At 45.9% G+C, this 71424-nt stretch overlaps 1 protein-coding gene across 3 annotated transcripts; it reads right to left on the bottom strand.

Moving 5' to 3' along the window:
- Positions 1-24350: 24350 nt before the first annotated feature.
- Positions 24351-37115, bottom strand: Chit1 (chitinase 1). 3 transcript variants are annotated; one of them, XM_034513420.2, is made up of 11 exons: positions 36987-37115; positions 35604-35633; positions 32829-33030; positions 32199-32255; positions 30810-30975; positions 30489-30613; positions 29397-29520; positions 27323-27508; positions 26377-26484; positions 25279-25405; positions 24351-24788 (listed from the first exon to the last, which is right to left on the bottom strand). In XM_034513420.2, the coding sequence occupies exons 1-11, from the start codon at positions 37009-37011 to the stop codon at positions 24544-24546; spliced, it is 1395 nt and encodes a 464-aa protein (XP_034369311.1). In that variant the 5' UTR covers positions 37012-37115; the 3' UTR covers positions 24351-24543. The 3 variants fall into 3 exon arrangements, with proteins under 3 accessions (XP_034369311.1, XP_076797324.1, XP_034369312.1); XM_076941209.1 differs by lacking the exon at positions 35604-35633 and having other exon boundaries at positions 36987-37111; XM_034513421.2 differs by lacking the exon at positions 25279-25405 and having other exon boundaries at positions 24379-24680; positions 36987-37111.
- Positions 37116-71424: the final 34309 nt, after the last annotated feature.

Here is a 71424-nt window from a genome sequence, read left to right as displayed (position 1 = left end):
CTGCAAGCTCCTGCCACCAGCAACTCTGCCACGTCTTACACACCATGATGGACCGTATCCTCCTAAACTGTGACCACAATAAATCCTCCTTCCCTTAAGTTGCTTTCTGTCAGGTATTGAGTCACAATGACCTACAGAACTGTCAGTCCCCACTTGCCCATATGATATGGCTTTGAGCCCAGTCTCTCTCTGACTGCAAGACCCTGTTGCCACGGTCCCTGTACCTTTAACAGGGCTCCCTAGAAAAGTCTCCTTTGTCATACTTTAACAAATGCCATTAGATGGTTTTTTTTTCTTTAACACACATGTAATTAGATGGAATTTTTGGCATAGTCAATATCCAATTACATTCCAGTAAGAAATAATGACAGACTCTTATTGAACCTATACAAATAACCTACATAACCATAAACATCAATTCCATTTAGACATCCATAATGATCAAATTGGTTACATTCCCCCCCTTGGATTTATAAGAATGTTTGGCCATAAACGTGAGTGAGCTCCAGAAGGCTTGCTTTTTGGCCATTGTTATTGTTTCACAGACAGAGCCAATCAGTTAATGCCATTTCCTTCACAGAACTGCACTTTTTCAATGGTCTGATAAATTAGCTTCGACTCTATATCTGTAGCACTTCAGAAGCTGAGGCAGGAGCGTCCTCAGTACAGGGTAGGTCTGAGGTTCACAGAGAGTTCAACGTCCATCTGCCAAGAAAGCAATGTATGTTAAAGATCTACGGTGACATTATTGTTTCCTTTTGAAAATTTAAAGTTCAGTTGGGACAAAATGATAATTAAGGTCTGCTTCAGTGTGTTGTAAGTATTAAAAATAAATACTGCTTTTGAAGATCGAACAGAAAGGTAAAATATTAATAATTTTTAGATTGAAATGTCAGTCTTGTGGATATATTACAGTAAATAAAATACATTACTTTTTTTTTAAAAAAATGAATGCCTCATCCCAATATGTGTGGATATATCCTGGCAAAGGAAAGTCAGAGTGATCTACACTGGCCAGCCTGGGCTACACAATATCTCAGACAACAAAAACATTCTAATCATAATACAACCAGTTTGCTCATTTAGTTATTCCTGGGAAATCTCTCTCTCTCTCTCTCTCTCTCTCTCTCTGACTTTGGGCCAGCTTTCTACAAAGCTGGGTGCCTTTTAATCTGTTTTCTGCTCAATTCTGTCCTTATAGCAGGAAAGTAGCCACAGGTAATAGCCACCCGAGAAACATGGATGTGTTCCAGTCAAACATTGTTGACAGCTAGTCAGGGTTGTCCTGCGAGCCATGGTCTGCTGACCTTTGTTCTAGAATAAGTCTGGCAGGTCCAGCACCAGTGTTTGTGGAGAAGCCTGTCTTCATAGCCAAGAGACAGGTCGTGCAGGGTCGACAGTCGAGACTCACAGTTTGACTTGGTTTTTGTATTTTGTTTTGTTGACAAAGTGTTTCCTTAGCTCTGCTCCAACCTGAACTCACTATTCTCGTGCCCCAACCTCTCCAGTGATGGGATTGCACATACTCATTACTGCGTCCAGCCAAGGTGTGTTCTTAGTTGATGTTCTTTTGTTATTTCTTCCCTACCCTAGTTTGTGGCTGGGAACTTTATAGGTATAAGAAAAAAGCTACTGTCTGTGTATAGCAGGCCTAGACTGTTCTGGTTAAGTAACATGAGGAGAGGAGAGGAGAGGAGAGGAGAGGAGAGGAGAGGAGAGGAGAGGAGAGGAGAGGAGAGGAGAGGAGAGGAGAGGAGAGTCTGTTCTGTTGCAGCCCCCTCTGTCCACAGGTCAGGTTCTAGCAAGAGAGAGAGAGAGTGGGGGGAAGACGTGAGAGAAACTCGAAGAATGGAAAACAACCCAGAGGATCTGTAGTCAAGTCTCCTTTACTGTCTTCAACACACACAATTCCTACTCTATTACACCACCACTACACCACACACTATAGCACCCTACTCCACTACTACACCACCACTACTACACCACACCTTTACAAGGAAATCCTGGGTATTTATAAGCACAAGCAGGAGAACACAGGTGAAAACACTTTACCACGTGCACCATACAGCTGAGGTCACTAAACAGCAAAACAAGCTATGTGGGATAAACAATATATTTATCAGAGTGTGCTTCAGCTGTTACAGGCTTTTGAAAACCAAGTCTTTCAGCAGGGTATATGGTTCCAGATGGCTGCAAAGTTGATCTAGCCACTTTCTGCTTAAAGTCAGCTCCCAACACTGTTCCATGGCAAGATTTACCATGCAGCCTGTTCATGTCAGAGTGCAGGCAGCAACCATCACCCCAGCCAGAGAGTCAAGAACTCACTGTCAGTGTTACTTAAACCTCAAGACAGATTTTTAAAAATAGCCCTCGGAAAAAAATAATGTATTTAGTGAGTAGGGGGGATGAGGCGTTCCGCAGAGCACGTGTCGGGACAGAGGACAACTTGCAGGGAGGTTTTGCTTTTCTCTACATGGGCCCCGGGAAATCAAGCTCAGGTTATCAGCAAGCGTTATCCTCTGAGCCATCTCTCTGGCCCCAGATTTTAAAGTAAATGAATGCATTGAAAGTGTTTTTTTTTTTTTTTTTTTTTTTTTTTTTTTTGTGTGTGTCAATCTTTACATCTGAATGTCAGAGTGTTTAATTTTTGTTTTCGGTAAGCATCATTGAATTATTTAAATTACAACTTAATAAAAGCAATGTTTCTGCTTGGCAATGGGGGAATAACTAAGATTGATCTCATAATTAGGCTGCTCTAATCCATCGTTTGAAAAATATCAAGTATAACTATTTTCTTAAAGATTTTATTGATCTTTTATTTTATGAGTATAACTTTCCCTTGCATGTATTATGTGTACTGTGCACATGCCTGGTGCTCACTGAGGCCAGAGAGGGCACTGGGTTCCCTAGAACATGTAGATACTGGGGACAGAATCTGGGTCCTCTATAAAAGTTTCAAGTGCTTTTAACCTCTGAGCCATCTCTACAGGCCCAGAATAATTACTTTTAAAAAATGTTTTCTCTTTTGTGAGGCAAAAGATAATACCTTTATGCTACCTTTGGTGATCTGGGAAATTTATAGCTGCTTGTTGGTGGTGTGTTTCTCTAACCTGGCCTGGGTTCCTTCCCCAGCACACCAAAATGAAAGGACATGTGCATACATGTGTTTGCAGGCACACGCACATGCAAACACACACACAGGCACACACACATACACACACACATTTGCAAATGACATCTTAAGGTTTTATTGTTCTGAATAAGAAAAATGAATAAGGACATGGGATAAAAAAATCTGAACTGTCAAAAGATAAAAACCAAGATATGAATGTATATTCTAAATGCTTCAAGACCGTGCATAACAGAAATAAACTTTAAAATATGCATTGGGGCTGAGATGGCTCAGTTGTAAAGGGTTTGCTGCAGGAAAATGAGGATCTGAGTCTAGTTCCTAGAACCAATGCAAACGCTGGATGCAGTGGCCCAGGCTTGTAACCCAGCACTGGGGAGGAGGAAACAGGAGATCCTTAGGGTTTAGCCTAGCAGAACCGACGAGACTAAGGCCAGTTACAGACTCTGCCTCAAAAAACAAGGGTAGACTGGCAAGATAGCTCTGCCAGGAGAGAAATGCTGGCTATATATGTATGTATATTCATGGCTTTAGTGACCCTAACCATACTGTGCTTTGATAGGATGAGAAAAAGCCTTACACCCTTATTTGGCTGTGCCAGTTGATGACTTAGGGACCAGAACTGAGCCTCTTTGAGCCTCCTCATCTGCTTACAGGATTGCTGCAAGGATAAGAGACACTGTCATGTGTAGTAGATACTTCTGGGAGTCAGCTCTCTTTCCCTCCCACCACTACCTTAATCCCTGCTTTTCCATTCTAGTCCTACCTTCTGCAGTTCAGAAGTTCTGTGGCTCCTCCACTAAGTATTGAATTGGAGAAAGAGATACATGGAATTCTTCCATCGTAACAAAGAAGTAAGTCAGACACCAGCGAGAACTCCCTTCAAGGACCTTCAGTATGAAAACAGGCACAAATGGTGTCTATATCACGTCTGTCCTTGGGATCATTAAGACCAGGCCCTCTGACCTGAGCTGAAACTAGAAAATGCTCTGCAGGATTATCAGGTGTGTGGGTTTTAGGGGAGAAGCTTTGTGTAAGAAGATGTGAGTGGAGAGAATAATGATGCCCCCAAGAAGCCTGCATCCCAAACCCCAGGATCTGCGATTTCCTGGAGGAGGACTTTAGAGAAGCTGAGCTTCTTAGTTGGTATGGTGGTTTGATGAGAATGGTCTCCAGAGGCTCCTATGTTTGAATGCTTGGTCCCCAGTTGGTAGAACTGTTTAGGAAGAATAGGAAGTGTGTCACTTGGAGCAGGCCTTGAGGTTTCAAAAGCCATGATAGTCTCAGTTACCCTTTCTGCCTCTGCCTCTCTGCCTCTCTGCCTCTCTGCCTCTCTGCCTCTCTGCCTCTCTGCCTCTCTGCCTCTCTGCCTCTCTGCCTCTCTGCCTCTCTGCCTCTCTGCCTCTCTGCCTCTCTGCCTCTCTGCCTCTCTGCCTCTCTGCCTCTCTGCCTCTCTGCCTCTCTGCCTCTCTGCCTCTGCCTCTCTGCCTCTGCCTCTCTGCCTCTGCCTCTCTCTCTCTCTCTCTCTCTCTCTCTCTCTCTCTCTCTCTCTCTCTCTCTCTTTCTGCCTCCTACTTACAGAGAAGGATGTAAACTCTCAGTGACTGCTTCAGTGCCATGCCTGCCTCCCTGTCTGCCTGCTGCCATGCTCCTCATAATAATGGGCATGGACTCTCTCTCTCTCTCTCTCTCTCTCTCTCTCTGAAACTGTAATCCCCCAATAAGCTCTTTCTTCTGTAAACTACCTTGGCCATGCTGCTTTGTCACAGTAGTAGAAGAGGAACTAAGACAAATGGGATGTTCTTTTAGAAAGATTAATTATTGGAGGGCTAGACACACAAAAGAAAAGGTGACAATAAAAACAGAGATTGAGGGACATCTTTTAAAGATGGAGCCATAAGCCCAGGAATGCAGCAGTTTCAAGGGTGGAGCACAAAAATAGTTTCTACTGTGAAGCTTCCAGAGAGAATGGAGATGTGCTGATACCTTGATATGACCTCATAAGACCTAGTTTGGACTTCTAGGGCCCAGAGCTTAGAATACTATTAATTTGTATTGTTTTGAACCTTCAAAAGTAACTTTTATTGCCTGATATAATTGTCGTCTCTGAGGCATACCGCCTCCATCTGCTAACTTAGGCCTGGTCTTGGAAGCCTCTAGCCTCAGTACAATCTAATCTAGGCCTAGAATATTTTCAGCCTCTGAGACTTGCTGCTGAATAAGCTCACCCTTGTTCTTTTTGATCTCTGGCTAGATGAATGAACTTAGCTGTTCTGGCTCAAACTCCTCTCCAAGCTGACTGGTTCAATCTGGCTTCTCTCTTTCTTTCCTCTCCTGAATTGCTGTGCTTGGCCTCAAACTAACACTAGCAATCTGTTCTGATCTTCTGGCTCCTTCTCATTCTCTGGCTCACTTTGTCTTTACCTGTGTCTAGTTTGTTTTCTCTCCAACCTGTCTCTGTAAAACTCTCCAGGTATTCTTTCTGCACTGCCCCTTAAGTAGCTTCCCTTTCCTCTCTCTTCCTAGGAGAGTTGGACATATCCTATTCTGACAAATCTTTCTCTGATTCGTTACTTTGTCTGCCACTCAATTAGACATCACTTTCAAAAATGGGTGCTTCCTTCTACAAACTAACTTTACCTTCATTGTTTGGTGTTAAAGGTGTGTACTAAGGGGGTGGCTGTGCTCTAGTCAGAGGGATTAAAGGTGTGTGCTGAGGGTGAGCCACTCCACAAGTAGAAGCAAGTTATTTTTTTTTTTCAGTAAATCACACAATGTTGAGGTTCACAGTGCGATCAAGTATCCTGCAACATAAACCTTCAAAGTTTGTGACAGTTTGTTACAGTAGTCGGGAGGAGCTAATATAGATTGCTTTTTAACACTGACAGAGAACAGGTGACTGCTCCATGCCCCCTCAGCTGCTGATGGCCTTTGAGCCTAGACTCTGGGATTCATTTGGTCAGAGGAGCCTGAGGTGAAGATGGAGATGAAGACAGCCATAGTGGGGGGCGAGGGGGTGGGAGACTGAAAGTGACTCTCATCCTAGGGAACAGCATTCCCTTGAGGGGGCAGTGCCCCAACGGTGTGGGAAAAGTGCCTTGTGAATGAACTTGGCAGGACTGCCCAGGTTGGCAGTGAACTAAGAATTTCCACAAAGGTAGATGGACGGTGGGCCTCTGAACTGTCCTTTAGGAGGTAATTCCTAAGGGGAGTCTTGGGGGAGCTTGGGGTCTCTCAGCCTTCAATGATGAGCCTGTGTCGGGACATTCCAGAAGTCTTGCTGGACGTGGTTCAGAGGGATGGTGGGAAAGTACACATGGTCAGTAGCCCACAGTCAGGGACATCTTTACAGGACTCCTTGATAGGAGACACACCCTGATCCTGAGCTGGAGCCCAAGAGATAAGGAACACTCTCCTATCTGCCTAAGGCCAGTCTTTAGAGCCTAGAATTACCTCATGGAGCTGGAACGCCCTGCCTATAGACGTGACCTAGCTCTCCTCCTATGTCATAGAACAAGGCAGATGATAGAGCAATCGCCTGACATTTGTATCAATGAAATCATTATATTGCTGATTTAAACATCAGCTCACTGCAGCCCAGGAGGGTGTGTGTGTGTGTGTACGTGCACACATGTGCATGGATGTGTGTGTGTGCTCCAGTTTCTAAAAAATGACTTTATATCATTTATCCACCCAGAGGGGGAGAGAAGTGGCTTTTTGTGGGTACCGGTGCATTGTGCCTGAAACACCCCCTATTAGATCCTGTTGTCATTTTCTCTGTCTTATGGGTAAGCAAACTGAACTCTGGAAAAGATAAGTAATTTCCCAGAGTCATGCAGGTTTTATATGGAAGAATAAAGCGCAAGCCAGATTTGTCACTTTCTGCACAGATCATGGGTGCTGCTGTGTTCCCTGGTTGGGGTAACCCGTGAACAAGAGAAGAAAGTCGGAGTGTGAATAACTGGAGTCCAGGAGGCATGGCAGACAATAGGATGCAAGAGTTGAAGCTGGGACTGGCCTAGATAACCAGCAGCTCTTGCCAAGACAGGAAGTCAGAGGCTAACTATAGACTGCAGCTGAGCCAGAGGAACCCATCAGCCTCGGGACTCTAACATCTCCTGCTGGTTATTTTCTGTTATTCCCGCTCTCCCCTGCGGTGTCCTGTGTTTAAATCTAGAAACCAAGAGGGAAAGCTAGGTGAGCAGCATGCCCACTTGTGAATTTATTTAGGAGGAGAGAGAACTATAGTATTGGCCAGGGCGATTTTTGAGAAAATCCACAGATAAGGGAAGAGATGGCCAGATCCCCGCTTGCTCAGGAAGAGTAAAGGGGCTCCCAGGAGTCAGCTGGGACCAGTGGCTAAACACATTCACTGTTCCAGGAGAGACTTGAGGAGCCGCTACTAAGTACCCAGTGCTTGGCTAAGCCGGGTCGGGGATGAGGCTGCTGGAGGGTTTGTGTGGCTAGGATAGTCAGGAAAGACTCTCCCAGAAGACAGGCTTAAGGCGAAACCTGGAGGATTTAGGGATTTAGGCCTAGAAGGGAGAAAGTGGTCAAGGCACAGAACGCCGCTGGGTCCTAGAGGGAGAAGGACTAGCAAGAGAAGAGCTCATTGCGGCCAGGACAGATGGTGCCCAGAGAGTCAGCCTGGAGAGAGAAGCAGGATCTGGGTCACGGTGCCCTTGTAAACCAGAGAGGGTCTTGTCCTTCCTGTAATTGAATGTTCTGGGACACTGAAGTGGGGGTTCAGGATAGGATTCACATCTGCAAAGTCATTCCTGCTGCCCTGTGGGAAATAGACAAGAGGTGCAAGAAAGAAGAGATCAACGTATGAAGAAGTAATTAAGTTTTTGAGCCAGGTTCTTGCTATATTGCCGAGGTTGGCCTTGAACTCCTAGGCTTACGTAATCTTTCCACTCCAGCCTCTCTAGTAGATGGGACTGCAGGAATGTGTTACTATACTTGCCTGCAAATAGCAATTAACAAGGCCTGTTGTAGAAAATTTCAATCCCAACCCAGGGTTTCTACCCCACTTTTGCTTATTCAGTTCCCAGATAAAAAACACACAACTTTAATTTTTTTGCAATAAACTTTAAACAGCACAAGATCTGGGCAGAGATCTACCCTCTATGCTATTATGATTTATTTTCCTATCATAACCTTGAGTCATTACTTACTGTTTCATCTGGGCTACTCTTAACTCCAATTGGCCAGCCCTCAGGGCCCTGTTTTTATAAACTCACCTAACCCATGGTGTCTTAGTTAGGGTTTTACTGCTGTGACCAAACACCATGACTAAGGCAAGTCTTATGAAGGACAACATTTAATAGGGGCTGGCTTACAGATTCAGAGGTTCTGTCCATTATTACCAAGGCAGGAGCATGACAGCATCCAGGCAGGCATGGTACAGGCAGAGCTAAGAGTTCTACATCTTCATCTGAAGGCTGCTGGGAGAAGACTGGCTTCCAGGCAGCTAGGATAGGGTCTTAAAGCCCACATCCACAGTGACACACCTACTCCAACAGGGCCACACCTAATAGTGCCACTCCCGGGGCCAAGCATATACAAACCATTGTCCTCATGGTGGAGAGCAGGGAAGCATGCAGGCAGGCACTGGAGCAGTAGCTGAGAGCTACATCTTGACCCACAGGCAGAGAGAGGGACTGGGCATGCCATAGGCTTTTGAAACCTCAAAGCCCACACAGTGACACATCTCCTCTAACAAGGCCGCAACTCTCAATCCTTCTAATCTTTTCAAATATCACCACTCTCTGGTGACTAAGCATTCAATTGTATGAGCGATGGGCCATTCTCATTCAGACCACCACCACACCTATTCTGGGATGAAGGGATGGAGGCAGAAAGAAGCTCTTAGACTCTAGACATTTGATGAAGGGAAACTCAGCAAATTTAGTGGAGACTTGGATGCAAGGAACAACTAAAGAGAAGCCAGGGGCACCCATAGGACCCAGCAAGGTAGACAGGTTTTGGTAAGTTTCTAGAGTAGGCATCAGACCTGGCTTTAGAGTCAGGCCTGACTCAGGCACACCAAGGGTGAATGCTCACGCTGCTCCCTCTGTGCAGAAAGAGCAAGCAGGCCAGAGTAGCCACACATCTGAGTTTAGGAGGGAGGCTTAAGCTGGAGGTAGGCACGAATGGGGGTCAGTAGCATAGAGATGCTTTTAAAAGTCAGCCAAGGAACAATGGCTCCTAAGGAGAGGAAGACACCCAGGTCAAGGCTGAGGAGCCCAGCCATTCAGAGACCAGAGAGAGGTGGACATGTAGCCACAGGTCAACTCCAACTGCTCCCTCTGCTGGAGGTGAGGGAGGGTGGGGCCAGAGCAGGTAATGTGAAGTGAGGAGGAGGACTCTCAGTCCTCAGTTCTCAATGTGTGTGGTGACCACCGGGAAAATCATATTTCTGATGGTCTTAGGAACCGAGACACTGCTTAGTAGCAAACTTACAGTTATGAGGTAACACCAAAAATAAATTTATGGTTGTCAGTTCCTAAGACTATTGGAAATATATTTTTCCGTTGGTCTCAAGGTGACAGTTGTATGAGCTCGCAACTATAATACAGTGAGGTAAAGTTGTTATAGATGTGGGTTCAGGAAAAGAAACTGAATGAAGTGTCTATGGTCCCTGGTTCTCCAAGCTGGGGGTTGGTGTAATGCGTGGGAGACATCGTGGAACTGGGAAAGGTGGAAATCAAGAATGCAGAGGCTGGTAACCGTTTCAGACCCAGACTCTTCTGGGGAGGTTCCCAGGGTCCCATGGAAGCTCTTTCCCTTCCCATGCTAAGCCCCTTTCTGTAGGTGGTTAGCCTTCAGTTCTCCCAAGAAGCCTAGTTGCTACACTGTAGCCCTTTATACCCCCACCCCTCCATCAGCAGTGCTGGGGTCTTGTCTATCTTCATTTCCATCTCCATCCTCAGGTCCTGGTCCCCACCCCTTCCCGGACAAGCTAGGCTCCTTAGCAGAACTGCCTTCTAAAACCAGGATTACTGTGTCAGGCAAAGAGACACAGCCTGGAGCCTTGCCCTCACCAAGGAGGGATGTTTTCTCAAAAACAGTTGCCTCATTTCCTGGTGTTGAGAAATCAGACTTGTTGACCCTCTTACATTTCACACTGTTTGAAAACAGAGGAATCTGCCTGCACAGAACTGTTCAGAGAGAAGCGAGCTAACCCTATCATGCCTGCCACCCTCCCATCTGAGCTGCTCTAGCCTGCAGTCAGCTCAGGGCTCTGGCTGGCTCTCTTCTGTAGGCTTGTCACACTCACCCTGTCCATGTCCTGCCCTTCTTTGAGCCCTCCAATTGGAGCACACACCCTGGGGGTCCTGACTGAGGCCTGAGGACATGGTATTGACTGAATCTTCTGTGACATGAACAGCATTTAGGGCTCTACCTGAATACCGGATCTCTCTGAAAACTCCATGGATCACCGGGCCCACCAGCCTCTCTCTTTCCTTTGAATATATTTGGCTTGTTCATTGCTCATTGTTTATGGCTCATTTAGTCGGGAACTACAATCCTTTGTGGGGGTGTGTTCTAGAAACTCCAGGAGATCAAGCCTTGAGCCAGGGTGGCATCTCATTAACCTCGTCTATATCCTCAGCTGAGGTCTTTTCTATGCAAGGGATGAATTCTGACTAAAGTTTATGTGAGAAATGCAGCATACATGCAGCCTGTGACAATGCCCCTTGATAGCTAAGAGCATGGTCTATCCATACCAGGCTACAGAGAAATCCATTTATTCGTTTAACAAGTATTTTCTTTTAAAGGCAGAGCCTCAGTATATAACACAGGCTGGCCTGGAACTTGCAGTCCACCAGCCTCTGCCTACCAATGTGCTTTGATCCCAACAAACACACCTGAGCATCTTACCATGTGCCAGAAGTGAAGTGGGACACTGGTGTCAATAATTAACCAGGCTGATGAAGTTCTGCTTACATGGAAACCTTCTTTCAGCCAATGGGACATTATTCACAGGAGGGAATCAGGTAGAGCACAGAGTCTCAGGTGGGAAATAAACTGAAATGGGGCATTGGTGCTGGGATGCCTCTTTAGGAAATGACCCAGGATGAACTGCTGAACCAAGAAGGTCTGTGGAGGAGTATTCCAGAAGGGACAGATCAGGCAAATCTTCGAGGTTAGGAAAGGTGGGGAGAAGAGATGGGTGACTGAATGAGTTCTGTTGGGAGCCGACTTTTAGCAGAAAGCGGCTATCAGCTTTGCAGCCATCTTGAGCCATATACCCTGACATGAGACTTGTTTTACATCAGCCTACAACAGCTGAGCACACTCTGATAATCTTGGTTTAGATACCTTGGATGTGTGAGATTAAAGGTGTGTGACTTAAAGGTGTGATTTAGAGATCAGATTTAGAGACAAGACCTAAGGGTATGACTTAAAGGTGTGACCAAAAGGCATGGCTTAGAAGTGAGACATATAAAAGGCGAGAGGCAGACAGGAGAGTTCAGAACAATTTGGAGTAACAGAGATTCAGACACTAGGAGTAGGAGTAGACATTAGACACTCGGAAGAGAACAGGATTGAGTGCAACTAGGAACTCAAGACTTGGGACTTGGACTAGGAAGAGAGACTAAAGAATAAATGGGATTGAATCACACTCTATTTGGTCTCCATTCTTCTAGTCCGTCCTCACTCTCTCTCTTGCTGAACCCTGACCCGCAGACTGAAGCAGCAGCTTGGGCCAGGAAACAGTAGCCGCCAAACGCGGAGTGGAGAGGGCCCCAACATTTTTGCCGCCCAAAGTGGGGCAGCTCGGGCCTCAACAGGGTACCAGAAGAGGAGAGGGAAGAATGGCTGCATTATGGTATGCTCTGTGTGTATGTCTGTGTGTGTTTGAAAGTGTGTATGAGTTTGTGAGTGTATGTGTGTATGTGTGGCTCATAGGGAGGGGGCCAACAGGAAGTAGTTCAGAGAAGAGCAGAAAGTCTGCCTTAGGTGAGGACTTGTTTTTCTAGCATCTCTCTGTGTGTATGCATGTGAGTGTGCGTCCTGAAGAGGGTATTGGAGCCCCAGGAGCTGGAGTTGCAAGCAGCTAGAAGCCACTTGATGTGAGTCCTGGGAATTGGCCTCTGACCCTCTGGAAGAGCAGCTGAGTCATCTCTCTAACACCCACCCCATTGTGGTATAGTGTGTGTGTGTGTGTGTGTGTGTGTGTGTGTGTGTGAACTTGAGCACATTTTCTGGGTCTTACTTTACTCATTTGTATACTCAACCTTGGAGGTGTGGTGGCCCAGGTCTAACATTCCAGGATTTAGCAGGCAGAGACTACATAGGGAAAAAAAACCCTGGCTCAAAAACCTAAAACCACAAACCAAATCAAAGCCAAACAAAACCAAACCCCTTAACCTTGAGAGTTCGTGTGAGGATTAAGTGGTTCAACAATCAACACTCCACCATACTGACTTCTGTTTGGTTCCTGGTAACAGTCTGAAAGTCAGACACTATGGAAGAGGCTGGGGTGACAGGATCCTTTAGAGCAATGTTTCTCAGCCTTTCCTGATGATGTGACCCTTTAATACAGTCTCTCATATTGTAGTGCCCCCAACCATAAAATTATTTTCATAGCTACTTTGTTACTGTAATTTTGCCACTGTTATGAATCAGAATGTAAATATCTCTAATTTGCAGTGGTCCTAGGTGACCCCTATGACCCTCCCAAAGGGGTCATGACCCACAGGTTGAGAACCATTGCTCTAGGGCATGGGGTCCTGAGCATGTATTCTCCCTTGCTCTCACATAGTCCCCTCTGTGCCCCTACCCTTTCTCCCCCACCACCTCTCTCCCCCCCCCGCTCTGTCTCTCTGCCCCCACCTCTCTCATCTCCCTTTTCCTGCCACAATTTCTCACTGTCCTCTTCATGTTCTTTCAAGCTGCGTCATGTCAACTGCCCCCAATCTGGAAGATATTTTAGAGACAGCATTACTCCTGTTTATTTCATGCTTTTTTTTTTTTTTTTTTTGTCTTGCCTTAAAAATCCAAAATGTTCATGTTTTACATATCTCTCTTAATTAAAAGACCAGTATTGGAACAAAAAATAAGGGATTATATACAATGGTATGGCCTGGGATGATTATCTTTTTCCACTGAAGTCACAGTCCCTTAATAGAAAATGGCTCCCACCACTGGATTAAAGGATTAGGAAGATTTTGTCTGCAGGCATCTGGGGCTCTCTGTGTGCTGTGTCAGACATCTCTCTACCAGCAGGCTGAGGGGGGCACTCAGGATGCTCTCCAGAGGCCAGTAACCTCTGAGTCATCCCAGAGGTGTTCTGGATACAGCCTGGACGTCATATTCCACTGCTGGCTACCTTTGGCTAGCTCTATGGTTGAAGTGGCTCAGGGTGGACAGACAAGATGGTCCAGCTGAGGTCACCAATGGAAACAGAGGCCCTGAGTAATTGGTAAAGCAGGCGCTGAGGCAAAGGGCAGCATTAGACACCTGTCTGCCCATTGTTGTGAGCCCTATGCTTGCCCAAGACAGACAGACGTTCCTCTGAGTAATGTGTGCGGGATGCCAGGGGAGGCGCTGTGGACCCAGCTTCTTACATCTAACTCAGCTTATGTTAAAGGGTCTTCTGCCTGGAAGAGCAGGGTGCACAGTCTGTGATTGGCATCAAGTGGAGGACAGGGCCTTCCCTTTTATTCTTTTTAGAGAGTGGACATCCAGTGATGGCAGTGGCTGGCTGTGGCAACCAGCCCACTGTATATATAGTAGGACTCCAGTGAGAAAAGTTCTTGCTCTAGGTCACAGAAGAACACAGTAAGAAAAGGCAGTGTGAACTTCCCTTGTGGTAAAACTGCAAAGGGTGACATACTTTCAGTACTCTGACTTTAAGGGTCTCTGTCCCAAATCCTTTCTTTTTTTGAGATCTTCAGTATGGCAGATCAGGAGAATGAATTCCTGAGCTGCACACAGAAGGCAGCCCAGGACTTACACATAGGTGTAAATAAGCCACCTGTGATGTACTGACAGGCACTTTCTAACATGAGCAGGGTGGATGTTTCCATCCCTATGGATACTGAAGTAAGAGCACCCACAAAAGCTGTTGTCAGTGTGAGGATCTTACATTGGACCCCACCTCAGACTGTGAGGATTAAGTGATCAGATAATGAAGAGGAGGCAGGAAAGAAGACCACCAACTAACCAGTCTGCACTCTGATAGGGTAGGCTAGCTCATCCTTCCCCTGGATGCTCTGGTTGTGGGGAGGGTGAGGACCAAGTAATGGGCATAAGAGTGACGGACATGGGGTCTTTGTGTTCTTTGTCTTTAGATGTCTCTCCTTCCCAGACAGTCCCCCTCGGAACCCTGCCATGGAGTTTGGTTGCCAAGAAATGGAGGGGAGGGTGGGGTATGAGACCCAGGAAGACGTCTTTGGTTAAGCCTGGGCTTTGGTTGCCTGACCTCTTTGGGTTATTATTGGTCTGGAAGACAGCTGGGAATGGCAAGAACATGCAGGAGGAGGGTGTGGAGTGGATTTGGGGCTACTCTAAGCTCCCAAGATCCCCCATGCCATCTGGTGGGGGCCAAGGAGGGCGATCATGCCAGGAATGTCTCTCCACTCCCTCCCCATTCACACCCTGAGCAAAATGAGGAGTGGCTCAAGAGAAATGTGGGAGCGGGTCTTTGGTGTGGAGTTTCTCTCCTTCCGGTATGTCTGGAAAATATGTGTTGCCCAAATAGCTGAACGAATTAAGAGAAGTCTATTTTTTTTTGTCTGAGGCAGGCTGTGGACTCAGAGGTGGGGGCTTTCCCCCCAGCCGGAAGATGAAGAAGCAGAGACAGTGCCTCTCAATGGTAAACCCATCCTTCACAACGTGGGAAAAGACTCAGTAAAGGCACAGTGTCAAAGCAGGGGTGGGGGGAATCGATGGAGCCTTTAGCCTCCTTCTGTACCTGAGGTGCTGAGCTTCCCAAGCCTTTTAGAGACCGTGCTTCCATGGCCTCTCCGTTGGTGCAGCTCTTCCCCCAGAGCTCTTTCTGGGTCCCCAAACTCATTGACAACAAGTCATAGAGTCCAAGGACATTCAGGTCTCTCCCACACCAGAGTCTTACAGTACAGGAAAATGATGTGAGTCTGTGACAACACGAGGTGGGATTGGGGATCTAAGCAAGGGGTGAAGGAAGCAGGAGCAGAGATGGTTTATTGTGCTTGGGCCTCAATAGATCCCTGGAAGGCTGTGTGTCCCTTTAGTCTGGGGGTAAGGACAGTGCATCAGATGAGGAACTGCCCTCGGAGGGCTCTTAGCTGGCCATGGTACCATGGACATTGAATAGTCTGGGTTCACTCCAGTGACCTCTGGGAAAACAGCAGATTTCCAGAACCTGACTCAACCCTCCTGGGGAGACCCTTGGGAGAGACATATGGATGGAAGAGAGAAATAGCCAGTGCCCTCCCTGATTGTATTGTATTTAAGGTCACATAGGCCCTGAGTTCTCAGTAAAACTGGAGCTCTGGTGCTGTCTTTTGTTACTCCCAGGTCTCTTGGGGCTAGAAAGGGTTGATTGTCAGACTGATAGAGAGCTTCAGTTCCTCAGACTACAAGGGACACATGCAATGGTTCTGGAGTCATCAAAAACATTTAATTAAAAATAAAATTAAAATAAAGCATTGCAAGATGGTCATACTGGTGGCTGTTACCAAGTCCTTTCACACAATCTTCAGGAGGGGTCGAGGCAATGAGAGCCTTAAAACCTACATTAGTTCATCATTGCCAGTGACAATGGCTGGGGAACCCCAGAACTTGAGACGTGTGCAGTTTCACTTTTTGTTAGAAGAGGGCATCAGAACTTATTACAGGTGGTTGTGAGCCACCATGTGATTGTTGGGAGTTGAACTCAGGACCTTTGGAAGATCAGCCGGTGCTCTTAACCGTTGAGCCATCTCTCCAGCCCCTTGCAGTGTCACTTTACATAGTAATTAACATGTGCAAAAATGGGAAAGAAAACACTCATATAAATCTTACAGTGTACCTAAATGCCTGTAATAGATCATGACCAAGTTAGAATAATCCTAGGACTATAAGAAGAATTTAACAGGGAGATAGTTGATAACAATTTATCTTACTAGAGTAAAATAAAACAACAAAAAAAATCTTTAAATAAATATTTGACCAAAGTATTTGTTCAGGGACATGAAAACCCTTAGCAAAGCAGGAACAGAAGGAAGCTTCCTTGCCCTGATAAACCCCCATATTAATCTAAGCACAGTGGCATAGAATTATGATCTCAGCCCTGGGGAAATAGGTGTCAAGCAGAGAATCATCAGTTCAAGGTCATCCTGTATACTAAGTTTGAGGCCAGCCTGGGCTACTTGAGACTCTGTAAAAATAGCCTCAATGAATCCCACAAATCATGTGTTTAAGGCCGAGACAATAAAAACATCCTCATTTAGACCAAGAACAAGACAGCAGGGCCTACTCTGCTGCTAATATCCAGCTCCCCCTGGAGAGCTTGTTATGATCAGAAAGCAAGAAAATGGACAAAAGGCTCTGGAATGCATGAAAGAAAGTCACTTGTCAGGAGGATGCGGTTGACCACATAGAACACTAGGCAGCATCCGCTGTATAATTAGCAGTATTAATGAGGGCAAGCTGGCTGTGGAGGGGAATGCTGGGAGGCGGAGGTGGGGAGGGGGCAGGTGTAGGACCCAGGGCAGTCAGAGACCCTGCCTCAAAAACGAAACAAAACAAAACAAGGAATTACTGAGAGAGTTGGAAAAGTTGCTAGACTCCGTGTCAGTAAGCAAAAGTCATTGAAAAGTTAGTTGCATGCTCCTGCAGTAGCTAAAGAAGAAGGCAAAACTTACAGTAATTATCAAAACTTAAACCTAGGAATGATGTGTGAGATACTTAAGATGAATATTATAAAATACTATTAAACTGTGCTGTGAAAAGATAGCACAACAAAGGAATGTAAACAAACACAGCAGAAACACATTGTTTCTGTAAAGAAAGAAACACATCGTTACTGTGGCCAGGAGATACACATCCTTACTTTGGACAAGGAGATACTATGTCCTAAAGATACTGGTTTACCCAAACAGGTCCATAGTTCAATGCAGTTCTAATCAAAGCCTGACAAGACTTTTTCATGGAATTTAACAAGATGACTCTAATATCAATGCAGAAAAACAAGGCTTAGGAGAGCATAGGAATTCTGAAGGTTTCATGGAAGAACTTCCTGTCTTCAGCATTAAAATCTACTGTCAAGTTTCACTGATGACTGAGTTCCTAGGACAGAAACAGATCTAGACTAGGAGAACAAAAAGACTCCCTTTTGTCTGGAGAAACGCTACCATGTACAGAAAGGGGACAGATGGGCCACTGGATGGCGCTGGGGAAAATCAGATCAGATCAAATCAAATTGATTCTACCTCACAGCAAATGCAGATGTTAATTTCAGAAGGATTAAACCTTAAAAGGAAAACAAACAAACAAACCAAACACACAAAACTGTTAGAATATAGAAGAGTCTCTGATTTTATAGAAAGTTTTTTTCTTTTTCTTTTTTTCTATTTTGGTCTTTTGATACAGGGTCTTGCTATGTCGCCCTGGCTGGTGTAAATTTCCATGTAGATTTGTGAGTCTCCTATCTCTGCCTCCCAAATGCCGAGAGCAGAGGTGTGAGCCACCATACCTGGCTTAGAGAAAGATTTCTTAAGACATGGGAAATTCAAACCATAAAAGATAAGATTGATGAACACAGCTCCCTTTAAAAGACAAAACCCTAGACAAGTGTGATGCTAGCTTCTAATCCAGCACTCAGAATCCTAAGAGTTGCAAGCCAGCTTGGACTATAAAGTGAGGAGAGAGGTGGGGTGGTGGGAAGGAGGGAGGGAGGGAGAGAGGGAGGGAGGGAGGGAGAGAGAGAGAGAGCACAAACTATAATTATCAAAGAGTTTAAATTCCACATATATAAAGAGCTCAGATGCTTCAATAAGATGTGCCACCCAACAGAAAATGACAGGAGACCCTGTGGACAAGAGGACCAGCCCATACATCTCTTAAGCGCAAGAAACATCCTGATGCTAATGAGACATAGTGTGGTACCAGCTGCCTCCTTACCATGCCTGTAGTGATGTTGGCTCTAAGGTGTTGTTAATGGTGTGTGCTTACCTGGGTGATGGATTCGTGACAGTTTATGTACACAAGTATTTTTAACATTCATTTTGCTTTTTTTGTTTGTTTGTTTTATGTATCTGAGTAAACTATCTCTGTCTTCAGACACACCAGAAGAGGGCATCAGATCCCACTACAGATGGTTGTGAGCTTACCATATGCTTGCTGGGAATTGAACTCAGGACCTCTGGAAGAGCAGTCAGTGCTCTTAACTGCTGAGCCAGCTCTCCAGCCCAAACATTCTTATTTATGTGTGATATAGTTTATAATTGAAACAAATAAAATAAAAGCAGTGAAGAGTCTCAGTTCTGGGTAGGTTATGATCTATTTAAGGAGGCAGGGCCTTCTGGAAGGTGCATTCAGCCATGGGGGTTGGGTTGCTCCTTTGCCTGGAGTTCAGTGGCTCTGTCAGATAGAGCTATGGGGATTTCTTTAGGACATGAGAGGGCCAGCACTGTCAGAGAAAATGCTGGATGTTCACTACCAAGGTGAAAATAACTCCATATGTTTTTCTTTCTTAAAAAATATTTACTTTTATTTTGTGTGTATTGGGTGTTCTACCTTGCATGTGTATCTGTGCACCGCTTGTATGCAGTGCCCATGGAGGAGAAGAGGGTATCAGACTCCCTGGAACTGGAGTTACAGGCTGTGGTGAGGCACCATGGGGGTGCTGAGAATGGAATCCATTCCTGTCATCTGGAAGGGCAGCCAGTGCTCTCTAACCTCTGAACATCTCTCAGGCCCTTAGCCGCGCACTCTCTTCAAATTCCGCACCTCAAGTCCAGCGCTAACGATTCAAGTCTGGGCACAGAGGCTGCACTGGGCTTCACTATCTACTATCTATGTTTAATGCTTGCTGAGTCAGCAGCAGTCTGGTGGGTACCGAGAACAAGGCTGGCTTAAGAGGGGTGCCTGCTAAACTTCAGAAAGAGACGAGGGCTGAGCAGGTAGTCACCCAGGGGGACATAAGAGGGCACCTTGTTTGTAGAGAAGTAAATAATAATTACAATCAAGCCAGCCTTGGCCTGCCTCTTATCACCCCCAAGGGCCTGTGCTCTACAGTGTCAGAGATGACGTTTCCCCCCCCTCCCTCTGGGACTGACCTCAGTTGTCAGTCCCAACTGTCAGGAGTCAGGTTCTCACTGTTGGGCCTTGCTGGCCTTCCCACCAACTGCAAATGTGGTTAGGCAGGACCCATTCCCGTAACCCCACCCCCACCCCACGCACCCCAGCCACCTGCTGGCACATGGTAAATGCTCAAAAGATGCTGATAGCGTTCCGCTTTATAAATTTTATATGCCCAGGCAAACTGTATAATCGGATGTTAGAGGAAAGAACTGCAGTTTAAAGGCAGGAGAGAGATGGTGGTGGTGGTGGTGGGGCAACAGGTAGATCTGGGACAGGCCCTGACTCCCTCACTGTCTTGTCTTGGGTATGGCCCTAGAATCTGTGCCTGCATTTGAGATGTTGTAGGAATGACAGTGAGAAACTAAGGCACCCAGTAATGCGTGGATAACCCAGTGCAGACGCAAGGGTGGATGCCCAGCGTGCCTAGCCTCAGGTCTGCCCAGGACAGAGGGCAGAGGAGGCAGTCACATGTGCAGGCTTTAACGTCCACAGTGGCTAAGCACAAAGCTAGGTTGTGGGTCTTATCTAGAGCGCCATCTAAGTCACAGCGTTGCCACACGTTGGCCTGGTAACCAGAGGATAATAAGATGATACTTTATTTATAGGGACATGGTGAGTATCAAAGGACTTCAGTTCACTCTGTAAATATTTGTCATGTGACTAATCCATGCTTTGTGTGGTCCCCAGTCAGTCAGGCAAGAAGTGTTCATTCCTAGTGGTTGAATGCCAGCATTCAAAGGACAAATGATGGGGGCTGGAGAGATGGCTCAGCGGTTAAGAGCACTGGCTGCTCTTCCAGAGATCCTGAGTTCAATTCCCAGCAACCACATGGTGGCTCGTAAGCATCTGTAATGAGATCTGGTGCCCTCTTCTGGCCTGCAGGTGTACATACAGCTAGAGCACTCATAAATAAATCTTAGGGAAAAGGACAAATGGTGCTTCATAGACAAGCTTGGGAGGGCAGTGTCCTGCCATGCAGTGGGTGAGTCTCTAGGGTGCAGAAGTGGCTTCTGTACCTGAAGATAAAGAGGGAATTTAGCTTAGCTGTTCTGCGCCCCTTTTCGAGTCCCCTTCGCCCTCAAAAGAGACACGTGGGGCAGTGTTCGGGTAGTTACTACAACGAGGCTTTATTCTTGTATCAACAGAAGCGGAAAGACCCAAAGCCCGGGAAAGGCACTGCTTATATACACCCTATAGTGGCGTGTTCACTTCTGATTGGCTGCTTACTCATTACCCCATATTACGCCCCGGGGATGGGCAGTGACTTTGGCTCGCTTTTGCCTTTTGCACCTGCTCAGTTAGTTGTTTACTTGTGGGAGCACAGGATGCCCGCGCCATCTTGTAATGGCGAATGTTGTCATGCTCACTGCGGCTCCTAACACTTAGCAGCACCCAGCCGAGTGTTTGTCTACAAAGCACGGTGTATAATCTCCAGCACTGCACAAACTGGGAGTGACAGTTCCCACCTTCAATCCCAGCACCCGAGAGGTGGAGGTGGGATCAGAAGTTCACGGTTATCTCCCATTATAAATGATCTTATTCTTACTGAGCCTCAAATGCATGCAACTGAAGAGGAGGACTGGTGGAGAGGAATTTGCGGTCTGGGGCAGAGTCCACTGTCCACGAACCACAGTGGCAGGGTGACAGGCACCATCTGTGACATGCCCAGGCCCATGGGGATGTCCTACTCTGTGACGGTGACTAGAACTATCAAGGAGAGATGAGCACAGGATGGAAGGAGGAGCCAGAGCAAGACACAAGCGAGCCACTGCAGCCGGGAGCGGCTAAGACGGATGTTGGACCAAGCCACATGGTGCAGAGCTGGTTCAGCTCTGGAGTGTGCAGAGCCTGGGCACCGACTGAGGCAGGGAAACAAAACAGTGGCCCAGGCTCCCTAACCACAGCTGTTTTTACCTACGATGCCTCCACTCAGGTAAGAACTGGGCTGATAGTTCTCATCTACTGGACCAAAATTCAGGAAGTAGGCATGGTTTGGGGAGACCTGTGCATGAGGCTGTGGGGAGCCGACAGAAGGCGGCTATCATCCTTGCAGCCATCTTGAGCCATATGCCTTGACAAGAGACTTGATTACAATAGCCTACAACAGTTGAGCACACTCTGATAATATCTTGTTTTAGATACCCAGGATTTTCCCTTGGGTGTGTGTGACTTAAGGGTGTGACTTAGAGATCAGATTTAGAGACAAGACCTAAGGGCATGACTTAAGGGTGTGACTTAAAGGTGTGGCTTAGAAGTGAGACATATAAAAGGCAAGGCAGACAGAAGAAATTATTATTAAGGATTAGGCACTTGGAGTAGGCATTTGAGACACAGACAGGAACTAGGATTAGACACTTGTACTTGGATGAGACTCGAGACTAGAACTTGGAACTTGGAGGCACTAGGGACTAGGAACTCCAAGACTTGGGACTTGGACTAGGAAGAGAGACTGAAGAATAAACGGGATTGAATCACACTCTGTCTGGTCTCCATTCTTCGAGTCCGTCCTCACTCTCTCTCTTGCTGAACCCCGACCCACAGACTGGAGCAGCTTGGGGCAGTGTGGGCTCTAACAACTTAGCCCTGAAGGCTTTTGGCAGTTTGAGTTCAAAGATAGATAGAGTGGTCCTGGACATGTTGGCCCCCAAATGTGGGACAGAGCAGCCTACAACATGAGGCCACAGTCACAGCCACTGAGCTGGGGTCCCCCTGAATAAGACTTCATGCTAGAGTTAGGACCATGACCAGGGCAAGTCAAATGAGGTGGCATTTAGAAGAGTGACCAAGGTTGGGGCTTTGACCTATGAGTTCAGTCAATAAAGCAACCAGGGAAGGGCTGGTCACCCACAATGACCCAACATCTGAGGATGAGATGGGCAAGTCTTCCTGGATTTTAGGAAGCTCTAGAGTGACCCCCACTGAGGGATCCTCCCAACTGCACCGCACAGTGGTCACACACACACTCCAGGTCCGTCTCCAGCCACGCAGGCTTCCTACTGTAGCCCTCAGGAGCACCCGAACGGATCTCATTTGCTTCTTGTCTGCACCCCACCCAGCACTGCACACCGCCCAACCCTGCTATGTCCACCCAGCACATGGATTGAAATATTACAGATGCTTGCATTGCAACAGAAGGACACAGAGCCAGAGGGGCCCAGAGCCCACGGTGGGGTGGAAAGGTCAGGATGAGCACAAATGGCTGTAGGTTTGCTAAGTGTTTCAGGCTCAGAAGGATCCTCCTAGAAAACGAGTGCACCTGACAGAGCAGGGTAATGGTGGCTGCCTGGAGACTGCACACTGAGGTCTGGATGCCTAAGGTTAAGGCTGACAACCTGGTACCAGGGGACTTGTGTGATAACAGTAGGTGGGGCCTGTCAAGGGATCTTGACACAGCTGATGAGTGGACTTTATTCTTCCAGTTAAGAAAACTGTTAGGAATTCCTAAGCAAGGGACGTGATTGGATTAGACACTTCATTTATAGATTAAGCTTATTGGGTGTGCAGGAGAGACTAGAGAGGTGGGAGTCAGGGAGCAAAGAGACCAGGGAAAAGCCTTGTCTGACTGAGAGGTGCTGTGTGGCCTGGGCTGAGGCAGGGACTTTGGGTCTGGGGAGGCTTGGGGGTGTGAAGACCAGGGAGAAGCCATGGAGCACAATCTCCTATAGATAAAACTAGTACAGAGAAAAGGTTCAGTATCTGGGAGAACTTTGGCTGTCTGAACACTCAGGAGAACACTTTTACTGACAGTAGACTATTTGTTTCAAGATTTAACCAGCAGATGCAAGATAAGAAAGAGGGATGAATGCTGACTCCCAGAAAGACAGTGGATACCTGCGTAAGTCACCCGTCCATCCCACAGAGAGGGAAACCCAGGCTGAAGCCATTAGTGGGCCTACAGTTATTTCTGCTGTCAGACGTGCTCCACAGGATGTGCTCCACCGGAAGCTGCCCCTGGATCCTGCTCTAAATAAACAAAGAAGGCCAGAGGACAGGCAGGGGGCAGGAGTAGGCAAGGCATTCTTAGGGCCTTGTGGTTATACTCACCTCTCTCGCACCTAACTCCTTCCCAACCCCAACCCAGGCTTCCAGCAAGTACACAACAGGGTAGACTTTTAAGGAATGAAGATTTTCTTTAAAAACAACAATCACAGTGCCACCAGATGCTGCAGGAATATATATTACTTGCTTGCTCTTTTCTTTCTTTTTGTTTGTTTGTTTTTTGAAACAATGGTTCACTACGTAGCCCAGGCTAGCCTGGTGTTCAAAATCCTCCTGCCTCAGCCTCAGTGCTGGGCTTGTAGGCAGGTGACCCTGTGCACTGTTAGATCACTCTTTAATAGATGACCCTGGGGGCACACACTCGTCTTGGCCTATCTTAAGCCTTCATTTTGGACTCAGAACTGGCTAGAGTCAGTCTTCAACTGAGATGCCTGTAAAATACAGATAATGATCGGTCTGTGTCATCTACCTACTGGGAGCAGTGGCTGAGCTGAGGCACATGAAAGGCCCCAACACAGTTCATTTCAAAGGAGCACTTAGGTCAGGGTCTTCTTTATGGAGAGCTCAAGCCCAGACAGGTTCGTGAGTGACTCAGTCCTCCACAGAAAGAGTGGCTTCACTGGTGGATGCAGAGCAGTAAACCGGGAAAAGCTCTTCTCTGCTGCCACCTTGTGTCCATTTAGGAAATAACAGTCTAGCAGAGGTTCAGCATCTTTTTCCCCTAAAGTGGATGAGTGGAGCCTGGCTGTGCCTTGTATGCTGCCACCGTGTATTGGAGGATGCTTGCTGGCTGGTGGACTCAGTGAGATTAGACTTTCATGGGGCCAGGCACATCTGAAATGTAACTCTGGCTCTGACCTTTGCCTACTGTGTGCTGCCCTTTCCTCTTGGTGCCCCCACTGAACAGTGTCCTAAAAGAGCTTCTTTAAGTCACAACCGTCAGGGGTGAAAAATAAGTTTATTTTTCAGGTAAAGAGGCAGCCTAGAAGAGACAAAAAGGAAGCCAAGAAGCTGAGCAGTGGCCAGGTCATGGAAAAAACAGAGAGGCCTGCAGTCCCCAGGGAAAGCAGAGGCAGGCTGTTGGGAGATATCAAACTTGGCCTCAGATTGGAGTCGGATGGGGTTCCAGGGACTCAACCCCAGGTACAGCATTTGCAAGAGTCTCTAAACACCAGGCCTGGGGGACAGTTCTGCTGGAACAGCCGCCCCCCTCCACAGTTGTAGTAACTGGACTTTTCTCTGGGGTTGGGGTAGACCCCATCAGCTCTGCCTTGGCAGAAGTTGTCTAGCCTTGGGCTGGGTCCCTGCTCTGGCTCAGAAGACCCGTGTGGCCCAGGTACTTCCTGTTCTGAGCTTCTTGGAGCCACGGATGGAAGACCTAGAAAGGCAAGGACGATTCAACCAATGTCGGTCCAACAGATTCCAAACGACAGGTGGAGAACGGAGCAGCAACCACGGGAGGCAGCAGCCCAGCACCCCTCCTTCCACATGCAGACCCCAGTCACATCTACAACTGGGCACTGCCTGGAAGACAACCTGTGCTACACAGGAGCGGGCAGCTAGTGACCACATACCATGTACCGATGAGGGGCACCTAGGGGTTGCATACAGCAGGGTGAGAGGTGGCTTTCTTCTTGATAAGAGCAAATAACCACCCTTGGTGAGACCTCAGGAGGGAAACCCTGTTACCACACCCTATCAGGTATTGCCAGCGAGAAGGGGTGCAAAACACAGTTTCGACAGTTTCCTTAGCTCCTCATTTGCATGGACTTTGAGAAATCACAATATTGGGGAGCAGTGTTTCCTCAGAAAGGCTTATGAGAGGGGAGGGTGTGCACCCTACTCTCTGAGTTCAGCCCCTTACTCACCCAGCTCCTGCCGGAGTGTCCGGATGAGAGGGTACTGGCCCTGGTTGCAGAAGGAACCCTTGAAGTCATCCAAGTCCAGAACCCAGACCATGGCCCCTCCCAGCCCCTTCTGTTTCAGATAGGCAACCTGGGGGCAGAAGCAGAAAAAACTGTCTTCTGGTTGTTATAGGCCTGGTTACCACAGGGAATCAGGACTCAGCATTCCCGAAGTTCTGAAGCCAGCTTGGCCTTCATGTCTTCATGTCCTTGTTACCCTGAGGTCCCCTGAGGGGATATACTGAGCTGTACTTTCCCTCAGAGAACACCATGATGTTTGTGGTGAGGGCTGGGAGCTGACCTCACTCTTCTTCATGGGTCACCTTGTTCTCATGGCCCATCCCTTCCTTCTCCATCCTGAATGCCCACACAGCCTCTTCCCTGGATACCTGCCTACCTTCTGGGCTTTAGGACTTGCCCCAAGCACACTCCCTCTACCAACTTTCCTCCATGAACAGCATCTACTCTTCTAGATTCCCACAGAGCACAGCATCTGCATCTCTGAGAGACCCTGCTCACAAACAAGTGTAGCTCTGTTCCCTTCAGGAGCTGAGGCTCTCCTCAGGAAGAGAGGCCAGGAAACACACTAAGGAGCCCATATCAGACAGGATATAAGGGTCCTATAAGTAAATCAATGACACACATATGTTCCAGATAACAGTCACATGTTCTACTATGTATATTTCTCCTTTCCATGTGTCTGTAGAGTTAGTATTTTGGTAAAATACAAATCTTGTCAAGAGGACTACTTGGTGTAGATATCTCTCTGTCTCTCTCTCTCTCTCTCTCTCTGTCTCTCTCTCTCTCTGTATTTCTCTGTACTGGGGATTAATCGTGGGCCTTGTGCACGCCAGGCGAGCGCTCTACCTCTGAGCTGCATCCCAGCCTTCACTGCATCTTTATCAATAGATGATAAATGCTCAGGATGCTGTCACATGAGGAGGGTGAAATGTTGGGGCATTTACAAGAACACTCATCCTTGAATAGAATTTAAGTGCTGATGTTATTGATAGGCCTCAGATCCGCCGGGGGCCACGCCCTCCCAACAGAGCTGGGCCTCACCTTGGCTCTGAAGCTTTCCATGTCATCAAATCCCACCCATTGGTTGCCCTGGAAGGCATAGGGCACCTTCTGGTCCTCGATTCTCTGTACTTCCTTCCAGGAGCAGACCTGCCAGAACAGAGCTGTGTTAGGGAAGAATAGCACTAATAGGTACTGATAAACAAGCCTGCTTCCATCCTAAAAACCATCTTATAGTAAACACAAATTAGGCTCATTTCCGTTTATGATTAAATCTCTGTTTCTCGAGGATCGGGCTATACCCCACCTGTAACCTTAACTACAAATGGTTCTATACTATCTGCTCCAGAAGACGGCAATCATAACTTTGTTTCAACAATGTTGTTATGCCCACCCATTGTTATGAGCACCTTGCAACTATGCCTTTGTTTCAGGAGGTCATCATGACTAGCTTGTAATGTTTATGTTCTGCTTCTGTGACCCCACCTCTTTGCCTGGCAAATCTCCCACTTGGAAACTCCCCACGCCTAAACTATAAAAATCCTTATCTTCCCCATGTCCATTGCTGACTTGATAAACCCTCCTTAGGGGGAAGTAGCCTGAGTATACAAATTTTTAAAAATTGCTTTAGTTAATTACTTGCTTTAATTAATTTGGCTCTGATGGTTTGGGTCAGTGGTCTTTCTGGAATCTTTGGGATTAATAGTACCTGTCCCATCATGCCAAGTGGAGACTGGAGATTAGAAAATTCCCATCTGAGGAAGCCTAGTGAACATAGTAGATCTGTGGAGTCACCTAGGACTGCAGATTTAAACTTCAGGTTTCCTAGCTTAAAGATATACACAAGGGGTCCGGGATAGGATAGAGTTTCCTTGGCCAGAATTCTCCATGTAAACCATCTTTTCTCAGAAATGACAGGAGAAGCCCTTTTAACTATCAGGAGTCCTTGGACCTCTACCATATTCAGGATAGCTAAAAGTCATCATACCTCATAGTAAGCCAGTATCCCTTTGTCCTTAGTATAGGGACCTGGGGCACCAGGCCCTGTGGCTGGGGCCCCAACTTTGTTGTCTGATGAGGAGGCCAAGGTGAAGGAGCGTCCATAGGTGGGCATGCCAAGGATCAGTTTGTTGGCAGGAGTCCCCTTCTGCAGCCAGAGGTTCACAGCAGCATCCTGGTAGAGAAGGGGCCTGCTTATCTGTCTTTAACTTAGTTCTGGTTGCCTGAGAATAGGGTTCTAGAGGGAGCAAGGGGGGCTGGATCTCCTCTGCTGGACCCCAGGCTCTTCATAAGCACCACATCTATACCCATCTTCTTTCAATTTCACGTTAGACTTCTACACCCTATGACAGAAGCTGCAAGGCCTAATAGCCAGATTTGGGGCTTTGGAACCAGTCAACCATGTACCCAACAAATAGTCATCGACAGTCCCCTATGCACCAGGCTCTTTCCTAGAGGCTTGGAATACATCACTGAAGAAAGCAGACAGAAATTCCTGCCTCACTTGGCAATGTAAGGGCGTACTGTGTACATGAGCTTAGCAGAGGTGACACAGGAAGCTGTGAGCATGTTCTCTGTTAACTAGTATGGTGCTGGGCGGTGGTGGCGCACGCCTTTAATCCCAGCACTTGGGAGGCAGAGACAGGCGGATTTCTGAGTTCGAGGCCAGCCTGGTCTACAGAGTGAGTTCCAGGACAGCCAGGACTACACAGAGAAACCCTGTCTCGAAAAACAAAAAAACAAACAAACAAAAAAAAAAAAACAAAAAAACAAACAAACAAACAAAAACCAAACCAAACCAAAACAAAAACAAAAAACCCCCCCCCAAAAAAACTAGTATGGTGATAAGTTTCACCTGAGAACAAGATCAGGAACTTGGGTTTGCATTCCCAGTGTCTACCCACAATCATGTGTTAACCGACGTGTAATCCTAGGCCTATGGCCGGAAGAGACTTTTGATCTAGTGATACTGAGTAACTATTGAAAGATGAAGATTTGTCCTTAGTGCCTATCCTGTAGCTCAGTGTCCTCATGGTGAGTCTAGGCCTCTCAGGTAAAGACAGTTTGCATTGCACTGATTTCTTTTTGTTGGTCTAAATAAATTACCCATGATCAAACCTCAGATTTCTGAGAGAAAAACTCAGGTCCCTGAATGACACATTTTATGTATGTTTAGACAGGAGACTGGCCAGAAGCAAATCTCAGACACGCAATTGGCATACAGAAGACATGTGCTCAAAGGCAAAGCTCTCCCTCTTCCAGCCCAGAGAATACGCGGCTGAGGGATGTCAGGTCCAAACAGCAATCAGCTTTGTGTCTTTGTGTCCTCCGCTGGGCTGAGCTGTTTAGCTTCTTACAAAACCCATTCTGTTTTCCAGATGAGGTGTGCAGTTAGGCCTGATGTGGCCCTCTAGCCCACAGTATGAACTTTGTGAAAGAGCCAGAGAGACAACAATGTCCTACTCCTGCCCTCATGGAGATACAGGACACCAAAAGCAAAAGGCTTTTCAAATTTAGGGAGTGCTGTGATTGATGGTTGTCTTAAGAAAGAGAAATGGTATGGTTATCCTTGACTTGTGACTGTTGATTGGGCATATATAAGCTATCCAGACTTCTCAGGGAGAAAGAGTTGGACAGGAAATCCCAGTTGCAGTTTAAGACCAGCCTGCTCTTCCAGGGCTTGGGTTGCTCCTCCCCGAGTGATGTCCCTTGCAGTGCTATCAACCTTGGGCAAGGGATGGATGTGAAACACGTGAGAGCCATATTGGCTGTAGAGCCAAGGAGGCTTCCCCATTGGTCCCTATTGGACACCATTTTAATGATGTCACTAAAATGACTTGCTCGGTTTCAGCTAAGATCCTGCAGAGAAGTGGCACTTTCCCCTCAGAAGTGGCATGGGACAGAATAAAGCAAGCAAACAAACACATCAGGAAAACCCTGGTCCTGGGTGTTTTACTTGGTTTTCCTGTTTTTGTTTTCCATTAGGGAATTGGGGTTCAAATGAGGCCACTGAAGGGGTCCTACTGGACAGGAGACCCCGCCTCACCCCACTGACCACTTACCACATTTTGCTCAGCGGCTATCCCACTCTCTCCTTGCCTTTTGTAGAGGGGGCTGTTATGCCCTGTGGTCTTTTCCCAGGAGCTGTGGAAGTCATACGCCATGAGGTTGATGAAATCCAAGCTCCTGCAGGAGATGTGGAAGGGATGGAACAAGGAGAGATAAGGACATTCTCCATCCCTCACCCTCAGACCATTCCCACTCCCACTGTGGTGTTGGACATTTTCTTTGATGTCCTCCCCCCCTAACACCCCCCACTTCAGCACCCTCAGGTGTTTTCTGTTCTGTGCAAGAAAGCTGGCTCGACTTTGCCATTTTGGAAGCAGCCTCACTCAGTGCTTCCCAAGCATTACATAAGTCCCCTGAGAATCGCACTGAAATGTAGGCTCTTACTCAGCAGGCTGCATTTCCAACAAGCTTTCACATCCTCCCCCCCAAACATGCACACACACACACACACACACACACACACACACACACACACGCACACACGCACGCACGCGCACGCACGCACGCACGCACGCACACACGAATGCACGAGCACGCAAACTCGCATACTCACAGAGAGACATGCACGCATGCACGCATAAGCACGCGAGCATGCCCTCACAGCATCTCTCTATGTAGCTGGCCCGGAAATCAGAGAAGAGCAGACTGGTTTCAAACTCATAGATACTTGCCCGCCCCCACCTCCTGAGTGCTGGGAATAAAGGCATGCCCCACTACACCATCTCTCAAGTGTCATAGGTGCTGCAGCTCCACACACCACACCGAGGAATTGTGACCTCCCATATTCTTGAAGATGCTTAAGGGCTTTGCTCTCCTTCCTGCCCCAAGGGGTGTTCTTTCTCTAACATTGTGAGTACCGGAGGAAGGGAAGAACAAAGACCACCCAACCATCCCCACACACCCACAGAAAAGATCTGAAATAGCGCAATAGCCGATGCAGAAAACAGGGACTTCTCAGATGCGTGATAACATCTGGAAGCCATGCCTGGCAGGCAGAGGTCTACTTCATTTCTGGAAAGCTCATCCACCCTGGGCTGCTCCAACCTTGGAGAACATGGTGGCTAAGTAGACTGGCTGAGACTCACAGAGCAATCTTGTCCACCTCATAGCCAGCATCCACCTGGCCTCGATCGTTCGGTACAGCTGCAGTCAGAAGGAGGCGGTTCTTCCCTGAGGACTGGGCTTCCTCCTGGAAGGCTTTGGCTAAGTCCTGTAGGAAGAATGTAGCGTGAAGGCAGAGGCAGGGGCTCCAGAGCCCTCTGTCCTATTACCCACTCCCCCATAGGTGTTCATACTCTGCAGTGTGAAGCTGATGGCCCTTGAGGCAGAGCAGCCCTCAAACACTGTAGGACCACCACCCCGAGTCGCCCCGCAGACTGACTGACCCTAGTCCCTCCCAGCCATACCTGTATCAGGGCTGTGAATCTCTCTTTGTCTACTGCTGGGCTCCCACGGCTTCCAGGGTACTCCCAGTCAAGATCAAGGCCATCAAAACCGTGAGTGCGCAGGAAACTTAGGGCTGACTTGACAAAGGTCTGCCGGTTGCTGGCTGTGGCCACCATGTCGGTGAACCTGTGGAATGATGGAAGGGGTCTGGCCTCACTAGGGCTAGACTAGAGGTCATTGTCTTGCTCAAGGGCAAATAGGAAAGTTCTCGAGATCCCAATCATGTACTTAGACCAGAGAGGGTTCTGGGATGGCTGCCTGGGGGCTGCTGGGTATTTGCTGACAGGTTAGTGGCCTGGTTAGGACAAGGAACAACAGAAGTGTTTTCTAACCCTAACATCAATGTCACCAGGGCTGCTCCAATCTCCTTGCAGTCCCTGAACTGTCTCGCAATCAGAATTACCCCCATCCCCTCCTCCCCACACAGACTGTCCCCCATGTAGTTAGAGGGGCAAGCAATGAGACTGTTGGGCAAGCAATGAGACTGGCAAGGAGCTGGGGACCTGAGGACTCCCTGGTTGAACTCCCTGGCAGGTTAAGTGGAGTGCTGTGTGCTGGGAATAACTTTTGTGCTATACAGAGTTCTACCTGAATCTCCACATTAGCCTGGGGACACCTCCCCCATCTCCCTTCCCCAGTGGACCCCAAAGAATTCTTAGACTTCTTGAGAATCTGAAGTTTTTACAGACTGATTTTATTTTGATTTACTTTTTATTAACTTCTAACTTAATTTAACAGTGTCAATTCTTAGGTCCACGTTGCTGGGAATGCCAGGCTAAAAATCCTAACAACGTTAATAAAAGATGTAAGTGCTATTTTGGGGGAGTTGAGTCACAACATTAACCAGATTCTTAAAAGGTCTTATGGTCCAAAAATATTTTCTTAAATGTTTAAAGCTTTGGGAACTAAATATTGTAGATTTTTCTAGATTTCTAGCTTCATTATCTCTACAAATAAAAACAATTACAGAAATAATTTGGCAGCCAGGCTCAATCGCACTGACAAAATGCCCACTCAGAACTCAGAAAGGACATTCCATGCTGTCTGGGATCCCTGGTTCCTCTCCCCCCACTTCCTAGAGGAGGAGACTGAGGCTGGAGAGGTTGGAACTCTCTGTGCTGTTTTAGATTCTAGGCTTCTGATGAGACTATCTCTATGGCAACCAGGAACCATGCTTGCAACACTGCCATCCCATCCTGTGGAGGGTCTAGAACTAGAGGGAAAAGCCCTGTAGTCTGGGGCCCCGCCCCTTGTCATGCTGTGGCCTGACCTATTTCCCTGAGAACCACTCTGTCTGCCAGTGTGCCACATTCCCATCCTCGGATTCTGCAGTGTCCATGTCTACTCACTTCTGGGTACCAAAGCTCCAGCCCCCGAGGGCTAACAGGGTCTTGAGCTTGGGGTTCCTGAAAAGACAAGAAATGCACAGGGCTGAATCTCTCCAGCTCCGAGGACTGACAAGAACAATAGGTGGGAGGGGTGGTAGGAACCAGCCTGAGCCTGAACCAACCCTGGGTACACAGCCTGTGCTAAGTCCACAGGCAGCAGCAGATCTGGAGAGGAAAGGCTTTGTGGGTGACACTGAGGACCCTGTGTCTAACTGGGGCAGCCTCACACAGGTGCATGTACACAAGGAATTGAGGATTTGGTGACCAGAGTCCTCAAAGGGGCTTTGTAAACAGACAGGTGAAGACAGATAAAGTTTAGAACTTGCCCAAGAGGAGAAAAATTCCACAGAGCTAGGAAACAGTTCTGCCATCCTGATCTTATTTGGACTTATACCAGAAGAATCCTTTACAGTTCTCCCATGGGGCCCCATCTCTTCTAGATAAGCACAGGTTACCAGAGAGAGAGGAGGAGACCTGCCCAGTGTCACACAGCAGGTCAATGGCAAGGCTGCAGTGATGGAGAGATTTCTGGAGAGCTGGGGTGGGGGGTGAGGTAATCTGCCCACCCATCACCCCTCCCCTCTGGCTCACGTCTTCTTTAGGCCGTTCAGCTCCTGGTAGAGAAGTTTGTCATTATGCTGTACAGTGCTGAGCTGGTGGTTGTTCATTCCAGCAAAAGCGAAGATGACATGGCTACACAGGTAGGGGTCCACATCCCTGGGTAAGAATCGAGCTGCCTCTGTCCGGTATTGGGACCAGTTGGTGAGGTAGCAGACCAGTTTTGCAGCAGAGCCTGACCAGTAAGGGAGGAGGAAAAAAAAATTTGTCAGAAGACCTTGGGGGAATTGGTGGCCTCTGCCCCAGGCACACAGTACTCCTGAGTGTCTTATGTACCTAGGCTGAGGGCTGACAGCTAGAAATTAACAGGGCTTACTTTTGTTTAGGCAAACACCTCATGGTAAGGAAAACATTTGCATAGATTAGTCATGGGGGTCACAGGCCACCTGTCAGTGCCAGAACTCTCATTATCAAGTTCATTTCATCGTGGGCAACCTGAAGTTCCTGATTTTGGGACCCTTCTCAGTCAGCATGACCCCTGAGAGGGCAGAGCAGGTGCTAGAATCCTAGTCTCCTGACCCCTTGACACCCTAAACCCACAGTCCAAGTCCCTAGGGCCAGGGCCTACAGGCAGGCTTCTTATTTTCTTCAGACCCTGAAACCGCCCAGGCAGCCCTAGGCAGCCCTGTCACAAGACAAGGCCCAAAGGGAGTTAACATGACATGTTCTTTTGCCAAAGGAAGAGAGGTGGAACCGGCAAGACACAGCTGGGAATACTTCACAATGCCAATTAAAATGCAAATGTGTGCAGTAGCAGAGAGAGGCATTCCGGTTACAGGCCTGGGCTCATGTTTCTTTAATCTTCCATTAAAGTAGTTTGCACTTATTTGTTATTCCTTGTAGAGAGGCCACATTTATCAACGCCACAGCTAAGGCAGAGAGCCTGTATTATGCAGGGAAAGGTAGCTCCTGTCTGGTGTAAGTCATGAAAGGCTTTCGAGGGAGGCCCTATGCCCAGTGGGGGCCAATGCTGATTGATGGTCCCCAGGAGGGCATCCCTGAGCCAGGATCAGGGCGTTGGAGAGCAAGAAGTATTGTCTTCATTCCTGCATCACTCAGAACCAACTCTGGGTGCATCTCTTGTTCGGTCCTTGTCCATCTGGACTCTCTGGGGTCACTTTCCGTGTAACTCTGCAATGTACGAGGCAACATTTTATCCCAGGCGCTTGATGGATGGTGAGCATGGTGTCTGGGCTCTGGGACTTCCCTTTGTTCCAACAGGATCTCTTCACCACCTCCCAACTGTCCCTCTCTGTGTCCAGTGCTAATGAGAAGGTGGAGGAGGGGACAGGGGTGTAGAAGGACTGTAAGCGGAGACTGCTCATGAAGCCCCAACACGAATGAATGACCCAACATGGTCAGTTCTAAGAGAGAAGCACTTCAGGTAGTCAATCGCTCTGACAGAAGTGAGAGGAACAGAACTTGTTAGAAGGGATTTATGTATCAGTGAACTCCTCATAGCAGCAAAAGGAAGAAAGAGGAGACCAGGCTAGAGAAGACACGCCCAGGGCCACGCAGGAGCGAATCAGGAGGTTCTCATAGCTCCACACTTCAGCATTGCATGTCAGATGCTACAAATACATTCTATACAGCGGAGGCGATACAGTGAGAGCAGGTCCTATAGTATGTGAACCAACCGCCCAGGGAACCCAGCTTTCTTCTCTTGAACTGGGGACATTTGCCCACGCCACGTGTCTCATAGGATAACTCTATGGCTGTTAGCCTGGTGAACGCTGACCTAGGTGACTTCTGTTCATGGTGCTTACAGACATTAATCCCACACCCACACAAAGACCTCCTACGGTGCTACACTGATGGGGCCGGGAAGCAGCTGGGACTTTAGTCAGCATGTGGAGACTTCCCAGCCTCACTACCTCCTCATCCATGTTACCCCACACTCCTGCCTGACTCCCCATGTGAGACCAAGAGGGAAGACGGGTACCAGTGCTAAGCCTAGCATGTCTAGCATCATCAGAAAAAGAGCCCAAGGGGCCAGAGTCTCTGGACCACTGATCCCAGCAAGTAGGCGGGATGGGAAACAGACCTGGGAGTCTGAGTTGCCAATGCCTGGGAAATCTCTTAGCTCTGTTTTGTTTGACATGGAAGCCCCCTTCTGACTCTCTCCAGCTCTGTGTCCATGAGCAAATGGTAAGCACAAATATTCTCGCTGGGCTACAGGGCTGGACCACAGGCCTGGTCTTGGCTTCCCTTACCTCTGGGCTCAGAGTCTGTGGGAGAAAAAGTTTGAGGCGAGAACTATAGGAGCTGTGATATATACTAGGAAGTGTGTGGATGCTGTGAGACACAGATGTGGGAGCAAGGAGGCTCGAGGAAGACTTGAGAGAAAAGGACACAGCTGATGCTGTGAGCTGGAGGGAGCTCGGCTAGTGGGGAGGAGGCCAAACCTTCTAGAGAAAGGAACGGTGGGGTTGTAAGGAAACAAGGACAATGTCAGGGGGCTGAGCTTTGAGGCCATTCCTCCTAGTTTGTCAAGAGTTCTTTGTGTGTGTGTGTGTGTGTGTGTGTGTGTGTGTGTGTGTGTAGTGGCAGGAATAGAGGAGTATAACAGAAACAGTGTGTGTGTGTGTGTGTAGTGGCCGAAATGGAGGCATATAATATAAACCGTGTGTGTGCATGTGTGTGTGCATGTGTGTGTGCACGTGTGTGTGTAGTGAGCAGACTGGAGGAGTATAACAAACACGGATGGGCTGAAGGAGTGAGCACTGTCTTCCAACAGGTTCCACTTACCCCACTGGGCCACCAGCAGAGTCATCACACCTGAAGTAATCCAAGAAAAGAAGACAGATGTCACGAGGTCATTCTCAGGGCCACAGGCCCAGGCCACCCATGCTGGCAGAGGCAAGGCAGGTGCAGGTGGCCAAGGAAAGATGAGTTCACACAAGTCATGCTCTCTCCTTCCAGAGAAGACTCAGAGGAAACTGTTCATCTCTTAACCAGGCTTGGCAGCCAGGGGCCCATTTCTGTCCAGACTTTATCCTGAAAACTGGTGGGATTTTTCATGGCTCTGGGGCTGCTCTAGGGCCTCAGTGGAGGGTGGTGTGGATTAGGAAGATTATGGGAAACCAGCAGACATGGTATGCAGAGAAAAAACATCTCTGTGGAAGAGGAGAAAAACCCATCCCAGGGCCACACAGAGCCACAGGAGGTCCCATCTTCTGATGCCCCTGGTCCCAAAGGTTCACATTCCTACCACTTGCCACAAGAGGCTAAGACTGTTCCCAGCAGCCTTGGAGACCCAGGGCTGGCAGACTCCTTCAAAGAATTTTTTTTTCCACCTTTCTGGTGACCTTTCTGGTTTTTTCTTTTTAATCAAAAAGAAAAAAAAATCTGTGCAAAATTTTCAGGGAGAGGCTGGGGAAAGCCAGCCTTGGTGGCTACGAGCACTTACTGCTCCTGTAGAGAACCTAGGTTCAGTTCCAGCACTCAGATCAGGTAGCTCCCAAACACCTATAATTCCATTCAGAGGGATCTGATGTCCTCTTCTGACCATCGTGGGCACCCCGGTGCATGTGGTACGCATAAACTCACCCAGGCGCACACATGCATAATAAAGTAAATTATAAATATATCCACATATATAATATACATATATAAAATGATATTTTTTTCCCCCCACGAGATGACGCGGGAGATGGGAGAGACAGCAGGACTCGAACCGGCGCACCAAGAGAGGGGGCGTCCTCTGCGGGAGGGAGCCTTAAGGGCCGAGCCACCAGCAGTTCGCTATAAAACGATATTTTTATAAGACCATCTAGAGTTCTTTGTCCCCATGCTGCCTTCCTGGAGGACATGCTATATAAAGCTAGGGAAGGTGACCCTTGGCCTTGGTGCTTCTTGGACTAAATACTCAGGAGGGAAACAAACAACAACAACAACAAAACCCACCCAGTGAAGGGGCGCACTGACTGTATTTCAAGAACAGAGCCTATGGCTTCTGGAACAAGTGCCCTTGAGCTGAAAACAATAGCCAGGCCAGGAGTCAGGGCCAGGTGAAATGAAGCGAAGGTTTCCGGAGCCCTTTCGAATCCTCGCATAGCATGAGGGAGCCACAGGCTCGTGCACCCATGGCTCTTGAGGCCCAGCCCACTCTCCCTGTCCAAGCCTACGCACCTGCCCAGGCCAGGGACTGCACCATGATGCTGGCTCTGAGGTATATCAGTTCAGTGAGTACCGGCTCCACAGGTCCTGCTCTGCTCTCCTCTGATTGGCCTGCAGCAGCACAGCCAGAAATGTTGCAATAGGTGCCTGAGGGAGGAGAGAGAGAGCAGAGCTGCGGGTAGCCATCTCTAGTGCAGTGGCTTGAGCAAACCTGACACAGTGGTCTTTGGCAATTCTTGCTTTTCTGGAACGATCTAAGGGTGAAAAGTGGGCTTTTGCTATTGCCAAACCAGGAGGCAGAGAGAAGAAAATGGGAAGGAACCATGGTCTTCCTGCCACAGCCCAGCACAACTATGCTCTTTGTGCGGGACCATGTGCAGGGACCCTAGCCGCTCACGTGGGGGGGGGGGGGGGGGTTGGGGGAGGGGGAGGCGGGGCGGGGCAGGAGAAGACAAGCGACTCACGAGCCAGGGCAGTTGTGGCTAGATCAGCTCTCCAGCTCTTTTACGACCTTCTTTTGAACTTAGTTCCTCCCTCTGTAAGACAATCAGCTCACAAAGATACGCTATTTTCAGTGTTATTTTTTACTCTCTTTGGGATACTAACTGTTACACCCACGAGAGGAAAAAACAATCACAATGATTTTCCCATGTTCTATGACCCAGGTATGTGGTGGCTTCAACAATCGGGACTTACCATCAGCTTCTAGAAGGGACCCCAACATCTCTAAAAGAGGTAACTCATTCCTGGCACGGGCCTTTTTATTTGCTTGTCTGTGATATCTAGTAGGGGAATTGTCACCCTGTTATAGGGTGGCTCCATTTAAATCACACACACGCACACACACACACACACACACACACACACACAACTTCTATACTAATGTTTCCATATGAGGTTTTTTTTTTTTTTAATGTCTTTAGTGTTAGTTTTCCTTCCGGGTATCCCGACTCTACCCTGTTCTCCTATCCCCTCCCCCAATTCAACCCTTCCTGTTCTCTCCCCTTCGGTGCGCTATGCCACCATGTTCTCTCTCTCCTTCCTTGAATACCCACCACAGACTTTTACTAATTCTCTGACCTCTATGGGTACTTCAAATGAAACACACACATAGCTCAAAATTTAGTCACAAATGAGAGGAAACATGTTCTGTTTGCCTTTCTGGGTCTGGGTTACCTCACCCAGAATGCTTGTTTTTTAGCTCTGCCCGTTTACCAGAGAATTTTATAATTTCATTTTTTCTTAGCATCTGTGTAATATCTCATTGTGTAAATGGACCACGTTTTCATGATCGACTCATCAGTGGTGGACATCAAAGTTGTCTCTGTTTCTTGGCTACTATGGTACAGCAGCAGTGAGTCTGGAGCAGCAGGCTTGTCTGTAGGAGGCTAGAGAGCCCTTTGGGGATGTTCCCCACTGTGGTCTAGCTGGATCCTGCAGCAAATCTATTTCTAGATTTCTGAGGAAGATCACGGTCTTACAGAGTGGCTGCACCAGTTTTCACTCCCACCAGCAGCAAATGCATTCCCTTTTCTCCACAGCCGTCCCAGCATTTGTCACCAGGTTTTCTTTTTTCCTTTATAATCTCAGTTATTTTGACTGGCATAAAAAGAAACCTCAAACCAGTTTTAATTTGCATATCACCGATGCCTAAGGGGATTGAGAATTTTAAAAAATAACTCTGAGCCATTTGTGTTTCAGCTTCTGAGAACTCTGTTTAGTTTTATGCCCCATCTTAAATTGGGTTGTTTTCTTGATGTTTAATCTTTTGAGTTCTTTGTACAGTGTAGACACTAATCCTCAGAGGTCTAGCTGGTAAAGAATTTTTTTTCCACGTTTTGTAGGCTGTCTTCATGCAAATGCTGGTGTCCTCTGCTGTGAAGAAGGTATTTAGTCATGAGTTCTCATTTATTAATTGTTGGCCTTATGTAATGCAGGCATTACCAGGATCTTGTTCAAAAAGTCCTTTCCGGGCCAGTGTGGTGGCGAGGTGTCTTTCTGGGAAGCAGCAAAAAGATGGATCCTGTTTTCTAATTCAATCTGTTAGTTTGTGTCTTTTTTTGTGGAGGAGTTGAGGCCATTATTTATATTCAGAATTATTGCTGAAAGATAGATATTAATTCCTGTCACTTTGTTTTGCGTTTTCTCAGAACCATGAAGAAAGCTATAAACACACTCAAGAGGTCACAGGAAATACATAAACAAGACCGAGGCAAGCCATCGAAAGCTATCCTCCCTCCTCTTTCCCATCTCTCTTCAGCCCCGAACATGCCTCCTTCTCCACAAGTCCCTTTCCCACACCCATGTCCTTTTCTCTTGTGACTCTTGGTTTAAGGAAGGCCATCTGTGTAACCACTGGTTTAGAACTGTCCTCTGGAGCCTGGTAGACTCACCTCTCTCCTGAGAATCTACCAGTAGCTAATAATTCAGCAGCCCTGTGGGCCCCTTCTCTTGACTGTGGGCCCTTGTCTTGACTGATGACAGGCCCAGTTCCGTGCAGGCTCTGTGGAGGCATCTGTAGCTGTTTTGATACAGCTGTGGTGTGTTTTCTTGATTGACGTGGGAGGGCCCAGCCTGCTGTGGGCAGTGTCATTCTTGATCTGGATGCTATAAGAAAGCAGGCTAAGCAAGGCACATGGAGCAAGCCAAATAAGCAACATGCCTCCGTGGTCTCTGCATCAGGCTTCCGCCCTGCTTGAGTTCCTGTCTTGACTTCCTTCAGTGATGGACAGTAATGTAGACCTATAAGCGGAGACAAACCCTTTCCTCCTCGAATCGCTTTTGGCCATGATACATCATCATGGTAATACAAATGCTAACTAAGCCAAGTCCCTTAGGCTCCTGGATCCACTTCCTTTGCTCCTCAAGAGAATTCTACAGAGGGTTGTTGTGAAGGCATGCAAGCTGGCACTCTTCTTCTTGTGGTTGCTTTGCTTTTTGGAGACAGGGTCTCATTAGGTAGCCAAGGCTAGCCCAGAACTCACTATCCTCCTGTTTCAGCCTCTTGAGGGCAGTGTTTGCAAGAGTATACCACATGGCAGCCATTTTTGCCCACCCTCTGAGGTCATCAGAGATCGGTCGCCTCCGAGATAAACTCTCTCAAAGGTCCTTCAGATGTGTTGGCAGAAATGCCTGGATTCTGGGGGTGTGGATGAGAGTGGGGAGGCTAATGGAGGGAGGGAGGTCAGAGAGGAGAGCGTCTCTAGGGAGTTATTTTGTCCTCTCACCTCCATGACAGAATGACTGGTAGCTTTGAGTCACCAAAAGGACCTGACAATGATGCCTGGCCCCAAAGCTGCTCAAATGTCCCAGCATCCCAGGCGTCTGCATGCTCTGTAGCCGCTGTTAGCATCCCCGTCACCTTAGCCTACCCACTCTTTTCTGTTTTGATTGTTGTTGTTTTCTTCCTTTTTTTGGTCCTACATCACTTCTTCAAGGGAAAGTGTATAAAACCTAGTTTAGACAAAACTAGGCTCCTCTAAACGGCTCTGCTAAGAATCTATTGTGGTTTGGGGGCTCCGAATCATATCTCCTCAGTATTAAGATTGATGAAGAATCACGTCTTCTCTGGGGACTCCTAAGGCACACATCGGCAACCCACCAGAGAAGGTCTGGTCTCCAGACAAGTGCCTCAGAAAATACAAACCTGTCTCTTGCTTCTTCAAGCTCACCCGTGGCAGGAGCTGTGGCTTATATCTGCAATTTCAGCTCTCTGAAGACTTGGGCAGGAAGTTCACCTGGGTTTAAGGCCAGCCTCAGCTACACAATGAGTTCAAGGCTAGCTTGGACTACATAGTGAGGCCATATCTTAAATAAAAGAAAACAAATAACAACCCCGAATGGAACTTCATTTACATCAAAACAAGGAATAAAACCAGGTCAAAGGCTGTCACTGTTACTGCTCAGAACTAAAATTTGGGTTGTTACACAGTAATACATATATGTATGTGGGTTTACACAGCACACACACACACACACACACAGAGAGAGAGAGAGAGAGAGAGAGAGAGAGAGAGAGAGAGAGAGAGAGAGAGAGAGAGAGAGAAATAGCTCATCTCTCCTGGAGAAACAGAAATGTTATGAAAAACCCTGCATTGCATTGACTGCAAATAAGCATGCTGAAGTGTTCCTGGGGAACCCTGGGTAGAAGTGACACAGACAAGAGAGTGGTTCAGCTACTGAGCTGACTTAAAGATTGTGTCTAGACTTTGGCTCTAGAGTCATCTGCTGGCCAGGCCCACTCCCAACAGACATCAGGGAATGACAAGTCCCTGGTGGAGGCTGGATGCAGGATGTGGGAGGTGGGACCATAGCTGGTAAAGCAGCAGAGGAGGCATCCCCAGGGATAACCCAAAATTCCACCCAAGAAAAAGGATCTCAGTCCCCAAACCAGGCCACCTTCTGTAGAAGACAGATCTTGGGTACCTCAGCTCCAATCTCCATGCCTGTATTTCTTCGTCCCTTTCTAGGGAAGCTGCCCTTAGCCCTTAAATCTCACAGAAACCCCTCTGGGTCATGTCTTGTTCCCCCCACTCCCCAGCCAGTTACCTCACACATCCTTTCCCAATATCTTTATAACTGTTTGTTTACAACAGCAAAGAAAGCTCTAGTGTTTAGGCAGGCATCGTGGGGTGTCCCAGTGGGCTCCCCAAGAAATTACTTTGGGGGCTTTCAAACCTTCCTTCCAATCTACTGGGTTTTCCATTACTCTATCAAGCTCTCTCCTCAGACAAATGCAAGCACATCTAATGTGGACTAAAAGGAAGTTTCCAGACCAGTCCCAGTCCTGACTGCAGAATGCCTCCTCTGTGGTTAGTGTCTATCTCAGCTGGCAGAGCTGGCTGATCACAGTCTCCTCTGGCCTGTTTCCTCCTCTGTAAAATGGAGGCAGGACTGTCTTTTTGCTTGTGCAATAGACCAGATGGACAAGGTACGAAAAGGTTTTGTGCCTGGCCAGGACCCAGTCAGGTCTCTTTGAGATGCTGCAGTTGTGCTGTGATGTCCCACAGTCCCCCCACTTGCCACACTGAAGCTTCTCATCTCTGTAGTTGAGTTGGCCACACCCAGGGCTGGGCTTGTCCTTATACTCTGTGTGCTGTCCTCAAGGGCCAGCAATGGGGTGAGCTCTCAATAGATGTCCCTTAAGTTTTTCTTCCTACAGTGTCAGCTCTTCCCTGCACCAGAAAAACATCATTGAACACTCAGTTCCCCAGTCACCTAGTGTCTTAGTTAGGGTTCTACTGCTGTGAACAGACACCATGACCAAGGCAACTCTTATAAGGACAACATTTAATTGGGGCTGGCTTACAGGTTCAGAAGTTCAGTCCATTATCATCAAGGTGGGGCACCATCCAGGCAGGCATGGTGCAGGAGGAGCTGAGAGTTCTACATCTCCATCTTAAGGCTGCTAGTGGGATACTCACTTTCAGGTAGCTAGAATGAGGGTCTTAAAGCTCATATTCACAGTGACACACCTACTCCAACAAGGCCACACCTTTTTTTTCTTTTCGGATTTTGGATTTTCAAGACAGGGTTTCTCTGTGTCACCCTGGCTGTCCTGGAACTCACTCTGTAGACCAGGCTGGCCTCGAAGTCAGAAATCCGCCTGCCTCTGCCTCCCAAGTGCTAGGATTAAAGGCGTGCACCACCACTGCCCGGCAAGGCCACACCTTCTAATAGTGCCACTCGCTGGGCCAAGTTCATACAAAAACCATCATACCTAGAAACATCCTCTTTTCTCCACCCTCAACAGCCAGGTGTTACTAGCTGACCTTCCTCCTGTCTATCTCCTCCACCTCCACGGTGATGTCAGCTGGTACCCCGCATACCAGCAGAGCCTCTTATCCAACTTCTCTCCTTTCTCTCTGCCCTCTGCCAGGCACTTCTCGAGCAGCCAGGGAGTCCTTGAGACACTTTAATCAGACTGCCTGATTTAGCTTCTTTCCATGACCCCCCCTCAGTGGCGTCCATGGAATTTAGAATAACAGCAGCTCTTTGACCTCATTTCTGGAAAGTTCCAAATATGTTCTTTGAGGAAGCCTTCACACCTGCCCTTGCCATCACCTGGAATATTCTTCCCTGCAATCTTCACAAATTTCTCTCTATTCAGGCTCTCCCTGACCACTCATGCATCCATCTATCCATCCATCTATCTATCCATCCATTCACTGTTCATCTATCCATCCATCCATCCATTTACCATTCATCTATCCATTCATCCATTCATCCATTTACCATTCATCTATCCATCTATCCATTCATCCATTCATCCATCCATTCACTGTTCATCTATCCATCTATCCATTTATCCATTCATCCATCCATTCACTGTTCATCTACCCATCCATCCATTCACCATTCATCTATCCATCTATCCATTCATCCATTCATCCATTCATCCATTCATCCATCCATTCATCTATTCATCTATCCATCCATTCATCCATTTATTCTTTTCTACCACCAGAATGTAAGCTTTCTCTCGTTTACACAGTCTCTAAGTGCCTAGAGAATTTCCCAATGTGTGTTTAATTCATATTTATAGAATCAATGAATAAATGTGGTCCACTGTGATACAGTGATATAACAAGAATGCGTGTTTGAACCCTGTCCCCAGTTACCAGCGCAGAGCACCTAAGGGACATGGTCTGAGGTACAGTTTTGATTCTGATATTTGTCTTTTGTCCTTGGCATCTGACTCAGTCCTTAGTCACTTGGGATTTCCTGAGTGACTGGAATATCATTTGCTTTAATGAAGCATCCCTTGGGAGTCTCCTGTATGGGAACTGGTCACCAGAAAAACCAACAATAGGAAGCTTGCAATGTTCAAGCCCATACTTTATTTCTGCACAAGACATTCTAATTTCCTTTAAGAAGAAGCAATGAGAGATGACAGGATGGCTCAGCAGGCAAGGTACTTGCTGCCAAACCTGATGATCTGGGTTCAGTCTCTAAAACTCACCTAGTGGAAGGAAAGAGAGTTGTCCTCTGACCTCCAGATGAACACCACAGCCAGCATGTCCTCCCCCAATAAAGAAGCAGAGATGCCGTCTCAATATTTTGTTTTGGGGGGAAGATATTTGCATTGTGCATCCAGACTGAACAGGTCTACCTGCCCCCGAGTCCCTGGGATATATAATGCTATATAAATCTACAGGACGGAGCAAATAAAAGATGGGGCAGAAATGAGTGGGAGAAACCAGCAGGTATTTGGAAGTTGGACATGGAATGAGCAGTGTGTGTAGCTTAGCCGATCTAAAGAGGCCGAGTCCTTAGGTTACACGGAGAACTCACAGGCAGCAGGAGCGGGGATGCCAAGGCACACTTGGAAAATACAGGAGTCCACACGGCTTAAAAGTAAGCTAAAGGTCATGAGAGTGAACTGTCAGATCTCGAGATCTTCTCTACCCACATTAAATACAGGCAGAGAGCAGTTTCTGAAGCCTTGAATCCCAGCACAAGGTTGAGTGCTGTGGCAGATGCTGGCTGACAGGAAACTAAATGCACACAAACAGCCTACCCTCCACTATAGCGTTAGAACTCCGGGAAGAAGGTTAAAAACGTTTCAGCCCAAGAGAAGACTTTCCAAAGCTGCAAGCTAGTGAAATTCAAAGGACATTGGCAAGACTCTAATGGAATAGCTCTCTCCTGCCACCCTATTGGGGGCAGGGGCTCAAATAAAGAGTCTCCCAAGCCTCCAGATTCCAATGGCTTTGGGTGCCTCTGTTGCTTATGGAAGAAAAGCCAGATAACCAGATGTGTGAGCAGAGTCCCAGACAGAGAACAAACACACAGAAAGAGACAATTTAGAGAAGCCATCTGTGAGTGCTTCTGACTTTCTAATCTCAAATGATTATGCTCTGCTCTTTGAGGGGGTTCCAGCAGGCACCTGGGACCAGCAGTGAAACAATCCACATAGAGGCAAAAAGGAAAACTCCATTCAGCCAGTCTTAGTCAGCCAGGCTAGATCAAACTTCTGGAGTCTGATGCCAGGATGTTTATTGTAAGCATATTTAAACACAGTACATTTTGGGAAAGGTTTCCTGGTATAGTACAATCCCTGGTATACAAGGAGGCATAATTACATCAAAACTTAACCCACTGCACATGTCATTTCTTCCAGGATGGCTTCCAGAGCTAGGCCACATGCATTAGCTTAAGGCCTTGGGAAGGATCTGGTGTGGTCTTGGTCATACAGTGCATAGAGGTCATTTGAGTTATTAGCCACCTCCAGTCCTTGTTGTGGGAGCTCGGGGGAGCCCCTGACTATACATATGATGTAAGGGTAATCTAGACTATTAAGAATATTCAGTCCTGCTTGTAGGATCTTGATATGGCCCTTCAGATAACATAAATTACCAGGCTATTAAGCTTAATGTGGCTGGCTTCTGCCCTTATTCTTGTCCAAATCTCAGCCTTTTGGGTAGAAAACAAGTTATACATCCTTTCCTTTGAAAAGACAACTGTGCCTGCCTAACATTTCTGGTTTCCCTGGTGATCTGTGAGTGCAAGGACCTTTGTGCTCCCAACATTGCTCACTAACAATGAGAATACGTTACTTAATTCTCTAAAATTGCTTTATACTGTCAGGTATGGTGGCACACACCCTCAATCCCTGTACTTAGGAGGCAGAAGCAGACAGATCTCTGTGAGTCTGAAGCCAGCCTGGTCTACATAGCAAGCAAGCTCTAGGCCAGACAGGCTACATAGTAAGAGCATGCCTTAAAATAAAACACCTGTGTACTAGTCAGTGGGCTTAAAAATCTGGGTCAAAGAAGATAAACACATTTTAGAAATCTGCTATACAACACTGTTATAGTTGGCTATTGTGTACTGTACACTGTCTAAGGCGCTCAATTTTTGCTTTTATTGCAAGAAATAAAATAAAAAACAATGCTGTGCCTATTTGCTGGACGTCTTCTAGGTAAGAGATCGTAGAATGTCCCCTATAGGCTTATATGTTTGAGTATGAATATTGATCCCTTGTTGATATCACTCTCTGCCCCCTCCTTGCTGTTTGAGATGTGAGTTGTCAGCTGTTCCTGCAAACATATCTTTGTTCCACCATCAGGACTCTAACCCCTGGAATGATAAGACTCATTAAATGATTTATTCTACAAGTTGCCAGGTCTTGGTGTGTTGTCATAGCAATAGAGAAGTAACTAAGAAAGAATTTGGTACCAGGGAGTGGAGTATTGCTATGGCAGACCTGACCGCGTGTATGTTTTTGAGGACTGTGGAAGACTTTGAGCTGGAAAGGTAGTTAAACACTCTAAGCATAGCTTAATGGGCCATCCTGGCAGGAGCTTGGAAGACAGCAACCAGACTGTGGGCCCAGTTCAGGAGGTTTTATAGGAGATCAATATTAGCAACTGGGCTCAAGAACATTTTTTTGTGATGTTTTGGCCATGTGGCTATCTCCCGCCCTTGTCCTGAGAATCTTCCTGAGGCTAAATTTAAAAATAATGGCCTGATTTCTCTGGCGAAAGAGATTTCAAGACAGCCTATTGACTCCGTTGCATGGTTTTCAGTAATCACTTTTAGGAAGGTCTACAGGGGGAAAAAAAAAAACATGACGATCAAAAAGAAATACAAAATGTACAGTTTGGGGAGAAAAGAACACGAGGAAATTAAATGGTGGACCCAAGTGTGATGCTTTGAATGAGCAGAGCCCCATAGGCTCATATATTCAAATGCTTAGTTCTCTAGTTAGTGGAATAAACAATGAAGGGTTGGGAAGTGTGGCCTTGTTGAAGATTTGTCACTCACTAGGGGTGGGCTTTGAGGTTTCAATAGCTCATTCTCTTCTCTCTTCTCTCTTCTCTCTTCTCTCTTCTCTCTCTCTCTCTCTCTCTCTCTCTCTCTCTCTCTCTCTCTCTCTCTCTCTCTCTTTCTTTCATACACACACAGACACACACACAGATGAGGGTACAAGCTCTTAGATTCTGCATCAGAATCATGCCTGCCTGATGCCAAGCTTCTAACCATAATAATCATGGACTAACTATCTGAAACTGTAGGCAAGCCCCCGACTAAATGCTTTCTTTTATAGTTGACTTGGTCATGGTGTCTTATCATAGCAATAGAGAAGTAGCCAGTCCACAAATGCTTGCCAGGCCTGGGAGGCTGTGTTAGTTCCCCTTCTATTACTTCAAAATAACATGTGGACCAAACCAACAAAGGATTATCTTGGCTCCTGGTTTTGGAGGTTTTGGTCGGTTGGCCCTGCTGTTTAAGATCTGTGGTGAGATCACCATGGTGGTTAAAATGCATGGTAGGGTCACTTTATGACTAGGAAACAAAACAGACGTAGAAGAGGCCAGTGTCCTGCCATCCACCCAAGAGCATTCTGGGACCTTCAGGTGGATTCTGCCTCACCTCTGCTGGGGGGTGAAAACTAGAGAAAAGATTCATCCTGCTATAGATTGGAGATGGGTGGGGATGGGAGGGTGGAGTTGGAGGTGGAGAGGTGAGGAGGGAGGGGAGTGGTAATTGCTTTTAAATCTACTTAGAATGCCTTCTGTGTAGCTTAGATTTTTTCAAAACCTACTTTAACAAGGGCTCTTAAATGCTTCAGCCTCCCTTCTAGCCCACCACCCACCAGAGGTAGGGAAAAATAAAGGTTAATAGAAAGCAGGGGCTGTAGACCTGTTTAGAAATAGTTCTTTGGGGCTATTCCAGTCTTTGTTGTCAGTAGTCCAGTCCACTCAACAAACACTAAACACGATCAGCATTGGCAGTTCAATACAGAAGAAACTGAGAGGCTTTGCCAATCAGCAAGAGACCAAGGACGCAGCAGAAGCCTCCAGAATATCCTGAGAAGTTATTGGGCGAGTTACTCTCTACAAAGTCATGACAAGTAAAGATCAGTGATGCATTGCAAAGCGAACCAATGAAAGAGCTTCTTCCCACTGTCTGATTTATATTCTTTATATATTTATATTTATATTCCCACTGTCGTATTTATATTCTTTCTAAACATCACGCCTCCTTTCACATGTCGGCTTCAGCAAAACATTGTCTCGCCTGTCTGCTTCAGCAAGACATCCTTTCCTGTGTCAGCTTTAGCAAAACATCACATGACACAACTGAGTCCCCAAAGAAACCAGAAATTTCCACTTGATTTCTGTACAAAAGTCTTTTCTGTTAGGGACATTACTTTATGAGAGCCTTATCTTGTTTGGGGGCACAACTGACCAGCTCCACCAGCACCCCACCTGCACCCCACCCCCACACTTTCTTGTCTCATAAAAGGAAAGACAAAAACTAAAAAATTCTTTGGATGGTCGTGACTCAGAAATGCAGGTCCTTGTTTAAGATGGAGTTCTATGCCAGGCATGGTTGCTCAGTGCCTGTAATCTCAGCACATGGGAGGCAGAGGCAAGAAAAGCAGGAGTTCAAGACCAGCCTTGGCTACCTAAAACCCTGTCTCAAAACAAAACAAAAACCTAAAAAGGAGTCGTTAGAAAAACTCAGAGACAATTATAAATACAGCAAACAGTAAATGGTAAATTAACTTGGCTCCTTGTCAAGTTAATATAAAATATCACAATAAATGTTTTTTTTTTCAGTTTTTTTATTTGAAAACATGATGTCTGGCTTTCAACAACAATGAATTACAAGGCATACTAAAAAAAAAGAAAAATACAGTTCAAAAAGGATCAGTCATGAATCATAGTTTAGAAGTTATATACTTTTATATCTTAGAAATTACACTATTATTGGGAAAGGGGATGACATCTGAAATGTAAATAAATAATATATCCAATTTAAAAACAGGACCAAGGTCTCATCTTCTCCTTATTAAAAAAATAGAAATTATAATATTAATAGTACAACTAATTGGTGCTTGTATATTTTTCCTAGTAATCTCTAGGTAAGAGTGAACTCCATTTAGCCTTTCTCTAAATCTATGAATTTAATTTTCTATATGTTTTATGTCTTAAAATGGTTTTGAAGCATGTATACAATATTTATTATTTTATGTGCTTCACCTGCACATATGTGTGTGCCTCATTTATGTGTAGTGCCCTCGGAGGCAAGAAAAGGGCATGAGATCCCCTGGGACTGGGGCCACTGTGTGTGCGCTGGGACTTGAACCCAGATCCTCTGAAAAACTAGTTAGCACTCTTAACTGCTGAACCATCTCACCAGACCCTGGCCTATGAATTTTGATCTTTGTTACTTTAAATTCTTTCTCTAGCTTTTCCATCTAGAGTTGTTCTCCTTCTGTCTGAAGAACACCCTTTAATACTTTCTTTACTATAAGTAGGCTGGTAAAATAATTCCATTTTCTCGTCATATGAAAATGTCCTACTTCATGTTCTTAAAGCATGTTTCTGCTGAGAATAGAATTACTCTCTCTTGGGACACTAAATATATCATCTTACTGTTCTAGCAGCTGTGTTCCTGTGGATATAGGCTGTTAGTCTATATCTTGCTCCTCTTAATAATTTCAAGATTTTATATTTCTTTGTATCTTCTTCACTCTGCTATACAGTAATAAGGCTTTTTGCTTCGGTGTTGTTGTTGTTGTTGTGGTGGTGGTGGTGGTGGTGGTGGTTGAGGATTAACTCTGAGCCTCACACATGCTAGGCAAGTCCTGTCACTCAGCAACACCCGAGGCTTCATTTATCCCTTTAGCAATGCTTTAAGTTATAAATCTATGAATTCACATCTTTCACTTTTCGAGATTTCTCAATCATCCTTTCCTCAGGTATTCTTTTTTGAGACAGTATCTCTGTATCCCATGGTGAATCTAACTCCTAGCGATCTCCTTGCCTCAAACTCCCGAGTACTGTGAGCCACCACACCTCAATATTCATACATTTTGGTCTTCACTTCCTTTTTCTCTTCCCTTAGTGTCTAATTAGTTATATGTTAAAACTTCTCACTTCTCACGAATGCTTCCTGTTCCCCATTTATTTGTCTCTTGTTCTTTCTTGTCTGTGCTTTATTCTGAGCATTTTTCCTGATCTATCTTCCAACTGACTAATTTTCTCTGCAACCTCATCTAATCTTCTGCTAAATTCTTTCTCTGAGTTCTTAAACTCCCTTATTCTCTCCCTTTTCAGTCTTTTTCACAATTTATTTGGGTCTTTTTTCTTTGTTTTCTTACGTATTTTCCAGTTTTCTGGAAAAATTCTTTACCCTGACTTCTGTTTTCTTGAATACAGTAAGTGCAGTGGTTTCAAAGACGGGCCTTCTATAATTCCTGTGTCTTAAGTCTGTTTGATTCTGTATCTGTTTCCATGGTCTCTATTGATTTACCTTCCTCTTGTGCTTTTGTTTCCTCATGTTGCCAGGTTCAATTTTGTATCATTTTTATCTTTTTTTTTCTTTGCTGAAGTAAACTTACATATAGTAAAATGTAACCATCTCTTTCCCCAGTGCCTACTGGGATTGGAACCCAGAGTCTTGTGCATACTAGGCAAGCATTCTACAGCTAGGTCACACCCTAGTTCTTAATATGCTCCTCTTTCTATTTTTGTTACTATGTATGCTCTGGCTGTCCTGGAAGTAGCAGTGTAGAGAAGGCTGGTCTGAAGCTCATAGAGATCCACCTGCCTCTGCCTCTCAAATGCTGGGATTAAAGGTGTGTGCCTAGTTTTGATGTGTTCATCTTAAGTGTCCAATTAATTGAATTTAAATAAAAGTATACTTTGAGATAGCCCACATTCCTAACAAATTATAGAATTCCCCCTTTATTTTAAAAACATGTATTTTTGTTTATGTTTTTGTGTGAATGTCTGCATGCAAGCATGAAGTACCCACAGAGGCCAGAAGAGGGCATCAGATCCTTGGTGCTGGAGTTACAGACAGTTGCTGCAAGCTAATGTGGGTGTTGAGAACTGAATCCAAGTCGTCTACAAGAGAAGAGTGAGTGTTTTAAACTTCTGAGCCATCTCTCAGGGCCCCAGAAAGATTTTATTACCCCATAGTTCTGTTTGATATTCTTCCTTCTCAGTTAATCTGTAACCTTGGTATCCCAATCACTGCTTTTATTCTCTGTCTATGACTACTTTGTCTGTTTTAAGGCAGAATCTTTCTGGGACTATTAAATATGTGCTTTCTGTAGTGGGTTGGTCTGATGCTGTATATGTATTCAAATGGTAAATACTGGCCCTCAAGATCTGGTTGCCCCCCCCCCCCAAGGAAATTCTCAAGTACGCCAGGTTTTTTGTGCAAACCTTGCTCCCCAAGTTAAAATAAAAGGATAAAGCCAGTGATTGGGCAGTTGTTGTAGTAATTATTTAAAAATGGCCTCTGGTCAAGCCGACTGTCTAGGCTGAGACATCTCTGCCTAGCTCAGCCACCATGTTGTGTGGCCAGAGGCCATATGCACGCCACAGCTAGAAATGGCCAGCTAGAAACACCAGCCCTGCCACCCATGAGACGCCAGCATGGGAGATGTCTCTGCCAATCTTCCACACTGTTTCTACAAGGCTGGGCATTGCCCAGACCATCCCGCCAACCACGTGGGCTCTGTACAAATGAGACTCTAATGCTTAGATTATCCAAAGGCTTATATATTTATAATGATCAATAACCAGATGCCCTTACAATCAGAGGTGTAATCCAATACCCAACCTAGATATACCAACTACCTTTGACTGCTACAGACAATCGAACATCAGCCTCCATGTCCCCTTCTCTCATTCTTCATCTCTCTCTTAGCTTCTCCTCTTCCTTTTCCTCCTCCTCTCCTTACTCCTCCTCTTCCTCTCCTTACTCCTCCCACCTTAGCTTCTCCTACAGGCAGGAGATAGAGGTAGATGAGTTTTCAGTCACCTGACTGGGGATCTCGGGTAGAAAGAGATAAGAAGAAAGGAGACTAAGAGAGGAAGAGGTCACCACTAGAGGAGACAAACCATGAACACATGGTCAGGAGAAACAGCAAGTGACAAGGGACATGTGTCTGAGATGTAAGTTAGATTAGCTCCAAAACTTGCACAATCTAGGCTTACATCTTATAAATAAAGTAACTTGGATTATGTGTCTTTTATGTGGGCTAGCTAGAATTTATAATTCATTTACAAATGTTGCTCAATGTGGAGCATAAAACCGAAATGTTTTAATTTCACATTCATTTATTAGACATAATCCAGGATAAAAGATGGTTTCTAGCCCTCAGAGGTGCTCTCCATCAAGAGAAGCCACCACCTTTCAACAAAGCCAGCATCAGGTAGCTAAGGCTGTGATAGTCTTTCTCGGACTGCAGATTCCCAGTGCGCTTTCTGGAGCTCCAGCCCAAGGGCACAACTGGTGCCTGTCATGGGAAAAGATCACTGCTAGGTTTTCCAAACTTAGTATAGCTCATGCTGGAGCCTTTGGGAAAGATCCTTCCAAACTGTTGTGCAGAGCAGAGGACCAACAATTCTCTGGGACTCTCCCAAGCAACCATGCAATAGGAAAGACTGTATCTCCACCTGACTGCAGCCAAGTTACCTCACAGCTAATTAGAAAACTGCACTGCAGCTTCCCTCAAGCCTTCCCCAGGTACCAGTGCTGTGGCTTAAGGGCACACCAGACAAAAGGTGGTTTTAAACTGCAGCCCAGTTAAGGTTCATGTGGGGAAAGCCTGGAGCTGTAAAAGTCAGAGGACAAACCCTGGCTCCAGCTAAGGGAGAGGAATTAGCCCCATAGATATACATGTTGGTCTGAAGAGCCTGCAGACTTAAGGAACTGCATTCCAAAGCTACTTAAAAGCCTCAAACTTCTAAACTAGGTATAAGTTTTTGTTATATTCTTTTTTCTTTAGAGACTTTGCCCTTTTATTTTTAACATAAATATATACTTTTATGTTAAAAATAAAGGGGAGACACAATGTCACAAGACATCTGGATTGTGTATAATCTTGCTATACTTACCATCATAAAAATAATTATAATTTTATATGCTTTTTAAAGGAGAGCAAAATAAGACAAATATAAAACAGAAGGAGACTGAGAAATATGCTAGATCACAGACCATAGAACAGAGATTAGAGGATCTGGAACCTAGAACAACACAAAAGGTAGTTCTAGATGGGAAAAATCCACAGAAGCTTGAGGAATCAGAGCAGCAACCCATGGAGATGCAATATATTAAACTAAGAATTCAGAATCTTTGGATACGCCCTTAAAACAGTGTCATACAATAAAATTATATGTTTCATTTTGTAGAGTTTGGGGAATTGAGATATGTACATTTATTGTTACATCTTGCTATTGCTGCCTGTTTGAAATTCTGAGGGGCTTCCGCCTTAAATTCTGAAGGGGATGATTCTGAGATGGCACAGCTATGGGAGATGGTGACTGTCTTGAAGACGCCTTTGCTGACCAGAGCCGATGACACTCCGGCATGTGTCCATTAGAGAACGACAACTTGATGAAGCCTGTCTGGGTACAGGTTACAGTTCCACAGGCCAAGGCATTGTGGGAAAATCTAACAAAACTTTAAAGAACGTGCTCATTCAACAGAAGGGAGATAAGAAATATCCCAGGGGTAGATTAAATGATGCTCTGTTGACTTTGAATATTTTAAAAATCAGTAAGATGGGGTAACACAACTGTTAAAAAAAAAAAACCAATGGATTTTAGAATGGACTCTTAATTAGATCAGCCTATAGAAGTCCTAATTCCAGAACGGAAGAAAGAAAATGTGTTGCATTGGAGAGATTTTGCATTTGTTCCAACAAGAAAAGAAAAGAAAAGAAAAGAAAAGAAAAGAAAAGAAAAGAAAAGAAAAGCTATGTCTTCCATCCAAATTATTAGACATAAGATTTGACTGGGGAAAGACCTCCTGAAGATCTTGGCTACAGACAGCAGGAAAAGAAAAATCAAAAGCACCAAATGAGTAACATATAATGCTAACCCTCTACTGAAACAACTCTGAAACTGACTGGGATAGATAGATAGATAGATAGATAGATAGATAGATAGATAGATAGATGATAATGACAGATAGATGATACACAGATGAGTGATAGATAGATAGATAGATATAGAGATGATATAGATATAGATAGATAGATATAGATATAGATATCTCCAGCCAGAACTGTAGCCTGCATAGCCAATCGATCTTATTGACTACAGAGTCCTCAAGACTAATCATGCTGTCCCTTCATATGGCATAGATAAGAATTTATATTACAATTTTGGTTACAATCAAACTAGCAGCTGGGCAGTGGTGGCACACGCCTTTAATCCCAGCACTTGGGAGGCAGAGGCAGGTGGATTTCTGAGTTTGAGGCCAGCCTGGTCTACAGAGTGAGTTCCAGGACAGTCAGGACTACACAGAGAAACCCTGTCTCAAAAAACCAAAAAAAAAACCAAAAAAAACCAAAATAAAAAAAAAAAAAAAAAAAAAAAAAAAAAAAAAAATCCAAACTAGCTCAAGAAAGACAGATGTCTTTCACCTGCTCAAACAATGAACAAAAAATTCATCTTTATCTGATCTATGTGCACTGCACATTCCATACATTGTTATTATTAAAAGTTTGTGTGTTTTCAGAACAAAAGGACCGAATGCCAATAGGTGAAGCAGGATCTAACGGATTCATTTTGGAGGATGCTGAGATGCCGACATACTTGTTCCAGCATCCTGCTTCATCCAGCCTGACAGACTGAGCCAGCCAGGACTTCACTTAAATCTAAACTTTCATAGCACCCAGAGACTGGACAACAAAGGTCCCAGCTGGCTTTCTTAAGACTGGTTTCCCATTTTTCTTGGGCCTGCAGAAAGAAATCCTATACCCCAAATCAACAGGAAGCAGTTTCAAGAAGACCGTTGTCCCATCCCTTAAGTTGAGGTGTATGGTTCTGGTCACTTTATGGGTTACGGATATGTTGTCATTTAAGGGGATGATTACAAATAGTTATGGTCTTGAACAGGGAGGAAATGAAATAGAGAGCTGAGACCCAGGGATCTCTCTCCCTCTCCTTTCCTTTTCTCTATCCGTCCTTTCTTAGATAAAGGGAAGGAGGTTGAGAAGAAAGGGAGGTATAGAAATATCATATAGGAATAATAAAATAAAAGGGTAGATTATTGAATCTTCTCTTCAACTTAGAGCTACTGCTATTTTCAAATAAGGTTATTTTTGTTTACGTTGATGTGGATTGTTGTATTTGATACAGATTTAAGGTTTTCTTTGGTACAAATCCTTATGCACTGATACAAAATTTAAGGTTAATTTTGTTACAAAATAATGTATATGTACTTCAACTCTTGAATAGGCATTATGCCTATGCAACTTACTTAAAAATTCAAGGTTTACTCCCAGCCCTTTTAATAGCTGCTATTGCAAACTGCTAGGGATGGTTAAGAAATACAAATTATTAGTCAGACAGACTCGTGGTCATGTCAGATACTAACTACTCTAGATTATTACAAAAACGTACATCCTAGTTTGAACAGATAATAAAGAGCTAGAAACAAGCAGTGTTTTCTTGTTAAAATATGCTATCAATAGATAGCTGGTCTTCAAAAATCTCAGAGATCCATAGAATATGACACTTAAAATTGTTTCATTATTAAAAGGTCCTTTTAAATTATGAGACAGGTTTGATCCTGGCAATACCTCCAATTCACTTCAAAGAATATGATAAGCATCGAAAGAACCTCCAGTTGGAAATGGCTTTAATTATGGCAAGCTAGCTACTGGGCAAAGAAAATGTGCTATTCCCTCTGCAGACAGAATGCTGTCTAAAATAGGCAAACTTAAACATAGGCAAAGTCGACCGCCAAGCTTGGCCAAGACAGAGTAAGCAAGCCCTTCATATTTCCTGCTTTACAAATGTCTGCCAGACATACTGGTCCAGAAGCCTGAAGATGATGCTCCAGCATTATAAAAAATATTGGGGAGTGTCCAGGCAGTCAACTGTCTTTGTCATTTCTATAGTTTTTGAAGCTACTTGCTGTGCACTTCCTGCTTACTCGGGAAATATTTATTCCTTCTCGGGTCTCTGATGGTATTCAAGACGAGACAGTGCAGCTTCACAATTAAATTTAAGTTATAAAGGATCTAAGAAAGTGTTTTAGGGTTGAAGGAGATGTTTTAAGGATGATATATTCAAGTTATAAAGGTTGGAAGACATAAAAGTTTAAGTTGCAAGAAGGGTTTTAAAGTCGGTAGATGAAGGTTAGAGGTGTAGAAGGTGCTTTACGAAGGTTGGAGGACATTGGAAATGGGTGTTTTAAGGTTGGTGGTCACAAGTTATGAAAGTTAGAGAATGTGAATGCTTAAGACGGTAATGATACAATGACTTAAATATAAAACTCTGAACTTCAAAGATAGAATACATAATAAAATACTTTCTCCTAAGTTGCCAAATACAAATGGACTGGACATTGTAAATGTAATCTTTACACCATAGATTTTATAATCATTTCACAATTGTTCCTACTGTGTGGTGTTTATTATAGTAAGAGGACCTTTATACTTAAGACAGAAAGGTGGGAAATGTAAGGGATTGGTTTGGTGCTGCTATGTATTTGAATGCTAAATAGTGGCCCCCAGATTCTGGTTGCCCCCATGAGAAAGTTCTCAACTACACCAACTTTCGGTCTGCAAGCCTTGCACCCCAAGTTAATTGGTCTATAAAAGGCTAAAGCCTGTGATTGGGTAATAGAGGGATGCAGGCTTTCAGTTACCTGGGTGGGGTTGGGGGGGGGGGGGGGGGGGAGACGGGAGGGAGGGAGAGAGAGCAGGGGGAGAGAGAAGAAAAAGAAAGCAGACCAAGGGGGGAAGAGGCCACCATGAAAGGAGACAAACCATGAGCACATGGCCAGGAGAAACAGCAAGTGACAAGGGACATGTGTCTGGGATATACATTAGAAAAGCTCCCAAACCTGCCCAGTCTAGGCCTCCATCTTGTAAATAAAATACCTGGGATGTGTTTCTATTATATGGGCTAGCATAATTTATAATTTCTTTACAGCCATCTATGTCTGATGTCTTTCCATCAGCAAAAAGCTTTTGTGATTCATCTGCAGGTTGTTTCTCTTCAGTCAGCTTGATGAATGTACTACTTCACTTTGTTTCCCCCTTTCTTGCTTTTCTTGTTTGTGGCCATGGGTTATTTTTAGCTGCTTGGCTGCTGTGAATGTAAGTTTCTATGACTATTCCTGAGTGAGTCTCCTTGAAGACATGTTTTTTTGTCTTCCATGAATGAGTAGACAAGTGTGGAATTAGCACCATTGGTTGGCTGCAGGTTTCATTTTATTTTTAAAATCTGCTTGCTTTTCTTTTTCTTCCTTCCTTTTTCTGTTTTGTTTTGTTTTTGAGACAGAGTTTCTCTGTGTAGCCCTGACTGTCCCAAAACTTGCTCTATAGACCAGGCTATCCTAAAACTCAGAGATCCACCTGCCTCTACCTCCCGAGTGCTGGGATTAAAGGTGTCTGCCGCCACCCAGCCTAAAAATCAACTGTCTAAAGTAGTTATCTACATTAGTTCTCAGACTACAGACTGGTGGGTGAGGCTTTATTGTGTGTCACGTGACACCATGGCCGGCGGAGGTCCAGGATTTTGTTGACGGATTGGCATGTGAGCTGTAGCAAGGTGCAGCTGTGGTTTTTAATTCCTTTCCTGACGATTGGTGTTGAGGACTTTTTATGGGTCTAGTATCCATTAATTTGCCTTCATCTGTGAAGAGTCTACTCAAGTCTGTCTTCTGCATTTTTACCAAGTTGTTTGCTTATATTACTGAGCTTTGAGAGTTTTTTGTGATCTACGTAGAAGTTCATTTTCTGACATACATGCTATGAATGAATGTTCTCTCGTAGTCTGTGAATTTGTCTGTTGCTTTTTTTTTTTTTTTTAGATGATTCTTTCCTATTGCAATACAGAAATAATAATACCTGGGGCTAGAGAGACAGTTCTGAGGTTAAGAGCACTGGCTGCTCTTTCAGAGAACCTTGAGTTTCATTCCCAGCATCCTCATGGTGACTCACACCCATCTTTAACTGAAATCTCTGGGGATCCCATGCCTTCTTCTGACTTCCTTAAGCACCAGGCACTTAGATAGTGCACAGACATACGTGCAGGCACAATACCCACACACACACAAAACAAAATCAGTAAATCTTTTCAAAAAATGACAAGGTTTTCCTTCTCTAACACTTTGAAGTGCTGTTGTATAATGGACTCTAGAACCTTCTTGTGTATACAGATTTCATTCTTCTTTTCACAACAGGTTTTACTTTAATCCAGGCTGGTCTTGCTTGGTCTTGGAGCACACTGAACAGCCTACTTTTTCTGGAACTTGTGACAACTCTCCTGGCTCAATCTCCTGAATATTGGAATTACAGTTGCCTGCCACCATGGCCAACTGTTTTCTTCTTTATTGAGACGGACCCGTGTAGCTCTCTGGGATGCAGTGTGATAATTTTACACACACACAGTGTTTAATGATCAAGTTGAGTAATAAACTCTTCCATCTCATTCTAACCTTCAAATTCCTTTGCAAGTTAGCATAGATTGCCATAAGTATAGGGTGCCTACTGTGCTCTAGGAAACCAGCACTAACTCTTCCTCGCTATTCCTAGCCTCTGGTGACCATTTTTCTTTTATATTTAAAATTTTGTGCTTAGAGTAGTACATGTTTATTGTGTACGTTTAAAAGTGTATACATACTTTTGCACACAGATGCATATGTATTTGTATCTGTGTGGGTAATTCAGAGGTTAACATCTGCTCATTCTCTCTCTCTCTCTCTCTCACTCTCTGTCTCTGTGTGTGTCTCTCCTTGTCTCTCTGCCCCCTCTCTCTGTTTCTCTGTCTCTGTCTCTGTCTCTCTCTCTCTGTGTCTCATTCTGTCTCTGTGTGTGTCTCTTCCTGTTTCTCTCTCTCTCTCTCTCTCTCTCTCTTTCTCACTCTCTGTCTCTGTGTGTGTCTCTCCCTGTCTCTCTGCCCCCTCTCTCTGTTTCTCTGTCTCTCTCTGTGTCTCATTCTATCTCTGTGTGTGTCTCTTCCTGTTTCTCTCTCTCTCTCTCTCTCTCTCTCTCTCTCTCTCTCTCTCTCTCTCTCCCCACTGAACCCTGGAGCTTACCAACTGGCTATGGCTGGCCAGCAAGCCCCAGAGATCCTCCTGTCTCTGCCCTGACATCACTGGAGTCTGAGATCGTGTTGCTGTGCTGGGGATTTGAACTCAGGTCCCCTCATGCTTGTGCTACAGGCACTTTGTCAGTGGAACTTCTCAGCCACCCCTGACATCTTCCTGTGAAGTTGCCTTTTAGTTCTACAGACAAGCGAGAACGTACGTATTTGTCTTTGTGTGTTTGAATTATTTCACATAATGCAGTAACCTCCAGCTCTACCCATATCACTGCAAATGATGTTTTATCTCTTTTCTGGCTGAGATACATTTTATTGTGTGAAACTCTCTCTTGAAACACTGGGACTCTATTCCCACTAAACACAACCAGATTTATTTTCTGTACCCAGTCCTTGCCCTCTCTCAAATTCATGGTCTTTTGTGACTAGTTTAGATACTTAAGACAGTTAATATCGTCCAGGCACACGTGTGAGGGGTTATCTAGATCATTAAATAATTAAAGTGGGATGAGCCTAAGACTGAACTACACCATGCTCTGAGCCGAGTCCTGACTGCAGACATAGGAGAGTGTAAGCAGGGTCCAAACATTCATTTCTCTGCTTTCTGACTACAGACAGGATGTGACCAGCTGCGTGAAACCCCCGCCATCATCATGGACAATGTGAGCCAAAATAAACCCTTTCTCCCTTAAGTTGCTTTTGTCGGGGTATTTTAGCCTAGCAACGGGAAAAGCAGCTAAGACAGTAGTCGGAACTGGAGTGTTTGTCAGTGTCTGGTTGATGTCACAGTGTCTTCCGGGTTCCTGTCATAACATGTAACAAGATTTCCTCTTTGAGGATCATAAAACCTCCATTCTGTGTGGATGTCACGTCTTCTTTACCCGTTCACCTGCTGCTTCTCTGTCTCCGCCATCGAGAAGGTGATGTGATGCGGTGAACGGGCAATTGTTTGACATCTGCCCCCAACGCTATGAGCTGTCACTCATAGCTGTCAGTGTGATCACTGGATTACAGGATGATCTTGTTGAGAAATCTGTGTATCTTCTGTATAACTGCACTATTTTGCCTCTCCACAAACACTGCATAAGGTTTTCGACTTTCCCATGTCCTTATTATTTTCCATTCTCTTAAAAATGACTTTTTGAGAACTTCACCACTTCCAGCACACATTCTCTTGACAGTAGCTGGCATTGCATGGTGGCTTTGATCTGCAGTTCTCTGCTAATCAGTGATATTGCTCATCTCTTTCCCATCCAGAAATATCTACTCAGATCCTTTGGTGAAGGGGCTTGGGGGTGGGGAGAGAACAGGGAAGTCAGTCAGAACAACAACTCATGACCACCTCATTTGAGCAAGTAGCTATTACCAAGAAGACATAAAGTGGCAAGCACTTGGTGCAGGAAACCCTGCATCTTATGAGTGCAAACGTAAGCTGCAGCAGCCAGTAGGGAGAGGATAGGAGTTCCCAAAATTAAAATAGTTATAGTGTGATGCAGATAAGGCCAGAACTCATAGAGACATCTACTCCCATGCTTACGGCAGCAGCGCCATTCACAGTCCCCTCAACATAGTTTTGTAGCAGAAACGACCTTGGGGTTGTTGTAATCCTCCTGACTTCCAAGTGCTGGAATTACAGCTGTGGGCATCACTCTCAGATTTCTTCATTTTAAACTGAGTTATTTGTTGTTATTGTTGAATTGTAGAAGCTTCTTTTACATTATGAATTTTGGGCCTTTCTCGATAAAATTTACGAGAATTTTCTATCACTTGCTCCACCTAACCAAGCTAACAAAATGTTGAGATTTCTCAAGCCCTTTGTGGGAATATGACCTTTCTGGGCTTGGGAATTTAATTTAATTGAACGTTGGCAGATTTCTGCTTAGGAATTACCTAGCAACACTGAGGCAGCGCTGGTGCTGGAGTAAACTGATGCTGGAGCGCCACCTAGTGTGCATCTCTGGTAATCTACGCTGAGACTTGGGCTCGCTCAGCCATCAGGCCCAGAATCGACTGAAGTCCTTTGGCAGTACTCTTCTGTATTGGAATGTCGGTTATTTGTTCTCTTTTCCCTCAGTCTGGAGGAAGTGGGAGTTTGAAATTTCCTACCAACTGCTCTGCACACGGTGGAAGATGAGTGTGATTCAACTAGAGAAAACTACAGAAATTTCTACCAGATTTCAATGTGGCTGGCTTCACTATGACCAGAGGGAACAAAAAAGCTCTAAATTGGTGTCTTGATGTTTCTAGGGCCAATTGGTCTCTGAATTATTAAATTTATGTCTCCATAAGGGGGTAAGATCCAAGGCTTGCTCTTCCACTATTTTGTGGACACCATTTCCCTCTCTCAGATGAGTCTTCTGATGAGCAACAGCCTGGAGCATCTGCAAAGATGTGTTTAGTTTTAATAAACATTTATTGAAGAGCCTTTCAATAAATTCCATTAGTCAATTAAAGATAAGTTAGAAGAGGCTGGATCTTTATAGTTTGTGTAATGGTGAGATTAGAACGGCCCCCACAGGTTCAGATGTTTGAATAGTCAGTCGGTCTCCAGTTGGTGGAACGGTTTGGGAAGGATTGGGAGGTGTATCTCTGGGGGACAGGCTTTGAAGTTTCAAAAGAGTTAGTGTCTCTCTGCCTGGAGCTTATATCTCAAAAAGTAAGCACTTGGTCACTGGTCCAGTGCCATGCCCACCTGCCTGCCACCATGCTCCCCGCCAGGATGGTTATGCACTCCAGCCCTGGAAAAGTGGAAAGCCCTAAATAAACTCTTTCTTCTATGAGTTGTCTTGGTTGTGGTGTCTTTTCACGGTGATTAAGACAGTTTGTGTTTCCTCTCCTGTCTAGGAAGAATGCTTGATCTCGTGAATGTGGATCTGTCTCAGAATTCTCTGATTGTCTTGGTTTTTTTTTTTTTTCCAAGTCTCACTAAGCTGCCCAGGCAGGCCTTGGATCAGACCTTCATTCTTCAGCTCCTGAGTGTCTGTGTTAGTGTGTCTACATGCTTGTGTGTGTGCCTTAAAAATGTTTCGGGCTGAAACAGTTCTTTCTATTGTTGATATGCTAAAAGCTATAAATGAATGTTAAATTTCACATTTATAAATGAATGTTAAAATCTGCCTCTATATAATTTTCCATTTTTATATTTCTGTTAATGTGGTGACTTATACTTTTAAAAATTCTGAGCTCACCTTGCATTCCTTAGAGTAAACCTCCCTGGGCATGAGTTACTTTCCTTTTATTAAATTTAGTTTAATACTATTTGTTTGAAATGTTGGGTCTGTAGTTAGAAGAGGGGCTGATTAATTCCTTTCTTTTGATAGTGTGTGTACCTCACTTATTTAGACAAAGTCTCACTCTACAGCCCATGCTGGGCTTGAAATCACTCTGTAGCTCAGGCTGGCTTCAAACCCACAACAATCTTTCTGGGTAATAGCAATATAGAAACAGGCCAGTATCCAAGGCTGTGGAAACATATAAAAATACATACACAGCATCTCCGACTGTGATGTTAGGAATGGACAGGGATCCTGAGGTAGGGTGGGACATGCTGGGCCTGGCTTGGTGACACATTCCTTTGATTTCAGTACTCTGGAGGCAGAGTCTGACAGATTGCTGTGAGTTCCAGGCCAGTCTCAGCCACACAGAGTTCCAGGATAGCCAGGGTTTTATAGTGAGACCCTGTCTCCAGAAAGAGAAGGGAGTGGTGTGGGGTTGGAAGTGTTTCCTAAAGAGTTTATGTAATGTTAACTTTTTTAATTTATTTTTCAAATGTTTGATCTAGTTCACTGTTGAAGAGTTGTATATTCTTTGTGGTGAGTTGTTGGTGTTTTTCGTTTGTTTTGTTTTCCCTCTGTGATAAGGTTTTTAATTAAATGCTTAATTTATTTTTAAATTTTAAGGTATTCAGGGGTGGATACGTGGTTCGGTTGGTACTTGTCTAACATGCATGAAGCCCTGTATTTGCTCCCTTATACCATATAAAACAGGTGTGGTGGTTCACATCTGTAATCCCTCCCAGGTAGATCAGGAGTTCAAGATCAGATTCGGCCTTAACTCTTAACACAATGTGAGTTGCAGTTAGCCTGGAATACCTGAGACCCCACCACAAAATAAAAATGAATCTATTCTGACTTTTCCTTTTTCAGTATATTGCTCTCAAGGCCATTCTAAGTTTTATCTGAAACCATACAAACTTAAGACATGAAATACATTCCTCTGGAAGGGCATGTATCCTTTTGGTCTCCATCAGGGTGCTGGGGTACTGGACTGAGTCAGTTTCCATCAGGACGCTGGGTGCTGGACTGAGTCTCTGTCAGGATGCTGGGTGCTGGACTGAGTCCTTTCCAGGCCAAACTGAATTGAGTCTGGACTTACTGCATCCTTAGTCCACCCTGCTCATCGCTTAGTTCAAATCCACTTGAGACAGGCTGAGAACCTTTCCTTCAGCGGGGACCAGTAGAGTCCAGACATCTCTTTATGCTTTGTGTTCCAGCTGGGACCTTTTTGAGCTGGGAGTATATATCACTTGACTTCAAAAACCAGCTGCTAGATTTTGGATCTTTGGGGAGGGTTCCTTGCTCTGCAGTGTTCAGACCCCAACCTTCAGGGGCTGTCGCCTTCCCCTGCTGTGAGCAGTTGACTGGGTTCTCATTCTTGCTCCCCAGTTGTAGCCCTGCACAGTCTGTTCCCAGAGGTCCTTTCCTCCACTGACCTTTAACCTTTGCCCCTCAGCTTTCACACTGCTCGGCGTCCCAGGGAGAGCTTCAGTGTGGTTGTGGAGACTCCCTGTATGCCTGGCTCCCTGAGATTCTGTTCCAGCACACCAGCCCACACAAGTTTCTCTTCCTCCTCTTATTAATGGTGCCCCCCTTTCCCTCTAGGCAAGCTGCTGAGGGAGGTGGGGGGGGCTCTCTTAGAAGCTGCTTATCACTTCCTGAAACATTAGTTTGCATTTGTTTGTTTTGGTCTGCCTGAATCCTTTACTTCTCCCTGAAGGGATTTTCAAAACTACATTTAAAAAAAAAAAAAAAAAAAAAAAAGGTATTTCTGGCAGCAGGAGACATCATAGTGGAAGCTTAGGAATCTCTGCCTCTGAGTGGGAGCAGACACCCCCAGTTGTCAATTTTTTTATGTTCAAGGCTTGCACTTGCAGATCTGATTGTGGGAATAATTTGATGCCTGGAATGATGTCATTGGCTTCTGGAGAAAACCGGTGTTTGCTTATTTGAAGCCTAGCAAACGTAACCACAATCTGGAATAACTGCCATCCACTTTCAGAAACTGAGGTTCTGATGGCTTGAACTAGGCCCACCGAGTACGAGGAGAAGAAAACCTGATCTTGAGCACAGTACCTGTGCTGTCTGTACCTGTGACGGGTGTCACCATCGTGGCCATTTCAGATTCTGTCTTTTATGCACTGGTCCTATGGTGCCATCCAAACAAACATCCTTCCTCTCAGCTGCCTTTGCACTGGCATCCGTGGTCACCTGTTTCTTTCCAGATCTTGGCCCATTGTCTTATGTGAGGCTGTTAGTAATTCTGTGCATCCAGGCAGGTGGCAGTCTTTTGTCTGGTTCATCTAGCTGTTCCTGTGTATGTCCAGATCCCCAAACACTACACCAGGCAGGAACTGCCACCTCTCATTTATTCTTTGTTTATACAATCTTTTAGCAGTGGCATTTTAAAGTTTATCTTCCTTATTACACCCTCAATGGATTATGATTTCAGCGTCTAAGATTGTAATGTATTTCACAACACCCAGTTCAGCCCCGTGCCTCTCTCTACTCTGCCTGCTGCTGTTATCTGTGCCCACCTTAGAGTGTTCTCCTCCTCGCTCAGTCACGCACCTGCCCTGCTAACTCAGGCAGCTTTGCTAGAACCTGATTCAGAGTCACAGGGAAAACACATTTTTGTGCTCGTGGAGCCCTCTGCTGGTACAGGAGGGGTGGCTCATGCCTGAAATCACCATAGAAGAACTGAAGCAGTCTTTCTGTTTACCTCAGTCCTCTGACAAACCTGCCGGATTCCCACTTTCTACAGTCACAGACTAAAGGCTCCTGAGACCCCAGTCTTGTGCATAACCATTCTCTGTGACGGTGCTGAGTCCTCCTCACAAGCCAAGCACTGGGTGGATCTCATGTGTATTATTTATCTCATCGCTGGAGGTGTAGCCCAAAGGTAGACCATTGGTTTAATAGGTGCAAACCCTGGGTTATGTTCTCTTCATGCTTGAGTACACACACACACACACACACACACACACACAGAGAGAGAGAGAGAGAGAGAGAGAGAGAGAGAGAGAGAGACAGAGACAGAGACAGACAGAGACAGGCATAGAGACAGAGAGACAGAGACAGAAAGAACCATTTATTCCTCACAGATCCAATCCATGACACATCTGAGCATCTGAGACCCACTGAGGAATAACCCGTAGAAGAAAGACAGAGGAACACGGCTGGGAGGTGGCTCGGCACATGCAGTGCTTGCTTCCAGATGCCCAGACCCATGTAAAGGAAAGTGTGTGTGGTGGCATCTCGGTGCTCAGAAGACAGGGAATCCCCAGCACAAGCTTCTGGGAAGAGACCTTGCATCACAATGAAAGGTGTAAAGCAATCGAAAAAGACAGGGTGGCACAGGCCTTTAATCCCAGCACTTGGCAGGTAGAGGCAGGCAGATCTCTGAGTTTGAGGCCAGCCTGGTCTACAGAGAGAGTTCCAGGACAGCCAGAGCTGCACAGTAAAACCCTGTCTCAAACACACACAGAGAGAGATAGAGATAGAGATAGAGAGAGATAGAGATAGAGAGAGAGAGAGATAGAGAGAGAGAGAGAGATAGATAGATAGATAGATAGAACAACATTCTTTTTTTTGTTTTTTTTTTTTGTTTTTTTTTTTTTTTTGTTTTTTTTTTGTTTTTGTTTTTTTTTTTTTTTTTTTTTTGTTTTTCGAGACAGGGTTTCTCTGTGTAGCCTTGGCTGTCCTGGACTCACTTTGTAGACCAGGCTGGCCTCGAACTCAGAAATCCGCCTGCCTCTGCCTCCCAAGTGCTGGGATTAAAGGCATGCGCCACCACCGCCCGGCTTTTTTTTTTTTTTTTTTTTCCCCACGAGATGACGCGGGAAACGGGAGAGCGGGACTCGAACCCGCGCACCAAGAGACGGTGCGCCCTCTGTAGAACAACATTCTTGACCCTCCACGAATGTATATGCCCACACATGCTCACACACACGCACACCACAGACAGACACATATACATGAGAGGAAGGAAGAAAAGAAAACAGAAAGGTACAAAGGAGCAGGGTGGGGCTTGAGAAGGAGCCAAGCAAGAAGATACTCAAGCTTTGCCAGAGCTCGCCCATCCCGAGGAAGCTTTGAAGCAGCCCGCATGTAGTCATGGGTTATCTTGAGGCAGAGATTGCTCACCCTATGTGAGGTAATTATCAGCTTCATGCTCCCAAGCAAGAGAGCACGTGTGTGTTGGGAGGAGGGTCCTTGGGGAGCAGGAGGAACTGAACTGTGAGTAGTGGACCCTAGCAGCAGGAAGAAAAAGGAGCTCTGTGGCTAAGAAAGGGTCTGGTGCACAAATGCTACCACAATCAACGCGGTTTCAACTCCATCAGTGCTTGGAAGCGTAGCCTTCCACATGCATAGGCACTCTACAGACTGCCAGTGTTCTATGTCCTTCAGTGGCACATAACCTTGTCAGGTAGCAATTGCAACCGTGTCATATGAGCAAGGAGAGTGAGTGTGTTCAGGACGTACTCCAGGCTGGTCTTGAACTCTTAGTTCCCTCCTCTCAGCCCTTCACTCCAGTTGCTAAATTTCCTGGGGAATAGAGCCTAGCTCTAGTTTAAGCTCCAGATTCATTGTGGGTATTCAGACCTCTAAGGATGCTGTCCCCTGGAGGCAGACCTTCTCCTGGTTCAGTCTCTCTGACACCAGGAGTTACAGTCATGTCTACCATAGCAGCTCTTACCTGTGAGACAAGTCATTTGTTGCCCAACTTGGCATGGGTATCAAGTTTTCTCTGCCCTCTCTCCATGTTCCCTTACAGGCAACACCAGACACAGCCCTCTTTGTCCCACTGCTTAGGCAGACACAGTGGCCAAATATTGTGGAGTTCTATTAAAGTCTCCCTGTTCTTTCTTTGTTTCATGCTTTCCTCTTCTAAAGATTTATTTCATTGTTTTTGTTTGTGAGTATGTGTGTGGGTATATGCACATGTGTGTGGGTGCCTGTGGAGAGCAGAAAAGGGCACTGGACCCCCTGGAGCTAGAGTTCTATGCTGCTCTGGGTTGCCTATTGTGGCTGCTGTAAACTGAGCCTATGAGCCCTGAGTCTCTGTGATGATAGGTTGTCTAGGATGAATCAGAGATCTATCGGGGCACAAATGGAAGATCTAGGCACATGTGGGAAAAAACTTGTGGGGGAGTCCGGCGGCGGGGACAAAGTTGCGAGGGCCAGCGGCAGGGTCCCGGGCGGGCTTCCCACACTGGCGAGGAGGGTCCTACATTCACACAGCCGCTAGGGGCAGGCCGGCAGCTGCATCAGGAAGGTTCAGGGTTTCAAAGGCTGGGAACCTGGTGGCAGGCCCAGGAGACACATGGAGTCCAGGAGTTTCCCAAAGCTTTTATTGTTCGTGGCTTGGTGAATGGATGTAGATGGTTCGTGCTCCCCCCAAAAACCAGGGGAGCTTGGCTTCTATAGGGAGGGGGGAGAGGAGAGGGAATAACTTAATTAGCTACGCCCCTGGGACCTGTTAATCACGTCCTCCACCTGTGCCCTACGTGACTGAAGGGTGCAGGTTGAATGGAGATTAGACTTCGTGTCAGGGGCCTGGGTTCTGGGAGCGTGGCCAAACACCCACAACCCAAGAACCAGGATACCCTTCCATGGCCCGACAGGCACAGTTCTACTATTTTGTTTGTTTGTGTCTTTGTTAAGATTTCTGTTTCTGTGAAGAGACACCATGACCAAGGCAACTCTTATAAAGACAAACATTTAACTGGGGCTGGCTTACAGTCTAAGAGGTTTAATCCATGATCCTCATGGAATGCATGGCAGCATCCAGGTTGCCATGGTGATGGAGAAGGAGCTGAGAGTTCTACATCTTGTTCCACCTGTAGCCAGGAAAGGACTGGCATCCTCAGGCAGCTTAGGGGAGGGTCTCAAAGTTCACCCCCTCAGTGACACCCTTCCTCCAACAAGGCCACACCTTCTAATAGTGCCACTCCCTGGGCCAAGCATATTCAAACCACGACATTCTACTCCCTGGCCCCCATAGGCTTGTTCAAACACATAAGTCTATGGGGACCATACTCAGCCATAGCATAATGTGAAATACATTTAGGTCAACTTCAGAAGTCCCCATAGTTGATAGCAGTCCCAAACAATGTTAACGCAGTTCAACTGCAAACACATAAACAATAAGCTTAGCTTGCTGGAAATCACCATTCCCTTAATCTGTTTACCTCCTCAAACACAGGGCTTAGCTAAACTGCACTTCTTGATGCCCCTTTATTACTTGAACCATACATCTTGTATTTTTCCTTTCTAAGCTTGCTGTACTTGATCAAAACACTCTTCATGAGACTAAACCAGAGGACAAAGTCTATGCTGGGCTTTTCTGAGACTTCCTTTGTCAATGCAATTATTTGATTCTCTTCACCTTAGCCTTAGCTTCAGGCAGACCCTTCAGACAAGGGCAAAAAGCAGCCGCATCTTCACCACAACATTTTAAGAACTACCTCCAGCAACATACTAAAATTCCTCTCCTCTGAAAGCCCTTGAGCAAGGGCCGCACAGTTTATATCACCCTCAGCAACAACATCTTCCATATTCCTACTAGGATGGCCCATTAAGCCCCACTTTAAGCATTCCACCACTTTCCAAATCTAAAGTTCCAAATTTACATCCCTCCAAACAAAAACATGGTCAGGCCTATCACAACAACACCCCAGTCTCTGGTACCAACTTCTGTCTTAGTTATGGTTTCCATTGTTGTGAAGAGACACCATGACCAAAGCAAACATTTAATTGGGGCTGGCTTACAGTTTCAGAGGTTCAATCCATTATCATCGCGGCAGGAAGCATGGCAGGGTCCCGGCTGACTTGGTGCTGGAGAAGGAGCTGAGAGTTCTAAGACGTGTTCCAACTGCAGCCAGGAGCGCACTAGCATCCTCGGCCTCTAGGAGGATCTCAAAGCCCACCCCTACAGTGACTCACTTCTTCCAACAAGGTCACACCTTCTAGTAATGCCACTCCCTGGGCCAATCCGTATCACTACAGTTTGGCTTTCTTTTCTGGAGGAAAGAGTTCTCTGTGTAGCCTTGGCTATCCTCAAACTCTATCTGAAGACCTTGAACTCACAGAGACCTGCACACCTCCGCCTCCTAAGTGCTGGGATTAAAGAAAGGTCTGTGCCGCCACCACCCAGCTTTTATTTTTTAAATTTATTTATTTTTATTTTGTGGGCATTGTTTTCTTGCCTGCCTGCCTGTCTGCCTGCCTGCCTGTCTGAAGATGTTGGATCTTCTAGAACTGGAGTTACAGACAATGGTGAGCTGACATGTGGGTGCTGGGAACTGAACCTGGATCCTCTGGAAGAACAAACATTGCTCTTAATCCCTGAGCTAACTCTCCAGCCCCTAACTGTTACTATTTTGTTTTAAAGCTTGCTATAACCAGTATGTTGCTACATCTTCAGCAGCCCCATCCAGTTCACGGTTACCACATCTCTTGACTTACAACAAGAGGCCAGGCTGGGTGGTTGACCGACATCATCTAGGCGTGTACAGGCACACACTATTGTTTACCCAACAAGAGAAGCACCCAACAGCACAATGATTGCCATTCTTTTTTGTTGTTGTTGTTTTTTGTTTTTTTCGAGACAGGGTTTCTCTGTGTAGCCCTGGCTGTCCTGGAACTCACTCTGTAGACCAGGCTGGCCTCGAAGTCAGAAATCCGCCTGCCTCTGCCTCCCAAGTGCTGGGATTAAAGGCGTGCGCCACCACCGCCCAGCAATGATTGCCATTCTTAAGCAGAGATGGCTGTAATGTTTCTCATCCAATAGCTGATGAAGGGAGGAACACAGAGGGACTCAAACCCACATACTATGGTAGAGGAGTGTGGGCATAAGGACCCTTAGACTCAAATCCCCAAACACCTACTCTCAGGGAGGAACAGATAGAAACCAGAGTGATAGAAATCTCTCTCTCTCTCTCTCTCTCTCTCTCTCTCTCTCTCTCTCTCTCTCTTTCTCTCTCTCTCCCTCCCTCCCTTCCCCCCCCCCTCCCTCCCTCTCTCTCTCTCTCTCTCTCTCTCTCTCTCTCTCTCTCTCTCTCTCTCTCTCTCTCTCTCACACACACACAGGTAGGTAGTTTTAGACTGGTCCTTGACTTCATAGCCCATATGGCCAACCTGTCTCAACCAGCCTATATGTCTCAAAACAAAACAAAACAAGTCCTACCAGTTCAAACAAAACAAAAACTTAAACAAACAAACTAAACTAAATAGAGGAAACTGCACTGATACATTCATTTGTTGCTAATTGGACAAACCCAGTCATATGACCATACCTAAGTGGATGGGAGTCTGGGAAATGTAGTCCTTGAGGTTTTTGGGGGTGGGGGGGCTCAGGATGCTTGGACACGTATATATCTTACTATGAGCGGGCTGTGTTAACTGGAGCCTCAGAAGCACAGTACATAGCGGAGTCTGGAACATACATACACAACACCAACCTCCCCCCACTCACCCCACCGCCTCTCCTTCCAACCCCAGATGTGTGGTGGCCCCTCTCGTGCCACCATGACCATTCCCATAGCCAAACTCTTCCTGTTAACCCCACCAGACTCCCAGAATCAGCTAGAAACTTCTTATTAGGGCTGAGTCGGAATCTATAGAACAGATATCCTCCATCCCTTGTAGGGGCCTGTAACTAAGTTTACTTAACAGATCCTGAGGCAGGCTGCCCTGGTGAATCCATTGTGCTGAGATGCACTCAGAAGGGTATCGGGCATCTGAAAGTCAGCCAGGGACAGAAGCTAAGAGCCGAGGGTGCTGTGCACCAGAGCCGGCCCTTCCTGGGTATCAGAGTTTCACATGGTTCCATTAAAGATTGCCAGAGGTTGCTGGACGGTGGTGGCGCACACCTTTGATCCCAGCACTTGGGAGGCAGAGGCAGGTGGATTTCTGAGTTCGAGGCCAGCCTGGTCTACAAAGTGAGTTCCAGGATAGCCAGGGCTACACAGAGAAACACTGTCTCGAAAAACAAAACAAAACAAAAACAAAAAAAGATTGCCAGAGGCAGATATCAACCTTTGGCCAGATAATCCTCATCCACAAGTTTAGTGTAGAGTCCAAAGTAAGTACATACATCACAAATCTTTCTCAGGTCGTATCTTCTTCAGCATT

The sequence above is a fragment of the Arvicanthis niloticus genome, chromosome 10, assembly GCF_011762505.2.
Source record: "Arvicanthis niloticus isolate mArvNil1 chromosome 10, mArvNil1.pat.X, whole genome shotgun sequence".
Classification (NCBI taxonomy): domain Eukaryota; kingdom Metazoa; phylum Chordata; class Mammalia; order Rodentia; family Muridae; genus Arvicanthis; species Arvicanthis niloticus.
Note: the sequence above shows the minus strand (reverse complement) of the source record. Positions and strands in the feature narration are given on the sequence as shown.

Excerpts from the sequence above, each read along its gene's own strand:
- Chit1 (XM_034513420.2), bottom strand. The coding sequence starts at position 37,011 with ATGGTGCAGTCCCTGGCCTGGGCAG. Across the intron at positions 30,976-32,198 it reads TGGAGCTTTGGTACCCAGAA|GTTCACCGACATGGTGGCCA; the intron begins GTGAGTAGACAT and ends ATCATTCCACAG. Across the intron at positions 27,509-29,396 it reads TAGCCGCTGAGCAAAATGTG|GATGCTGCTGTGAACCTCTG; the intron begins GTAAGTGGTCAG and ends CTTCTCTACCAG.